This window comes from Emys orbicularis, chromosome 1 (assembly GCF_028017835.1).
Source record: "Emys orbicularis isolate rEmyOrb1 chromosome 1, rEmyOrb1.hap1, whole genome shotgun sequence".
Classification (NCBI taxonomy): Eukaryota; Metazoa; Chordata; order Testudines; family Emydidae; genus Emys; species Emys orbicularis.
In genome coordinates, this window is record NC_088683.1 from 180,522,665 (window position 1) to 180,594,753 (window position 72,089).

Sequence of the window (72,089 nt, forward strand, 5' to 3'; positions counted from 1 at the left end):
TGTAACCCTTTGGGAAGGTGTTCCAATGGTTAATTACCCGCTCTGTGACGAATTTGGCTCTTGTTATGCATTTTCTGCTAGGGTAAAGAGCCATCTACTCTTTCCAGTATAGGTTCTTGTAGACTACGATCAAGTCACATCTTAACCTTCTCTGGGATAAACTAAATAGATTGAGCTTTATGCTCTCACTGTAAGACATGTTTTCCAGACCTCGAATCAATCTCGTAGCCTTTCTGTGAACCCGCTCCAATTTGTCAATATTCTTTCTGAAGAACAGACTCCTGAACTTGGACACAGCATTCCAGTAAAGGTCTTATTAATGCCCTACACAGATGTAATATCACCTTCTTACCCACTTTTTTTATAGTCCCCCGCTTCTACATTCAAGAATCACATTAACCTTCTTAGCTACAGTATACACTGGTACTTATGTTCAGTTGTCAATGTCCAGCAGGATACTGCTAGAATTATTGTTAGGTCTTTGCGTAGTTAATAAATATATTAATGATCTAGAAGGGGGTAAAACCGCACACTATTAAATTCACAGATAGCACTCAAATGGGAAGTATTGGAAACATCAGAAAATAATAACAAAAGGAACCTAGAGAAACTAGAAATATGGGGAGGAAATAAAAAAACAAGTAAGATCCTGGGAAAAGAGAAACTCATACATTTAGGGGGAAATAATCCAAAACACACACCTAATGGGAAGGACAAAGCTAAGAAACAGTAATACTTAGAGAAACTTAGGGCGAGAGCAAACAGCAAGTTAAACTGTTTTCACTGTGAGATGGAGCTGAAAACTTAATGCATTTTTGGTCTTCTACATAATGTTATAAAGTGGGGAGATGATAATATCCTATATGCACATGCGTAAGTGCTTTGCTGCATTGGAGCCTGAAGTAGGAAAAAAGCAAGGTGGAAATCAGACACAATTTTATTGAAATAATACTTGAACTTTACATTTTGCAACCACTTTTCAAGAATTAATGAAGACTCACAGCACCTTTGGGAAGTGAATATGTATCATTCCCTTTTACAGATGAGAAAACTGAGAGATATAAGAGGTTAAGATCAAGATTTTCAAAACCAGGAGCCTAAAACTAGGCTCATAAATCCATATTTAGACTCCTAAATAAGTGATTTTAAAAAAAATGCTGAGCACCCTGTGGCCCTGGGATTTATCTTGGTACCGCATTCTGGGTGCCCAGCACTTCTGAAGATCCAGGCCACTTATATAGTTGTCTCAATATGGAGTTAAGAGGCTCCTGTTTTTGAAAATCTGGGCCAAAGCACCCGGTAAGCTCATGGCAGAGCTTTGAGTAGATCTTATTTATTTTAGATCATGCTGTCATTAAGATCTGGTATCTTGTGACCTGCCAGGCCTTGAAATGCTCTGGCTGATCAATACAAATTCTCTCAGGAACTGTAAACTTTCCTCACTGATCCTAGATCTATGATCAGAAAGAAAATATTATGATTGCCTATGTATGTATGTACCAACTTTATATATATGAATTACTAGCCATTAGAGAGTTAGGTCAAGATTTTCAAAAACAGCTGCTTAAAGTTCTCCTGGTAAATCCATATGTAGGCACCTAAGTTGACAGCCTAGTTTTCAAAAGACCTGAGCACTGAGCCCTGCCAGGTCACTAGCTTTGGTGCCTGAATATGGATTTAGAAGCCTAACTTTAGCCATCCATTTTTGAAAATTTTGGCTTTAGCCTGGCACCCATCAAACTGATTGGGTTAAGGGTATTTTTCATGTTTAACTTCAGCTTTGTTTCCAGAAGTGAACAGCTGGCACAACATCTACTTCAAAACAAAAATAGCAGGCATGCTTCTGACCCAGAGCTGCCTCCCTGCTAATCTGATTCCTTTTAAGGGTAGGAGCTGGTGGCGACTAAAGCAATTTTCAGTATAGTCCTTGCACGTAGCAGAGAATGAGTGTGTTGGCTCTGGTGAGTGGCACTGTGAGGAATGGGAGACTTGTTTTAATTTCCAGTGAAGATATGCCTAAAAAGTCAATGTATGTGTTTTTGTTTCTTGTATGTTGTTGCTCCACTGTGAGTCACTGGCATGACTTCTTGATCCAAGAGGGGTTACAAACTTGGTTAAAGAAATCTAACTCTGTGGTAGGTTCTTTGCAGCCCTTTTGTGATTTCTGTCCCATTTATCACATGCCTCAAAACCCTCAATCCAATTGGCCCTGCGTGGGGGTGGTGGATATGAATAGCTGTGGGTTTATTTAGTGAAATCCAGATCAGACTAACCTTCTGCCTTCCACTGAGACCCACTCCCTTTGCATGTAGAGATGTTCTCTCAAAAAGCAGTTGATCTATTTGGAGCTGGAGTTTGATTTGGGCATGGAATTGTGTTCTCACCTGTAGATCTTGGAGGAGTTTTGGTGCAAATGAGAACTGAAAAATGCAGGTTGTCATCAGAATATGTTGATGTTCATTCCCAACCCTCATTGGCAGTTGCTCAGCTCCCACACCTTCCCAAAGACATACATTTCCCAATTTTATTGTTCCAAGACAAGCTCCCGGTGCTCTAAGAACTTCCTTTCTCTGTGTCCTGTAAGTGGGAAAGGGTAGCTGAGAGAACATGAGTTGTTTCCCTACACAGCTACACACACTTGTTTTGGCTGGCTGTGGGTCTGCTCGATCACCTGAACTCCTCTCAAATACATTCAGTCCCTTGTGCTGATTCTCTTCCCATGCCATGTCCCGTCACACAAGTATTATGTGATAGGGTAGAAGCTGTGGCAAAAAAAGCTTCAGCTGTTTCTGAGAAAGAGATTAGGGAAAAATACATTAATACATGTTAAAAATTCATACATATATTTTGTTGAGAAGCTTTAGAGGCCCCATACTTTGGAGCAAGGACTAGAAATTTGGCAAGTGGGTTACTTCAGTGTCCCAGATGTGCCTTTCACTATTCTCATGAAAAGCTGCCCAAATTTGGCAACGTTATAAGTCTCTGAAAAATCTAAGTTTGCACATGCTCAGTAGAGAGTTGTGAGGGTTTGCCAGCTAAATTCCTTGAAGAGTCCCTCTCACTGAGCATGCTCCAAACCAGGATCTGAGCAGAATTTTCCTTGCAATTCCTGCTCTTAGAAATGGCAAGCTGTTGTGGCACTGGAACTAAGAGCAGGCAGACTCTCGCTCTTGTGCTGTCAGTGCTCCCACTGGAGGGCCCCAGCCAGAGTGGTGGATGAAGTCACCTGACTCAAATGCAGAGGGGTGAGGTGTCAGGCCTCAAAGGGTGAGTGGGACAAGGAGCTGAGGAGGAGGGAAGGGAGGGGAGATTGGGACCAGGACCCAACGGGGGGGGGGGGGCGGGACTGACGGGGCCATGATACTGAAACAAGGAGCCAACAAGAAATGGGGAGGTGTGGAGAGAAGAGGGGAATGGGAAACTGAGATTGGATGAGGAGCTGGAGTGGCAGGGAGGAGGTAGGATTAGATGGGCAAGGGGAGTAGAACAAGGGGCCTAGGAGGAGAACTGAAACTGGGATGAGTGAGAGGCAAGAGTGTAATTGGATGAGGATCCCAGGTGGTGGGTACAATGTGACTAGCTGGACAGGGAGCGTGGGATTGGAATGAGGAGTCTCAGTGGATGGCGCCTGGGACTGTCTAGATGAGGAGACTGGAAAAGAAATGAGAAGGTGGGGGCAGGGTAAAGACAAACTGGAGTGGGCATAAGAGTTCAGGCTTGGAGGGAACAGGGGTAGAAGGGTCTGTGCCAACTAGAGCACCTGCAGTTGAACCCAATATTCCTGAGTCTCACCATTCCTCTGGAGTCAGCAAATGGCAGAGTAATCCAATGTCAAAATATGTAGCTTACCCTCCTTTAGGGCTGGTCCACATATAGGAAGATGACCTACTACTGCTATCAGTTACTCTGTTAGTTCGAGCAGCAGAGTTCTGTGCAGTGAATTTAAAGGTTCCTGCCCTGCTGATGATCCATGTGGGTGTCAATCTGCTGCCACATGCTGAAGAGAAAGAATGTCCAAGCCATCTTCTCTGAAATCTTTCCTGTCCTTCGATCAAAGAAAAACAGAAGGAAGAAGGTTCTGAAAGTGAACTGTTGGCTAATTAGTGATGTAGGATGGAGGACTCTGGTTTTGTGGAATACTTGTCCGCCTTCTATGGGGAGAAGGGGCTATATAGTTTGGATGGCCTCCATCTCAGTAGAAGAGGGACCAATCTCCTTGGAGACAGGCTGGCTAGAATAGTCAAAAGGGAGTAAAACAAATAACGAAAGGGGAGGGTAAAAAGAGGGCAGATATGAGCTCTCAGTTAGCACAAAATCAAGGTGTTGAAAATAAAATTAACCAAGGAACCAAATTACATGACACGAAGAGAAGAAATTCCTGAATTGCCTATACACCAGTGCCAGGAGCCTGGGTAACAAACAAGAGGAATTGCAGTTGCTCATTTATGAGCATAAATTCAATCTAGTTGGTATTACTGAAACCTGATGGGAGAATTCTCACAACTGGAATGTTAAAATTAATGGCTATAACCTATTAGGAAGGATTGGGTGGGCAAAAAGGGTGGTGGAATGGTACTCTATATCAAAAATGGCATTACCTGTTTCTGAGTCACTGATAACTCAGAAGAAAATCATCTTGAATACTTATGGATCCATATCCTAACACAAAAGCACAAGATGGGGGTATTAGCTGGTGTCTGCTACCGACCACCAAATCACACTAGAGAACAGGATGACCACTTCCTTACATACTTATCTATGATATGTAGGGGAAAAAGCTGCATGATCATGGGGACTTCTATTTGAATGAGATATACTGAAGGTCTCATGCAGTAAAACATCCTTGGAATTTCTAAACATAATAGATGACAATTTCCTAACTCAAAAGGTGTTGCAACCACCATGGGGGAATTCTATGTTAGACTTTAGCCTAATAGATAAAGAAAAGCTGATCACAGAACTAAAAATTAATGGCAGCTTAGGTACAAGCGATCATGACTTGGTCAAATTTATAAAGTGCAAGCAGAATAAAATCCAGACCAATAATATATATGTGTGCTTTAAAAGTATCAGTTTCACAAAGCTGAAAATAATTATGAGTCAAATCAGCTGGGAGGAAGAATTTAATCAGAAAAATGTGAATAATAATTCGGAATCATTTAAGAACACTTTACTAGATACCCAAAAAACCACAATCAAGGAAGAAGGCTGTGGTGGTTAAAAAGCCAACCTGGTTTAGAGGGGAAGTGAAGGCAGCTGTAAAAAATAAAAATTATATATAACAAAGGGGTAGTTGATAGTCATGAATATAAATCAGAAGTTAAGAATTGTAGAAAAGGGATAGGGGGAAGCCAAGGGATACAAGATAAAATCTATGCCCAGCAGAGTTAAGGACAATAAGGAGTTTTTAAAATATATTAGGAACGAAAAGAATCCTGACAATGGCATTGGTTCATGTGACATTCCCTTCTGGTGTTATCTGGACACCAGATCTGCTAGGTCACTCCAATCCTTGACTCTGGGAGCCAGTCTTACCCTGCTGTGCTGTGAGAACCCCCACTCCTGGCCTGTTCACGCACAGCCTCTGGCATGTAAGCTGTTCCCAGCTGCTTGCAAGCGGATGACACTAGCCAATATCTCCGGTCTCAGACACAACCCTAGGAACCTCCGTCTTGCACTGTTCAGTTATACTCGCTGGATGCTGCAAGCTTATATAAGTTTGTCAATTTAACAAAGAAATTGATATGTACCAGGCTTGTTATCCCAAGGCGAGTCTCTGACATGCTTCAGACCAAACACACTGCTTTGGGTAGAATAAACAAACAAATGATTAACTATAAAGATAGATTTTAAGTGATTATAAGTCAAAACATAAGTCAGATTTGGTCAAATGAAATAAAAGCAAAACTCATTCTAAGCTGATCTTAACACTTTCAATGCCCTTACAAACTTAGATGCTTCTCGCCACAGGCTGTCTGGTTGCTCTTCATCCAGGCTCTTTTCTTTGATCAGTGCTTCAGTCGCTTGGTGTGGTGTGTTGGAAGAGAGAGGAAGAGCATGGCAAATGTCTCTCCCTTTTATCTGTTCTTTCTTCCCTCTTGGCTTTTGCCCCCCCCCCCCCTTCGGAGTCAGATGAGCATTACCTCATTGCAGTTCCAAACTGACCAAAGGAAGTGGGGTGACTCCCTCAAGAGTCCAACAGATTCTTTTGTTGCTGCCTAGGCCAGCGTCCTTTGTTCCCGTGAGGCTGGGCTGGGCTTGTCCCATACCTGCCCTGATGAGGTGTGAACTGCCTCTCTGCTCTTGGAGAGTTTTTGCCTGGGCTTATTTTAAACCATGAGGATACATTTCAGCCTCATAACTACATACATGAAATTATAACCTATAACAATTACTATAACAATTACTGTAATAATTACTATAACATCACTGTAACAACTGTGCTCAGTGCATCATGAGCCTTCCGAAGACACCCAACATGACGAGCTTTGCATTGGATGCCACACAATCATTTTATAAAGATGAACATGGGGGTTTAGGGGGTTCCCCTGAGGTACAGAGCGTCACAGTTCATTACTAGATGGAAATGGTAGAGTTATCAATAATAAGGCAGAAGAGTTCAATAAATATGTCCCCAAATACAGAACAGAATGTGACAGAGTGCAGGGAATTTAACAGGTGAGCCTGCACTCTGATTACGCTGACACTAGAAAGCTCCCTCAGAGAGGTCTGGTTGGGGAATGAAACTAATCCGGATAGCAGGCTGGGTAAACGAAAGGATTAATTAGCCATCAGATGAGGACTGATAAAAAGGCACAGGAAGGCAATGCAGGGGGGAGGAGCAGGCTAACTAAGTCCAGAGCCAGAGAGATCTTCAGGAAGGGAGACCCATCTCCTCCTCCTCTTGGGTCCTGGGGAAAGATCTGAGGATACAAGGGACATTGTACATAGTATTTCTGCACAAACCCAAAGGTGTTGGTGGAGGGAACCTAAAAGCAGCACAGTGTGGAGATCCAGTTAATGGAGTCTGAGCAGGTTTCTGAGGTGTAAGAAGTCAGGAGTGGACTGTGGAAAAACAGATGTTCTAGTGTCATCATAGGATGATGACATTTTTTATAGTCCACAAGTATCTCGGGAGTATGTGACTGAGGAGTTTGCTGGACTACTGATTTTCAATAAGTCTTAGAGTGCTGGACAAGTTCCAGAAGACTGGAAGAAAACTAATGTGCCAATTTTAAAAAAGGGTAAATGGGATGACCCAGTTAATTATAGGCCAGTCAGCCTGACATCGATCCCAGGCAAGATAATGGAGCAGCTGATATGGGACTCAATTAATAAAGAATTAAAGGAGGGTAATATAATTTATGCCAATCAACCTGGGTTTATGGAACATAGGTACTGTCAGACTAGCTTGATGTCTTTTTTGATGAGACAAGTTTGGTTGATAAAGATAATGGGGTTTTTGTGATGTTCTTAGACTTCTGTAAGGCATTTGACTTGGTACTGCATGGCATTTTGATTTAAAAAAGATAAAATCAGTATGGCAAGCTTTAAATAAATTAAAACTGGCTAACTGTTTACTCAAAATGTAATTGTAAATGGGGAATCACCATTAAGTGGGTATGTTTCTACCAGGTCCCCTCAGGGACTGATTCTTAGCCCTATACTATTTAACATTTGTTATCAATGAATCTGGAAGAAAACATAAAATCATCACTGATAAAGTTTGCGGATGACACAAAAATTGGGGGAATAGTAAATAATGAAGAGGACAGGTCACTGATTGAGAGCAATGTAGAGCACTTGATATAAACTAGGCACAAGCAAACAATATGCATTTTAATATGGCTAAAAGTACACATCTAGGAGCAAATAATGTAGGTCATACTTATACGATAGGAGCCTCTATCCTGGGAAGCAGTGACTCTGGAAAAGATTTTTGGAGTAGTGGGGGACAGTCAGCTGAACATGAGCTCCCAGTGTGATGCTGGGGCCAAAAGAGCTAATGCAAGCCCAGGATCCATAAACAGGGGAATCTCAAGTAGGCATTGAGACGTTATTTTACCTCTGTGCGTGGCCCTGCTGCTGGAATACTGTGTCCAGTTCTGGCGCTCACAGTTCAAGAAGTATGTTGATAAGTTGGAGAGGGTTCAGAGAAGAACCACGAGAATGATTAAAGGGTTAGAAAACGTGCCTTATAGTAATTAAAATAATTAATAATAATTAATGGAGATATCCCATCTCCTAGAACTGGAAGGGACCTTGAAAGGTCATCAAGTCCAGCCCCCTGCCTTCACTAGCAGGACCAAGTACTGATTTTGCCCCAGATCCCCCAGTGGCCCCCTCAAGGATTGAACTCACAACCCTGGGTTTAGCAGGCCAATGCTCAAACCACTGAGCTATCCCTCCCCCCCTTGAGTCTATAGTGATAGACAAAAGGAGCTCAATCTATTTAGCTTAACAAAGAGAAGGTTAAGGGGTGACTTGATTACTGTTTATAAGTACTTACATGTGGAAAAATATTTAATAATGGGCTTTTTAAGCTAGCAGAGAAAGGTATAACATAATCCAATGGCTGGAAATTGAACCTAGACAAATTCAGACTGGAAATGCAGCATAAGTTTTTAATGGTGAGAATAATTAACCATTCGAACAATTTACCAGGTGTCATGGTCAGGGCCATCCTTAGGATGTATGGGGCCCTATGCAGTATTATTAAACTGGTGCCCCTATGCTCCATCAAAGGTGGTCCCCAGCCGACGCCGCTGACTCCAGTGTGTCGAGGGGGCACAGCCACCACCTCTGGCCGCGGACCTCCAGAATCCCCCCACATTGCTGACACACGCCGAGCTTCGTACACAGCAGACACTGTGGCAGTGGCTCAAGGCAGGCTTCACACTGTCACATGGGGGCTGCATCTTGCCAGAGCCCACGGCCCTCCTGCAGCGCCTAGCCACTCCTGGCTCACCACGAGCATTTTGACAGGAAATACCAAGCAGTAATAACAACAACAATAATACAAGTGTGTGTGTGTGAGAGAGAGCGAGAGCCTGTGTGTGTGTGTGTGTGTGTGTGTATGTGACTGTGTTGGGGGACTGTGTGACAGAGCGTGTGTTGGGGAGTGTGAGACTGTGTGTACGCGACAATCTGTATTGGGGAACTGTGACTTATGAGAGGCAGAGTGTATGTGGATGTGAGAGTCTGTGTGTGAGAGAGACAGTATGTGTGTGTGTTAGGGAAGTGTGAGATACAGTGAGTGCACTATCACTTTAAGTCCCCCTTCCCTCCCCCGCTTGGCCCGCCTCTTCTCCCCCCCCCCCCCCCCCCCCCCCCCCGCTGACTCATGTGGAAGTTTCACGACTCATGTCCTGGCCCGGCCCCCACGGGAGACAGAGTGTCACAGGCAGGCAGGATCCTTCGCAGCCATGTATATCCCTAAGGATGGCCCCGGTCGTGGTAGATTCTCCATCACTGACCATTTTAAAATCAAGACTGGATGTTTTTTGAGAAGATCTGCTCCAGGAATTATTTTGGGGAAGTTCTATGGCCTGTGTTATACAGGTCAGACTAGATGATCACAATGGTCCCTTCTGGCCTTGGAATCTATGAATGTTTTCAGTTTGCTTTTTTAAAACCTAGGAAATTACACACACAAACTATGTTAAAAGAACATTAAGGTAGCAAAGTCAAGCACTTAAAAGTTAGGGAATACCAGATTTAACGTTGTGCAACCGTCATTTAGCCGCATTGTATGTATGAGTCTTTAATTCCATGATCACATAGTGTTTTTTCTACAGCACCCCTGTCTCATTCAGTGCACAGGATGGACGGCGCTCACTGAATAATCAGCTAATTGATATTTTATTTTATCATCATTAATGTGGCCCCAGACCTTATTTACTGCACAGTATTCGGACCCTGCTCTGAACGCAGAATTATTAATTTCCTCATGGGTTTTTCTGTGGTGCTCATGACTACAATATCCGAATGCTTCATAAACATGGATTTATTTTCACAACATGCTGTGAGATGAGGGAGTGCGCTTATCTCCATTTTACAGATGGGGAACTGAGGCACAAAGACATTCAGGTCCAAAGTGTTTGCTAATTTTAGGTGCCCAATTTGAACTCCTAGGGTCTGATTTTTCAGAGCATTTAATGGCACTTCATATGTCCAAAGCACAGCAGCCATTGACTTTAGTTGCAGCTGTGAATGCTCAGCACTTCCGCGAACCAGACCCTCGGGTCTCAGGTTGAGCACCCAAAAAATGAGGAATACACAATTAGTGACCATCTGGGAGAAGTTTGGTTTAAGTGACTTGCCCAGCACACAGGAACTCTGTGGCAAAGGCAGGGATGTATTCCAGTTCACCAGAGCAGCATTCAACTGCCTTAGCCATGAGACTGTCCTTTCTTTTCCTGCAGTCCCCTGCCTCAATCTTTTAAACATATTTTTAATGTAATCTAAGATTAGAGCAGTAAGGGGTCTGGGTGGAAGGCAAAGGGAGTTCCCCATGTTGCAACTTTACCGCACTGTTCCCCCTTTTTCACCTTTGGATAGTTTTCTTTTGATTTTATAACATAGTTCTCGTTGCATGTAATAAGCTGAGGAACTGTTGGGTTTTTTCCCCCTTCTACTTTCCTCTCTTTCTGGGCTCAGAGCAACTCCATTTTCTAGTTAAGCTATTCCTCGTCCACCCATTCCTGCTCTATCGATGAGACATGAGAAGTCCAGGTATTGGAGACTGATGGTTCTGGAAACAGCAAGTACTGATGGGCCAAATTCCATCCTCATTTTTGTGCAAAAGATTCCCATTAACATCAGTGGGAATTGCACTTGTTTTGAGAATTTGTTTTGGGTTGAGAGGGGAGCTATAGCAGAAGGAGAACAAAGCAAGTCTGGAGGAGATGGAGCATCCTCTTTATTCTGTGGGAAGCTAAGAATGAAAATCCACTGTATTTTTGGAAGTAGTTAGTGATAATGCTCTTTCTTTTGTAGAGCACCTTTCCTTCTGGAGGATCATAAAGTGCTTAACAAACTGATTTACAAACTCTGGCCCCAATCATAGACTTTAAGGCCAGAAGGAACCATTGTGATCATCTAGTCTAACCTCCTGCACATCGCAGGCCACAGACCTTCACCCACTCCTGTAACAGACCTCTGGCTGAGTTACTGAAGTGCTTAAATGATGATTTAAAGGACTTCAAGTTACAGAGAATCCATCATTTACTCTAGTTTAATCCAGCAAGTGACCTGTGCTCCATGGTTCAGAGGAAGGTGAAAATCCCCCCGGGGTCTCTGCAATCTGACCCCAAATATGGTGATCAGTTGAACCATGAGTACGTGGGCAAGACCCACCAGCTGGACACCTGGGAAAGAATTCTCTGTAGTAACTCAGAGTCCTCCCCATGTAGTATCCGATCTCTAGCCATTGGGGATTTTTTTGCCATTAGCAGTCGCGGATGGACCACATGCCATTGTAGACAGTCTCATTATATCATCCTCTCCATAAACTTATCAAGCTCAGTCTTGAACCAAGTTAGGTTTGTTGCTCCCCTCTGCTCCCCTTGGAAGATTGTTCCAGAACTTCACTTCTCTGATGGTTAGAAACCTTTGTATATTTCAAGCCTAAACTTGTTGATGGCTAGTTTCTATCCTTTTGTTCATGTGTCCACATTGACCCTTAACTTAAATAACTCCTCCCCCTCCCTGGCATTTAATCCTCTGATGTATTTAGAGAGAGCAATCATATCTCCCCTGAGCCTGCATTTGGTTAGGCTAAACAAACCAAGCTCCTTGAGTCTCCTTTTGTAAAATAGGTTTTTCATTCCTCTGATCATCCTAGTAGCCCTTCTCTGCACCTGTTTCAGTTTGAATTTATCTTTCTTAAACATGGGAGACCAGAATTGCACAAAGTATTCCAGATAAGGTCTCACTAGTGCCTTGTATAATGGCAATAACACTTCCCTATCTCTACAGGAAATACCTCGCCTGATGTATCCTAGGATTGCATTAGCCTTTTTCATGGCCGCATCACATTGGCGGCTCACAGTCATGCTGTGATCAAAAAATACATCCAAGTCTTTTTCCTCCTCTGTCACTTCTAATCCTGCAAACACTTAAGCTTGTGGGTAGTTTATCCACCTGGAGTCACTAGTACTACTTACATGAGTAAAGTTACCCGTGTGCTTAAGTGTTTACATGATTGAGGCCTATATAACATACAGTATAGAAAGGGAACAGGAGTACTTGTGGCACCTTAGAGACTAACAAATTTATTAGAGCATAAGCTTTCGTGGGCTACAACCCACTTCTTCGGATGCATATAGAGTGAAACATATATTGAGGAGATATATATACACACACATACAGAGAGCATGAACAGGTGGGAGTTGTCTTACCAACTCTGAGAGGCCAATTAAGTAAGAGAAAAAAAACTTTTGAAGTGATAATCAAGATGGCTCAGTACAGACAGTTTGATAAGAAGCAAGTGTGAAAATACTTACAAGGGGAGATAGATTCAATGTTTGTAATGGCTCAGCCATTCCCAGTCTTTATTTAATCCTGTGTTGATTGTGTCTAGTTTGCATATCAATTCCAGCTCAGCAGTCTCTCGTTGGAGTCTGTTTTTGAAGTTTTTCTGTTTTAAGATAGCCACCCGCAGGTCTGTCATAGAATGGCCAGACAGGTTAAAGTGTTCTCCCACTGGTTTTTGAGTATTATGATTCCTGATGTCAGATTTGTGTCCATTAATTCTTTTGCGTAGAGACTGTCCGGTTTGGCCAATGTACATGGCAGAGGGGCATTGCTGGCACATAATGGCATATATCACGTTGGTAGATGTGCAGGTGAACGAGCCCCTGATGGTATGGCTGATGTGATTAGGCCCTATGATGATGTCACTTGAATAGATATGTGGACAGAGTTGGCATCGGGCTTTGTTACAAGGATAGGTTCCTGGGTCAGTGTTTTTGTTCAGTGATGTGTGGTTGCTGGTGAGTATTTGCTTTAGGTTGGGGGGTTGTCTGTAAGCGAGGACAGGTCTGTCTCCCAAGATCTGTGAGAGTAAAGGATCATCTTTCAGGATAGGTTGTAGATCTCTGATGATGCGCTGGAGAGGTTTTAGTTGGGGGCTGAAGGTGACAGCTAGTGGTGTTCTGTTATTTTCTTTGTTGGCCCTGTCTTGTAGGAGGTGACTTCTGGGTACTCGTCTGGCTCTGTCAATCTGTTTTTTCACTTCAGCAGGTGGGTATTGTAGTTTTAAGAATGCTTGATAGAGATCTTGTAGGTGCTTGTCTCTATCTGAGGGATTGAGCAAATGCGGTTATATCTTAGAGCTTGGCTGTAGACAATGGATCGTGTGGTGTGTCCTGGATGGAAGCTAGAGGCATGTAGTGTAGCTGTCACCTTCAGCCCCCAACTAAAACCTCTCCAGCGCATCATCAGAGATCTACAACCTATCCTGAAAGATGATCCTTTACTCTCACAGATCTTGGGAGACAGACCTGTCCTCGCTTACAGACAACCCCCCAACCTAAAGCAAATACTCACCAGCAACCACACATCACTGAACAAAAACACTGACCCAGGAACCTATCCTTGTAACAAAGCCCGATGCCAACTCTGTCCACATATCTATTCAAGTGACATCATCATAGGGCCTAATCACATCAGCCATACCATCAGGGGCTCGTTCACCTGCACATCTACCAATGTGATATATGCCATTATGTGCCAGCAATGCCCCTCTGCCATGTACATTGGCCAAACCGGACAGTCTCTACGCAAAAGAATTAATGGACACAAATCTGACATCAGGAATCATAATACTCAAAAACCAGTGGGAGAACACTTTAACCTGTCTGGCCATTCTATGACAGACCTGCGGGTGGCTATCTTAAAACAGAAAAACTTCAAAAACAGACTCCAACGAGAGACTGCTGAGCTGGAATTGATATGCAAACTAGACACAATCAATACAGGATTAAATAAAGACTGGGAATGGCTGAGCCATTACAAACATTGAATCTATCTCCCCTTGTAAGTATTTTCACACTTGCTTCTTATCAAACTGTCTGTACTGAGCCATCTTGATTATCACTTCAAAAGTTTTTTTCTCTTACTTAATTGGCCTCTCAGAGTTGGTAAGACAACTCCCACCTGTTCATGCTCTCTGTATGTGTGTGTATATATATCTCCTCAATATATGTTTCACTCTATATGCATCCGAAGAAGTGGGTTGTAGCCCACGAAAGCTTATGCTCTAATAAATTTGTTAGTCTCTAAGGTGCCACAAGTACTCCTGTTCTTTTTGCGGATACAGACTAACACGGCTGCTACTCTGAAACCTGTCAGTATAGAAAGGGGTCACTTCATCTACCACTGAAATGCAGTCAGCTCTGAGGTGGAACAGGGCAGATGGCATGTAGCAGCACTACACAACTGCAGACAGGAAGCAAAAAAAGAAAAATATATTGCAGCCTTTCAGATTTCTACGTTCCCTCAGTGAGGTTTTTTTTTTAACTACAAGCACAATATCATTGTTTTTATTATTTTTATGGGAAGTGCTTCTACATCAGAGGTCGGCAACCTTCAGCACGCGGCCCATCAGGGTAATCCGCTGGCAGGCCGCGAGACATTTTGTTTATATTTATTCCCAGCCAATGGGAGCTGTGGGAAGCAACGCAGGCCACAGGGAGCTCTCATCAAACTAGCCGAGAGATCAGGGGTGCTGTGTTCCCCTTAATTTGATCCTTCCATGTGAGTCTTAGGTAGATTTAGGGGATTCCTGGCCACTGTCTGAACTAGTAATTAGAGCTGAGTAAATAATTTGCAACTAATAATTTGTTAAGTGTAGCCACTTTTCTGCAAGTAGAATATCTGCAAGCACATCACGAGTCCCTCAAAAGTATTTGCTATTCCAGTTTAATCAACAGCTGTCTTTTAAAATACGTTATTGTTGGATTTATTGCAGATATTCAAAATTTGAGCTATGGTGTTTAGTTGTGATTGGTCAGATAAGTCACATAGTGGTGTTTCTGTTTCCTGAATGGATGAACACCTCTAGTGTGAATATTTGCATATATGAATTTAAAATTTGGCTTCAGTGAATGCTCACATGTGTTTGAAATTCCCTTTTCATGCAAGTTTTTGACAGTCAAATCCTATTTCTCAAACATTCCTGGGTAGAAAAGAAAGGGGTGTGCATGAGGTCAAATCAAATTAATCTAAAAATGTGAACAAATATTCGTTGGAGAAAAAAGATATATTTTTACATCAATTTCCCAGATCTACTAATGAGAGGTGTAAATTCATTTTACCTGTTTCCTTTCACCCCATTCACCATGGAGATGTAGAAACTATGGTGTTTAGAGGAAAGTTTAAACACATCCAGTCATTGAAATTCCCATGGACTCACAAAGAACTTCAATCTTCGTGGCAGTACAAGTTGTCAGATAGTTAAGGCTAAGGCTACATCTACACTACAGGGGGGGTCGATTTAAGATACGCAAATTCAGCTACGCGAATAGCGTAGCTGAATTCGGCGTATCGCAGCCGACTTACCCCGCTGTGAGGACGGCGGCAAAATCGACCTCCGCGGCTTCCCGTCGACGGCTCTTACTACCACCTTCGCTGGTGGAGTAAGAGCGTCGATTCGGGGATCGATTGTCGCGTCCTGACGGGACGCGATAAATCGATCCCCGAGAGGTCGATTTCTACCCGCCGATTCTGGCGGGTAGTGTAGACCAGGCCTAAGATATTACCTTAGAAAACTCCAACCACTATGACCAGCTGCATCCAATGCCTGCTTGAAGCCCAGCAAGAACATAGGAGTCACCTTTCTGAATCAGGGCAGTGGCCCACTGTGATGTTTCACTCCATATTATTTATGAAAATATGCTTATGATATGAATATGACATAACTGAGATGTACTTTATGCAAGATAGGTTTTGTAAGATATCATTGGAAAGGTTATCATTTACTGAATGTGATTATCCAATTTGTATGCCTGTATCATTTCTGTATCTGAAGTTAGGAATATTGACTATGTATCTGTATTTCAACTATGCTACTCTGGGTGATGCCCACTGCTAACACTTCGGGTACAACAGCGGAAAAGCCAGACAGGGCTGATGGCCCATCAGCGAGCACAATGGACTGTGGAAAGGCTTGGCCTTCCTGCCAACCCATACTGCCACTGACTCATGGACACTGTAATACTACAGAGTCAGGTGGTCTTGTCACCTGATACTGAACATTACCTGGGACTTCTTGTAACTTTCCACTGGAAGGGGGTCAAGTTTGGGAAGCAAAGGATTTCCGCCTTATGTAAATCCTGTTTAAGGGTGGGGAGGAAGACAAGTGGACTCCTCCTCTCCATGGCCTGTCTGCCCAAGAAGAAAGACTGCTAAAGCCACCTGAAGGGAAGGCAGGGAGAGTGTCCAAACTGAGACAGGGGTCTAGTCTGAAAACGAATATAACTGGAACTCTGAACCACAGAAACTTTGCAACCTGCCTAAAATAACATTTAGTGTGCGAATTTACATTTTGTAACCTGTTTCTTAAGCATTTTGAGCTTAGCTTGTGTGTTTTGCTTTATTTGGTCAGTAATCTGCTGTGTTCTGTCTGTTATCTCTTATATTCACTTAAAATCCACCTTTTGTAGTTAATAAACTTATTTCTTGTTTATAATATAACCCAGTTTATGTAATTTCTAACTGGGGCCGGGGGCAAGATGTTGTGCATATCTCCTTCCACATTTAGGGAGGGGGCAATTTTCATAAAACCTTTGGGTTTGTACCCCTCAAAGGGAGTAGGCACGAGAATGTTGGGGAGAGCCCCTAAGGCTGAATCTTTCCAAAGCGGATCTCTGTCTCTCTGTGCAGCTGGGTGTGCCTGTGTGCTTGGCTGGAAGAAGCTTGTGAGCCTAACCCAGCAAGGCCAGGAAAAGGGGACCCAGGCTGGCAAAATAGACTGACTCAGTGGCATCCCAGCATATCAGGTGATGCCCCAAAGGGCCCAAACCCATCACACCCACCTAATCTGATACCCTGTCTCCAACACTGTCCAGCACCAGGAACTTCAGAGAAAGGTGCAATTATGGAATGACCTAAAGTGGAAGCGTCTTCTTAATCGTAGGCTAGTCGGGCTGCTCTTCAGAGATACTGAGCACTCACAGCTCCCACTGACTTTAGCTGACATTGTGAGTGCTCAGCAACTTTGAAAATCCAGGCCTTAGTGGTTGGCTAATGCCTTGAAGCATGAGGTTTATTTTCCTTGTATGTGTCCTATGCAACTGTAATGTTCTCATCTAGATAGATGTCTGCTCTTTTTTTGATCCTACTAAACTCTTGGCAATGAGTTTCATGGGAAACTGTTTTGTTTCCAGTTTATCACTTCGAAATGTGTCGTCTTTCAATTTCGTTGCCTAAGAACATAAGAACGGCCGTACTGGGTCAGACCAAAGGTCCATCCAGCCCAGTATCCTGTCTACCGACAGTGGCCAATGCTAGGTGCCCCAGAGGGAGTGAACCTAACAGGTAATGATCAAGTGATCTCTCTCCTGCCATCCATCTCCACCCTCAGACAGAGGCTAGGGACACCATTCCTTACCCTAGACTCTTGTTCTCATATTATGAGAGGGGAAAGCGGAATTCTCAACTTGCCTTCTCTAGGCCATTCATTATTTTGTGTACCTCTCTTGGGTCCTCTCTCATTTGTCTCCCATTCTCTGCTGTTTGGATGGAGGCAGGGGAGCATCCTGGTATCACTGTCTTGTTTTGTTAGTTTTGGCATTAGAAACATTTTAAATAGTTTTTAAATATAGATTTTCTTTTTATAGGATTAAGTACTTTTGCTTTAAGAGCCTGGCGGCACGTAGCTCAGAGTCAGCAATTCAGACCTCAAGCAGCTGAGCAGCAAAAGACTGTAGAATGAGGTTGACTGCTGGATTGTTGAGACAGCCCCTTTATTTGACATGCTGTGTCAGAGAGGAGGAGATGCTGATCTGGTTGAAGTGCAACAGGAGGAGAAGACATCACGGAGCTGGTACATTCTAATTAAATTAACCAGGAACTCCAGCTGATGCTCCAGGAATCTGAGTTATTGAGAACAGGAAACTAGAATATGGAGAAGGCCCCAGTAAATTAGCACTGATGCAGAATGAAAATCTATATCCTATTGTTCTTTTATTTGGAATGCTTTGTAAAGTAAATGACAACTGTACCTTGATTTATGCTATGAGGAAGACAAAGATTGAATGCCAACTCCAATCCTGAATTTTGTAAGTATTATCAATTTAGCTCACACCCTTAATGCTATCTGCCCATCCTTCCAATCCAACACAATGTGCAAGAAATCTGCCTGAAAAGACAGCTCTTGCTTCCCTGCTCACTGGCAGTTAGAACTAAATACTCCCTTTGTGATATGATTGGACAGGCAGTCTTGACAATGGATTCCAAGCATCATAAGCATATGAACTGTCAGCAAATGCAAACATCCATCCATCACACATCCTCCATCTGTGATATCCAGGAGACAGCCAGGGAGGTGTGCGGAAGAGAATGGGAGCAGGAGAATATGTGCTCAGTACTTGGCTTTAATGCACGTTTTCTAGGGAATGGTTGGGGTGTGATCTTGTCAAAGAGATGGGCATGAACCATGTCCTCAGGTGTGAACATCCCTGAATTTAGGAGGGTTGAAATCTTAGTACGTATCCATATCTTAATTTCCCAGCTCTACCCCATATTTATAATGAGTAGGATCAAATACCCGTGCGTGTTTGGGGATTCATTTGATTAGAGTGGGGCTTTTACACTTTGGACTCATTCCCTCTCATAAATTTAAGATTAGTCAGGCCTGGTTGGATGGAAGATCTCCAGAGAAAACTGAGGGCATGGTGTGATAACTCAGTGGTCCAATTTTCAAAGAGGTGACTGTTCAAGTGCAGGTGTGCACTTAGGCACACAAAGCTCCCGATGCATGTGCCTAATGGCAGTGTGCATGCGTCGGACGGGCACACTCAGAAATGCCTGTGCACTGCTTTGAAAATGTGGAGCACTAGAACTCATCCTTCCTGCATGGTGCTGGGGGACACTGTGCTGAAGGTGCAGTCTTTCAGATGAGATGCCAAATCAAGGTTCTGACCACTTGTGGTCTTAAAGACACCATAAAACTTTCCCCAAGAGTGGAGGTCCTAGCCCTCGTGTCCTCACCTAATTCCAGCTTAGGTAATTATATTCTCCCTAAATTTTCCCTTCATTTTCAACAGGATACAATGATCCCTCTTATTTCTGCTTTCCAGCCTTCTAGGTCCCATGGGTTGGGAGGTGAAGTTGGGATGGCGGCAGGAGGGGAGACCCCTTGAGTTTGACAGATGGAGCAGGGGAGAAAAGAAGCTTGTGGGCTGAGAGGTGGCAGCAAGGGAAGGAAAGAGCCTCTGAGTTCGGTTTGGGAAGGCGAGAAGTCAGCTGTTTGGACAGGGGAGAGAAGGGGAGTTTGTAGGTCGGACAGCCTAACTTGTGAGAGATGAGTGCCCCAAACTGCTCTTTGAAGACAGTGATGAGTGTGAGTGGTCAATTCCTCTCAGGATCAGGTGTCTAGAGGAGCCTCCTAAGGCCCTCTTCCTGATTGACTGATTTTGATGGAAGCACAATTGAACTCTTCAGGCTGCATTTTGCTACCCTTGATCCCCCTGAGAACGCCTTGCACAGCTACAACCAGTGCTGTTTGTCGCTAGCTGGCTTCCTGTGTTCCTTCCCTTCTCTGATAAACCAAAGGGCGTGGGGTGTTCCCTTGACTCCACCAGCTGGTAAAACAATAGTTTTTCAACATTTATAGTTGACCATATATTTCCTCCCACCCCCACCCCTCAAACACACAGAATTCCAAGCAATGGCTCACGTTTGTTTTGGGGATCTCTGTGATAGTTGACTGGCAGAAGTTGGGATGGAAACCCATAGATGTTAGCAGCTCATTCTTTCATTCTTGGACACATAAGAGAAGAGACATGAACAAGAGGAGATGGAATCAGAACTTTATTAGGACAAACTAGGCACAGTTGTTTAAAATCTCTCATTCAGGAGAGCACACATCTTTTCCTGATTCAAAAATACATGTACATAAATCGCTTACAAACTAAAATGTTTTCCTCCTCGTTCATGTGCAGGCAATTGTACCAAACCACGCACTGCATCGGACTCAAGGAGTGACAATCACTTTCAACAGCAGGTATCAGAGGGAATAGATCAGTCCTGTTTTAAATCACTCCAAACCCATACACACACAATTCAACGATTTATAAGCAGCTGTACATGTTCAAAAGGGCAAGGTAAATGAAAGGGAGTAGGTTGGACTAGGCTAGTTTATCCTCCAAAGACGGACAGATAAACTTAATCCCCTTGTTTCAGTTCTGCAATGACCAAATGAATGGAGGTCAAGGTTGGGTTTGGGGACTAGGAACCATCCTAAGTGCTGCTTGAACAGCCTTGTTTTGGGTTCCTCGTTTATCTCATTACCAGTGTTGCCATCTGATGAGGGCTCAGGGTGACCTGCATGGTGAAAAGAATCGGTGTGTTTGTCGATTTCTTAATGAATAGTTGCCTGTCATAAGAACTGGCAGACTCAGCAGAGCGGCCAAGGACTGATTGAGTCATGGAGGCCGGACAGTACTCTCACTCTAGAATGAAGTTGAGGTTCATTGGTCGGGCAGGGTGGAGGAAGCTGGCACAACCATTGCCTGTGCTGTAACTCTTCTGAGGATGAACAGAGGACGTCACTCTCCAGGGCTGTCAGTCTAGCACCCTTTCGAAAGAACTAAATGTACTTAAAACATTTGTAAAAGAGAAAAAAAACCCATGTCTTTCCACACCAGAGTCCCTCCTTTTTCCAGTGACATATTTGCATCCATGGGGAAATCTATTTATTTTGGTTAAGTGGACATTTCTCTTGAAACTAGTCTAATAAGTATCTTGGGAAAATTCCTTAGGCCCCTTCAACAGGTAGTCTGGGTAATATCCCAGGGATGCCAGGGTCTGTCTGCTGGCCTGACCCTGGGATGAAGGTATTTCCATAGCTGGACACTAAGGCACTTTATTTTTTTGAGGAAAACAGACAATTCTTAACTACTAATCAAATCTTGAAGGGGCTACATACATAGTGTCAAAAATTCAAGTAGAATTCATTGCACATTTACGTGGTATAGGTAAGGCAAGGTGGTATAATGTGTCTGGGCCCAGGCAGAGAAAAGGGAAGAGAGAGAGCAAAATATAAAGCATTTTATTCAAAGGCCTAGTGTTTTATTTCTGTTTTTCTCAGGAGAGAAAAGTTGTAACTTGATGTGCTTGCAAAGTGGATGTAGCTCCATGTTAAAGTAATTCCAAAGCAACAGTTAGGTGGCCAGTGTATGGCTTGGTGAGTTCAATATTGCAACTCATGGCCAGCCTCATTTTTAAGGGGGAGATGCAATCTCTGGAGATTACAGGTCCTGCTAGCCAACGTTCCATCTCTATCTGAGTGACTAGGAATGGCAGGTCCTGTGGTCCCTGTAGGTGGTGCCTCTCCATTAAATATGAGGTTGGCTACCATCTGCTGTATTTTCTGCAATTTAAGTGCTGTGTTCAGGCTCCTGGCAAGTTGCCAGTCTGCCTTCTATTGGGAAAGTTTGCCCCTCCCTGTTCTAAGGCTTAAGAAGTGCTGTCTGAAGTAGGGCAGTGCCATTCACTAAAAAGGAGCAGAGGGCCATAAAACAGAGAGCAGAATGGCAGGAGTTCAAAGGCCACACTGCAGAAGTTTTGCTTAGCATTGAGGCTTTCCCTCCCTCCTTGCCCCACCTGGCAACAGGTCACACAGACAGGTCATCTGACCTAGCCTTACTGCTGGTACGGCTGGTCTTGCTGAGCCTGCGTTTCTCATTGAAATAGCCATTGGAGACCTGGTGGGGGGCAGAGTCATTGGGTGCCTCAGGACTCTGTGCATAGTTGATCTGGATAAATTGGCCTTCTCCAGCTGCATTCTCTTGACTGTGGACCCTCTCAGTGGCAAAGTTGTCCGTGTTCTGCTGAGAGGCCATTTTATTGCTGAAAGGGCTGATGAATTTCCCATTGGGATTGACCAAACACTGATTAAAATCTGGAGGGGGAGTGCAACTTTGAGCCATCTCCACTTGGGGTGCAGGCTCCAGTTTGCCAGCAGCCATGGTGGGGCTGGGTTTGTAAGATTTAGCACACTTCTGCTTGGCTTTTTTCCACCCCAGGTGGTACAGCTCGGCCAGGCTCAACAAGAGCGACAACACCGCCACGGACAGCATGAAGATGATGAAGACGTTCTTCTCTGTGGGCCGCGAGACATAGCAATTCACGGGATGAGGGCAGGGGTCCCGGTGACAGGTGTACAGGGTCTTCAGGAAGATCCCGTAGAGGATGTATTGTCCAACAATGAAGGCCACTTCCATAGTGATGCGGATCAAAATGCTGTAGACATAGGTGTTCAGCAAGCTACCCTTGAGTATTATTTTCCCACTTGATTCCTCCACACTGGAGAGCTCTGCCTTCTCTGCCACAAGGTACTCCTGTTGGTGGTAAGAGTCGCCACTGCTTCTAATCCCCTTTGGCCTCATTTCTGCCTCCTTCATTTTTCTCTTCTCCTCTATGCGCACTGTGTGCATCGCATGCCCCATGTACACCAGGGACGGGGTGGAGACGAAGATGACCTGAAGGACCCAGTACCTGATGTGGGAGATGGGGAAAGCCTTATCATAGCAAACGTTCTCGCAGCCAGGCTGCCGGGTGTCACACATGAAGTCAGACTGCTCATCTCCCCATGAGGACTCCGCCGCTGTGCCCAGCACCAGCATCCGAAAGATGAAAAGCACGGTCAGCCAGACTTTCCCCACCACGGTGGAATGCTTGTGGACCTCTTCAAGGAACTCTCCCAGGAAGGTCCAGTTATCCATCTCTGCTCAGTGGAGCCACAGCCTCTGTGGAGAAAGGATGGCGAGAGAGAGGTTCTGAGACAGATGAAGGGAACTCGTTCTTAAATCAGAAAATGCTGCATTTGAAAGGCACTGAGTGTCCGTCAGGAATCTGCTGTGAATGTGTGACTGAAACACCCTTCTGAAAGAAACCCTCCCTACTCCCACTTCAGTGCATTATAGCTGTGTGAGTTCAGCATCTGGCTTTGAGCCTCACTGCTGAAGACAGGACACAAAATTAGATGGTTCATTGATCTGTTCTGGTTGTGGTAGCTTCTATAAAGTGTAAATTAGTATAAAGATTACAGAGTGTTAACTGGGCTGCTAAACTATTTGAGATGTACCAGACTTTATTCTTGGTTCAGGAAATATTTACTCTGTGGTCTGAGCTTAAATTTATCCTCTGTGGAATCTGCATCTAAGATGGTTCTCCTTCTGCTGTATGGATAGCAGAACTGTTCTCCTGGGACTCCCCAAATGTACTGATACTTTGAGAGGTGAGATTTGAATCCAAAGCTAGGACTGAGCAATATCCTTGCACTTCCTCTTGCATATGCTGGCCCTCTGCTCTAGCCTATTTAAAATGGATGCATCAGTGGCACAGACATGCTATATGTTTGAAATGCATGCAGCATCATCTTATTCTGCTGGGTTTCATTTCAGAATTGAGTTCCACCCTTAAAATAAATGTGTAGGGAACCCCCCTCCCCCCCAACCAAGCTCTATGATTTCATTTTGTTGTTGCTGTGTGTTGTTAATACCAACAGTTTCAGTCATAAAACATAAACATTTTCTGGGCCAGCAATGATCTCAGGTCCTCTTCCAACCTTGTAATCCAAATTCTGATCTTTGATGCTTGCTTCAGAACACCCCTTTGTCTGATACAGGAATGCTGTAAAATCTTATCATCAGGCCTTGCTATTTTTAAGTTTGTAAGTCAAAATTCACCATTCAGGTGAAAAGAAACCTCCCTCTGAGATGTACCACGGGACTAAAATTATCTATAAAGACCATTTGTTAGTTATAGAGATCAGATGAGAGGCATGGAAAGATGCTCTTGTACTGAAAGCTCAGGGTTAGGAATTGAGAGATCTGGTTTCTGTTCTATCCCAGACTCTGCTAGACTCCCTCTGGTCAAGTCACTTAATCTCTCTGTGCCTCAAATCTCCATCTGTAATATGGAAATAATGGGCTTAATTCAGCCTTACTGTAACTCTGGAGTAAGAGAGATACAAGAGAGATTAATTTGGTCCAATTATACTTACCTACCTTACAGGGGCATCATGTGGCAAACATCTGTAGAAGAAGTTGTGATCCAAGGGCAGATGTGCTATAGGAGTGTACAATGTTTTGATGTAGATAATATGCCCACTAAAACACCCCTTTCAAAGACAAAGTATCTTATGACCTCTTAACAAATGGAAAACGTAATAACTACAATGGCAAGATAACAAAAATCACCACATGAGGGAAATACTGACGCCACAAAGGTCCAGAAATGTAAGTCTTTCCTAATCATCCTTTGTCTTGTCTACAAGTGCTAATGACTCTCCCTGAGCAAAGATTGTATAGCTTCTGTGGAGAGTGGAGTTTCAGACTTTATTAAATTGTGAAAATTTACTGCAGCAATATGGTTGAGATTTTACATGCACAAAAGTTGAAGTATACAAGGATATGATTGTTATAGGAACAATAAGTTACCCCCTTGTTAAATAGTGTGGGGAGTAAAATGTAGCACTGCACATGGTGCTTTATACTACACTATATATGTACAGTGTCCTCCAGTTACAGCTCATCGTGAGCTTAATCCTCAAAACTGGCTTTGGCTGCTCTGTGCTGCTGCAGGCTGCACTTAAGGGACAGCCAAGAATTCCCCCTGACAGAGGAGAGTTGCTAGGTGGCTGTTCACTTCCCCCACTCCATGCAGGGAATGTTTCAGGATGGGGAGGGGGCATGCCACAAATGGAACTGGGCAGAGTGAGTGGATGGGGCTCTGGCTGATCCTGGATGGCACACCTGCTTTCATACTAGACCACTTCAGTTGCCAAAACGTAGAGCCACCCTGAGGCTGCTCTAAATTATACTAGATGCTGTTTCACCCTCCAGCCATCTCAGAATTTGGGGAGCAGTAAAGTGGCTTAGTCACCTATTCATGTCCCACAGGTGCACTGGGTGTAAATTTGGTGCCACCGAGGATCTGTCCCACTGTCTGAATTTTCTGACTTTAGTTCATATACAGTTTCAATGTTGTGGGAAAACACTATAAGCAGACAAAGGATTAAATGTAGGCTGATATGTTGGTGATATGAGTTATTTATAAATAGTTACTATGAAATGATGGATCATGTTTCTTGGATGTTGCTTGGTAACTCCATAATGGGAATGATGTGGTATCTACCCTGTTATCTCCTGATAACTCTGTAAATAGTCTGTGTTACCAGTGAGTCCAATGTGCCATGGCATAGTTGTATATATGAAATGTTTTTTCCACAGGGCACAGTGAACCGAGATTTAGCTGTACACTTTTATCTCATCTTATGTGTGTGCATGTCCACTACTTGCATGTGTTCCTCCAGGATTCTGCCTTTGCTAGGGAGCCTCCCATAATTTGAAGTAGATGGGTGACTGATACTGCCAATATGATTATATCCTATCAACACTGGTTAATGCTAGTTGACTTTTCCTCGTATACCCTGTTTGCTAAGGCAAAAATTTCCAGTGCCCTCTTTTGCAGTAAAGTTTTAAATCCAAATAGTTGCCACACTGGTCTTCTGTGGACTTGAATCATGGATTTAGCTCAACTTCTCATCAGTTCTAATGGTTTCTGTCACACACTGGAATTGACTACAGTGTTCCGATGTTTCCAAAGTACTAAAACTTGTTGCTCAAGTTACAGGACTCTGCAGTTCTAGACATGAATTAAATATAAAAATCTAAATTAATGCAAGATTAAGGTGAAAAAATAACATGTGTGAAAAGTTCAGAAATAATGGAAAGGGTTATTGGAGTAACATTAATTTACCCACATTACACATTCATAATATTTCCCACGACTAATTGGACTGTTTAAATACATACCTAACTTTATATACTATGGGTTGAATCTTCACTAGAAAGAAAGGTGTGTTTTTAACTCAAGTAGCTAACATGAGGTAAAATTCTGCTGAAGACTACTCCTGGGGGAATTCTGTGCCCTGTGGGGAGGAGGCGCAGAATTCATACCTTCTGCAAATTTCTTGGCTCCCCCCGCAGAAAAATGGGAGAGCAAAGAAATCTGTGGGGAACACAAGCCCCTTCCGTGGCAGCCTGGGCGCATCTGCTGGGAGCAGCCGGCAGCAGAGAGATCACCGCTGGGGGGAGGAGGGAGGCTGGGCGTGCGTCCGTGGAGAGACATTAAGGGGGTGGGTCTGGATGCCAGCCTGTGTGCCAATGAGTGAGAGGTGACCAGATGTCTCGATTTTATAGGGACAGACCTGATATTTGAGGCTTTTTCTTATATAGAAGCCTATTACCCCCCACCCCCGTCCCAATTTTTCACACTTGCTGTCTGGTCATCCTAAAAGAGAGAGACTCACTCTGTCCCTCTTGTCCCTGTTGCTGCATCCTGGGCTTGGAGGTGTAGTGTGAAGCAGGATCTGTCCCTGAGGCAGAGAACTGCAGGCTCCTGATGTTCCCATTGTTAGTTAATTAAGGCTCCTTTACCTTGCCAGAGTGGTGTAAAGGAGCCTTATTGTGTATGACAATAACGGAATCCTCAGCTAAGAAGGTCTATGGGCTTACTCCCTTTTTTTCCTGTGCCAGAGAGGCACAATGGGGTTAGATTACAGCTCAGGATCTATTTTACTTATCCATTACAAAAAAAAAAAAATATGCCGGACAATGATTAGTAAAACTGTATGACTTTCTTGGGTGAAAGTCTGAACAATTTTAAAGCAACAGTCTACTTTACAGAACACCAAACACCAAAATAAAAGTAATGTAATTTAAATGAAAATCCAGGATTATAACTGGAATGTAGGGTCTTGGTTACGAAGTATTTGTAACTTAACTTAATTTGTAACTTAACTTTCATGTGTTTAGGAAATGTTGAACAGTTATTGTGATTGTTTGTTTTTCTGTATGGTAGTTTAAATAAATTACCCAAATAAGCGAAACTGGTGTGATTATATTGCATTATTTTGACAAATAAAATATGCAGAATTTTGCATTTTTGGCGCAGAATTCCCCCAGGAGTAGAAGACACGCCAGTTTGGAGTTTTCATAGGGATGAGCTGATTGAGGCAAACTCTAGGCTCCTTCATAGTATTTAACTCCACCTGCTAACATGAAAATGCCATACTGCCTCGTCTTCACTAGGATTTTACCTCATGGTAGTTAACTAAGTTAAAAACATACCTTTTATCTGTAGTGAAAACAAGGCCTGTGTGCAATGTGGCAAGTATTATGAGAACCTTATCTTTTCCATTGCCACACATTTGTGTCTTTAAATTTAATAACCTTAAAATTAATATGAGTAGTTAATTTTTTGTGCATTTTTAATAGTCTTAACAGTGAAGTGAAAGTTGTAGCTGCTGTTCTGCTGTCTGTGATGTCACAGAAGTAGGACTTTATTAGGCTCTGCTAAAATCTTAGCAGATGCCTGTTGAGCATACTCAGAAGAGTTTATTTTCAATCACTGACAATTTTATTTGCTTGTTAATTCATCCACCCTGAAACTTAGATTCTTCCTCACTGCGGACCAGTCCCATTATAAGACTGGAGGGTTTTGTTTAGCTGGTTTTTAGTTATTAGTGAGCTAGTAAGCCATTCATATAGCTTCAGCCAGTGTTCTCAAACATTTTGAAGTCATGACTTTGTTACAACAGAGAAAAGTTTCAGGACTTCCCCCCCCCCCCCCACACACACATCATCCCATAAGGTGAAGAAAGCTTGTCACAGTCCCCTGAAACCTGTTTCTGACCTCCCCAGGTTGAGAATATCTGATCTAAGCTTTCTCCCCAGGCTTGGTTGTTCCTAGGGGTTTTCCCTGCAGTAAAACTCCATCCTTGCTCCTTCTGCTTCTGAGAAAGAAAGAAAGGAAGAAAGATTGTGTGTGTGTGTGTGTGTGTGTGTGTGTGTCTAAGCCCTTTTATACTCCTAAACTGGAGCTAATTGGAGACCCCCATGATCTGATCCCAGTGTGACTCAGCAAATATACTTCTGCATATCTTTAGGGTCCCATCACCTGATATCCAGATGACTCAACAAAAGAGCTCTGCATATGCGTACAGAGTTTTAGAATCTGCTGCCCTGTTACAGTCCCTTAGGCTGCTAACTTTATACTGGATCAACAAATGAGCTGTGTGCACTCATGAGATCTTGGCAACAGTGGAAGTTCAGCAGAGAAAGTGTATGTGACAAAGACCAGCTGTGTACAAAATGATGGCCATCCCAGTTTTAATCATCACCTGGAACAATATTAATGTTAGGGGAAACCAAATATCAAAGAGACGGACTACACATGGAATCCAACCAACTTTATGCCTTGCGACAGAAGAATTCTCAGATAAAAATGCTTCAGCAAAAGCAGCACGTGTTAGAACATCAAGCTGGCCTGAGTACAAAGCACTCATATCGGCTGTCATTTGTGTTACCTTCTTCTGGAGGAGGTAAGTGTTCAAGTTCCTAGTTTCCCTTTATTGATAGCACATGGTTTGAATGACAGACAGGCAGTATTTATGCACCATTACTTCTTGCTCTGGATGACACACTGACCTTGACAGACAGGTGATGGCTTCAGGAAAAGGTTAAGAAATTCACGCTGATGAGGTAGGTGGGTGTGGCTGTTACAGCCACATGAGTTTCTGCACTTCGCAATTTCCTTCTTCCCCTAAACCTTCCCTCCTCTTCTGCTCTGGAGATGCCAAAAATTCACCAGCTCCCCTCTTTGGAGGATTGGCTGGAATATCAGCGGCAGTGACATAAATAGCTGAGCTCAACACTTTGCACTAACTTTTCCGACAAAAAGGTGACAGGAGGACGCTGGCCCTGCAGGATGTTTCTAAAATTAGTGGAGAGACTGATTATAGCAATGCATCAGCTCCATCTGGGCTCACTTCTCCCCTTTACATGGCATGGGACCCTGATTTGGACACATTGACCATGCACATTCAAAGAAACTCTCAGGCAAATATTCATTTGTCTGCCAAGGTCTGTTAACTGGCGAGAGAGAGAAAGAAAAGAAAATAGTGGCTTGATCTCTCATGTATCTGACATCTGGTTGAAGTGGGGCTGAGGTGTGGTGGGGAAGTGGGAGATGTCAGGGAACTGGAAGATCATACACTAGGTAAGAATTGGCAGAGTAGAGCGCCTCCCCCTCCCAACATGCATCCTACACTGGGGAGAAAGATGTATTTGGTGGAGGAGCCAACACTGCTGGCTTTACCCCAGTGAAGAGAACCAGTCCCTCAAAGGGGGGATTTTCAGTTGTCCAGTTACAGCGAGACTCTCTGGCTCCTTTGCACTGCCTGAGCAGGACAAAAGGAGCTGCATGGGAAGTGAGAATCTGGCCCTCATGTCCTGCAGAGGTGCTAATCACTTGCCGGCCATTCACACACAGACAGTGCTTTTAGCTGTCCAGATCCCATCACAGACAGACAGAGCTCAGATAATAACACTTTTCCATAATACCTCTCATCTGTGTATCTCAAAGCACCATGTAATTAAGCCTCATAACACCCTGTGAAGAAGGAAGGTGCCATTATCTTCATTATGGAGATGGGGGAATTGCGGTGGAGAGAGACTAAGGCCCAGAAGTGCCTCACTCCCATTGAAATCATTGGAGTTAGACACCTAAATACTTTTGAGGATCTGGGCCAAAGTGGCTTGTTCAAGGCCGCACATTGAATCGGAGGCAGACCTGGTGATGGAGTCCTGACTCCCAAACCTATGTACTCTAGACTGCTACAGACTGCACAGAGAGCTCTGCTTTAACAGATTCCATCACAAACTGGAGCTCAGGCTCAAACTGGGACCTGGTGGTCTCTTGACACTAGGAAGAGCTTCTTCGAGGGAAACTAACAGGGACTACCCCTTGCCATCCTGCCATCCTGAACACATACACTGGCTGAGCCAGTAAGGAGCTCATCTCAAGAGGATGTCACTTGTTGCATATTTTACAGGCCACAGATCCAATTAGAGTGCCAGAAAGGTAGAAGAGATCCTTTCTTTCAGGAATATATACAGCCGGCATCCACTAGATGTTGCTTTTCTTCAGTGCCAGGGTCTGGAATGGAGGGCTCCTCCCATCTGTGAAGTTAATCCACCTCCCCAAGAGGCGGTAGCTAGGTCAACAGGAGAATTCTTCTGTCAACCTAGAGCTGTCTACACTGGAGGTTAGGTTGGTTTAACTGCGTCGTTCAGGGATGTGGATTTTTCACACTCCTGAGTGACATAGTTATACCGACCTAATTTCCTAGTGTAGACCAGTCCTTTTTGGGGAGGACAGATATATGTTAAAATAGGAATGGTAATGCAGGAGAGTGAGAAATGCACCTGTCAAAGTAGGTGTGCCCCTTAAAATTCAGGAGGTGTCTGACAGGTGGAGCATAAAGTGGTACTAAAACCTAACACAGCACTGTGTGATCCCTCTTTACTGTCATTGGCTGTTTCATATGCAGATACAGAGAAGAAGCAGTGACTAGTCAGGCGATGTCTTCCCGATCGTGTGTGTGTGTGTGAGAGAGAGAGAGAGATCAGCCTGGTCTTCCTTACTAAGGCATGCAATGAAACAGACTGGTTTCCAGGCTTTGTGCCAATGGTCAGGTCTGTGCATAGATCTGGACCAGCCTGGTTCCCAATCACTCTTGATTAATAGAGTGGACTTGCATGTTCACTCAGGTTCTTCTCCAGCCCCTTTGGCCAGGCTTGTGTGTAGGTCAAATGTCCCTCCACTCCCTAGTCCCCATTCTCAGTTCACTGAGATGTTTGTGAGGATCACACTGATACCCGTACCCTCAGCTCTTCCTTGATGAAGTGTCCTTTCCTTCCACACTCCAAATGTGCAAAATCTCAGAATTCACAAAAAAGGGGAGTGAGAAGATAAGGCATTTGAATTAGTTCTCACCCCCTGAACACACACGGTCCTCACTGAACACCTTCAGGTGGATACATCTGGGATATGTCAGACATGCAAGGCAGCCTGATGCAGAACATTTTAATCTGAAGAGTTGGTGGAAGTTTTAAACTTTTCCAGTTGCTGAGTTAAATGGCTCTGAGTATTATTGTTTGGTCTGTGGAACCTGATGCTTTCTGTTCTTGATCAGTGTAGAATCATGCATTACCATAGCCAAACTCAGCCCTGGTGTAGTCAAGCTGAATTCAGTGGAGTAACATCAAGAATGAATTTGGCCCATAATGTTTTAAAACCTTGATTTAAAAGAAAATTCAATGACTGTATTAATAAGGCCTGCTATTGGCAGGTGCTTAGCACCTTCAAAGTCCCTTGGGATGCTTTCAACATGTGCAGGAGTGGACCTTTAATGGGCAAAAGGAATGCAGTAGATACAATAAAACTGAACTTTAGTAAGCTAAGTAAAGCATGTGATACAGCATTGTGCAAGCTTTTACTTGAAAACTCAGTTCATTTTGATATAAGCAGAGTGGCTATATGGACTAATAACTAGCTGAAGGACAATAAACAAAGGGGAACGATAACTGATTGCAGGAGAGGTGGAGGTGTCCAGTGCAACTCCTGTTGCTTCTTCCTCTACAAAATATCTGAAATTCTCACCTCCACCTCAGTCCTTAGTGCTAAAATCCCGGCCCATGTTAGCTCTCAACGTAAGTGATGTATAGCAAATTTGGACAGCTATTTCCACTCAGAACAAAGTCTGGATACAATTTGTGGGTGGTTTATTTTGTGTGTACACACACACACACTGTTAAAGGCACCTTAATAAGGTTGCCAAGTCCACCACTCAACAATTAGGAAATGCCAGTATTAAGGTTACTTGTGCATTCTTCATTCAGCCCTCTTGTGTATATGCATTATAATACAGCCTGTAATTACATGATCACATATTATGATTCCACAGGACCCCTGCTTCCTTCAGTGCTCGGATGGATGGTGCTCACTGAATGAGCAGCTATTCGATATTTTATTTTATCCTCCTTGTTCAGTGTAAGATCATATGCCTTATTTTACTGCACATTATTCAAACCCTGCTCTGAAGCCAGAATTATTATTTCCTTGTGGGCTTTTCTATGGTGCTCATCACTATAGTTTTGAGTGCTTCACAAACACTAATTTATCTTCACAACATCTCTGTGAGGTGAAGGGGTAGTATTATCCCCATTTTACAGACAGGGAACGGAGTTACAGAGAGATTAAGGCCAAAAGACCCCTTAATTTTGGACACCCAATTTGAGACACCTAGGACCTGCTTTTTCAGAGTACCTAGCACTACACGACACTTCATAGGTTCAAAGCATAGGCGTCAACTTCTGCTCTCGCTGGTGGGTGCTCGACCCCCCCTTTACCCCCGTCCCCACCCCCCCCTTTTCCCCTTGTCCCCCCGCCGTCTTGCCTCTTCCCACCCCTGCTCCGCCTCCATCCTGTCCCCATTCCACCCCCTTCCGCAAGTCTTTGCCCCTGTCCCGCATCTTCCTCGCCTCCTTCCTTGAGCACGCTGTGTCCCTGCTCCTCCCTCTCCCTCCCAGAGCGCCGCCGGACAGCTGTTTGGCGGCGGGCAGAAGTGCTGGGAGGGAGGGGAAGGAGCAGGAACACAGCACGCTCAAGGGAGGAGGCAGGGAAGAGGCGGGGGGAGCTTGGCTGCCGGTGAGTGTGGAGCACCTGCTAATTTTTCTGGGGCTCCAGCCCCAGAGCACCCATGCAGTCGGCGCCTATGGTTCAAAGCACAGTTCCCATTGACTTCAGTTGCTTCAGTTGCGTGTGCTCAGCACCTCTGTAAGTCAGGCATGAGGGCCTCAAGTTGGGCACCCAGAAAATGAGGAATACAGAAGTAGTGACCATCTGTGAAAAGTCTGGTGACTTGTCTAGCATTGCACGATAGAAACTATGTGGCAGAAACCAGTACGGCATCCAGTTCTCCAGGGCAGCATTCAACTGCCTTACCCATGAGACTGTCCTTTTTTTCTCCTGCCATTCCCTAACTTATTCACCACACACCTTCCAGTGTCTGCATCAAATAAAGCAGGTGTCCTCCAAACACCAGCTTCTTTCACTACACCAACCTGAATCATCCCCAGAGCTGCTCAAGTCCTGTGCACTGAGTGAGGCAGGGAGCCTCTTTTTTTTTCTGGATGAAAAATAAAATTTTATAGGAAAAATTTCAACCAGTTCAGCTCTCAAGGCATGTCAGTAATAGCACAGGCAATGCTGCCTTACAAAGAGGGACAGAAGCACTGGTGTAGCAAAGCTCTCTCTAGTTCCTCCATTAGAAGAGGTTAACCCCTTATTCCTTTACAGATACAACAGGCAGTTTTTTATATCTATATACCCATTACTCATTGTATGGCTATAAGTATTTCTTTGTTTCAGGAAAGTTCTGGAGTGTGGAGTGTTGTTCACAAGGATCTCTCTGTTTTCTGTCAATAGCCAGAAAATTGATTTCTTTTCCTCTTTGTACATTCTGATCCCAAAGATCGAAGTTTGCCAGGTGTCTCCTGAGGGCCATTTCTAATTTTAAGACTTTGTCCTCGTGCCTCACACAACAACACCCGAGGCGTGCTTAGATTTCCAGAAAGCCTTTGACAAGGTCCCTCACCAAAAGCTCTTACATAAATTAAATTGTCATGGGATAAGAGGGAAGATCCTTTCATGGATTGAGAACTGGTTTAAAGACCGGGAACAAAGGGTAGGAATAAATGGTAAATGTTCAGAATGGAGAGGGGTGACTAGGGGTGTTCCCCAAGGGTCAGTCTTAGGACCAATCCTATTCAACTTATTCATAAATGATCTGGTGAAAGGGGTAAACAGTGAGGTGGCAAAGTTTGCAGATGATACTAAACTGCTCAAGATAAGACCAAAGCAGACTGCGAAGAACTTCAAAAAGATCTCACAAAACTAAGTGATTGGGCAACAAAATGGCAAATGAAATTTAATGTGGATAAATGTAAAGTAATGCACATTGAAAAAAATAACCCCAACTATACATACAGTATGATGGGCGCTAATTTAGCTACAACTAATCAGGAAAGAGATCTTGGAGTCATTGTGGATAGTTCTCTGAAGACGTCCACGCAGTGTGCCACAGCAGTCAAAAAAGCAAACAGGATGTTAGGAATCATTAAAAAAGGGATAAAGAATAAGACGGAGAATATCTTATTGCCCTTATATAAATCCATGGTACGCCCACATATTGAATACTGCGTACAGATGTGGTCTCCTCATCTCAAAAAAGATATACTGGCATTAGAAAAAGTTCAGAAAAGGGCAACTAAAATGATTAGGGGTTTGGAATGGGTCCCATATGAGGAGAGATTAAAGAGGCTAGGACTTTTCAGCTTGGAAAAGAGGAGACTAAGGGGGGATATGATAGAGGTATATAAAATCATGAGTGATGTGGAGAAAGTGAATAAGGAAAAGTTATTTACTTGTTCCCATAATATAAGAATTAGGGGCCACCAAATGAAATTAACGGGCAGCAGGTTTAAAACAAATAAAAGGAAGTTCTTCTTCACACAGCGCACAGTCAACCTGTGCAACTCCTTGCTTGAGGAAGTTGTGAAGGCTAGGACTATAACAGGGTTTAAAAGAGAACTAGATAAATTCATGGAGGTTAAGTCCATTAATGGCTATTAGCCAGGATGGGTAAGGAATGGTGTCCCTAGCCTCTGTTTGTCTGAGGGTGGAGATGGATGGCAGGAGAGAGATCACTTGATCATTACCTGTTAGGTTCACTCCCTCTGGGGCACCTGGCATTGGCCACTGTCGGTAGACAGGATACTGGGCTGGATGGACCTTTGGTCTGACCCAGTATGGCCATTCTTATGTGCCACATATGCTCTGGAATGCTCCGTGCCAACCATGCCGGACTGCTGAATTACTGATTTCTGCTAGTCTATTTTCAATACACTGAGATAAGTCAGAAAATGAGGCCAAATCAGAGCAGAATGTGTGAAATCTGTGTGAAGGTCAAAAAGGAAAAAGGGTTGGGGTAGGAAGTCCTGCATTTTCTGGTAAGCTGCAAATTCCTTCTAGCAAAGCTCTGGAATTCCAGATCCCAAAGTATTGGGAGAAAATATAACGTAGGGAGGAAAAAAATAGCTGATGCTTATAGTTGCAGAAATGTTTAGCATAGTTCCCAAGTGAACAGAGCTTCAGCGAGTCGGACCAGTATTTTGAACTCTGAACCCTCAGGAATTCTCTCAAACCAGCAGAATCAAAAGATGGGAAAAGAAGTGTTTGCTCTCTCCTCTGGGGTGAGTTTCAGAAAAAGAGGAAATACATAGTTGCTTGGCTTATACTGAAAATGTAGCAACTGTGTCCAGGGATTGTAGAATAACTGTTTCTCTCTCTCTCTCACACACACACACACTCTCTCTCTCTCTCTCTCTCCCTGCCTCCCTCCCTCCCTCTCTTTATTCACAGTTTTAGGACAGCATAGGCAGCAGCAATACAAACCTCCTACACATGCTACCCAACCAATGTACTTCACCCTAACCTGTAGAAACCCCATTGCTTAGTGGTGGTAAGACAGGAGCTCAGTAGTGGTGGCCCATTCAGTCTAAGGGCTTCTCGTCTGAGTTTTGCCAATAGGCTGTTGATTTAGTCCTTTACAATGTGGTTATATATACTCTATCAACTGGACTGCGACAACTACTCAATTTAGCTAGGCAATTGAACTGCCCTCAGAATGTCACAAAATCCTCCAGAGATTTCGCTATTGCTCTATTGATTTAACGTGGAAGGTGCTCAGATACTATAGCTAGCTAGCTAGGTAGAGTGAGATTATATAGGGTCACTACAAACCTTTGACTGGTTTGGACCGAGCAATTAGGAGATGAAAGGCTCTGTCTCCCATGACAAGCCCTGTCACTAGCTCTCCCACAGTGGGAAGGATAAAGGCAACAATTTCCAGCTGGTTATGTATTGAACTCTGTTACTATAGTACCACAAATAGTCAATATTAAAAGGTAAACACAATGCAAAAATTAAAAAACAAGCGGTAGTTGGGGAAAAATAGGTTCAAGAAAAGCTATTAAGGAGAATGGAAAGTGCTGAGTGTTTGTCTCTGCAGGGCTTTAAAGTTATCAGTTTTTAACTGGGTTTGCTGGGATTAGGATGTGAACCAAGAGGAAGTTCAAAGAACAAAGGGCTCACAACCCTGAGTCTCAGTTACTGCACATCGCACACAATACATGTGATAAGGAGACTTTACAGAGGTGGCACTGTACATTTCCATTGCTCTCCCTAGGAATGTCATGCAGCATTCTCAGGCTCTATGTAACGGCAGAGCTGGGATGTGACACCCTCAAGGAAATGAAACTGGAACATTTTAAAAACCATTCAGCATGCATTAGACGAAAGCTGCTCCCAATCTACTGTGTGAAGAATTTATACACTGGACCCTTGCAACAGCAAGAAGTTCCCCACACCCTCCTGCCTTAGGACAGTTTCACTAAAAGCTGAGGTTAACTTTAACCAGTGCTGCAGTCTGCACATTTCACTGTAACGAGGCTATTTGGGGCTTTCATTTCACCTCATTGAGAGTTATCCCAGCTCACTACCGATAGGTTCCTCTGTAACTTCTGTAGTTGCTTGTAATGAAAGGAGTTAAATTTTTAGAATGGCCATAATTGTCCTTAGTACTAGTCTGGATGTTATAGAAATAAATGGAAAAAAGAATTTGTGTCCAAGTTCTTATTCTTTTTATGGCTACCCTTATCTTCACCCCCCCCACACACACACCATTTCCCCTTGAGCCTAGCAATGTGACTTCCCCCTGATACCTCTGCAGCTCTATTCTTTTTTCTAAATGACATTTTTACCTACCTGATGTTCGATATCTCCTCTCTGGTCTCCTCCTTCTTCCTGGGGCTCCTTCTTCTTCTTTTATATTCTTCTTTTCAGTTGTTTGTTCTATACTCCTTTAATCTTTCTCTCTCTTCTCCCCTTCTTCTCCACCACTTTCTCTGTCTGCCTGTCTGTCATTTAATTCCCCCCACCACCACTTTCTGCCTTTCCCCCTCTTTCTCTCCACCTACTCCCTTTCTCTGTCTCTCTCTCCCCACTGTCCCTCTCTGTCTCCTCCCCACTGCCCCCCCTTTTTCTCTGTTCTTTGCACTTCCTCTCTCTCAAATCCAATTATCCATCTTTTTTGCTTCTTTAAAAATATCAATTTCATGTGTTTTCCGCCATTCTTGGGCTTTCTCTGTCACCCTGGTCTGTTCCTCACTGCAGAGGCGTTGCACTGACTGCTGGCTTCACACTGTCCCATCCAATTGCCAATACACATAGTTCATGCACCTCCTCTCTTAGATAACAAGCCCTGGTTTCAAACCTTCCTTTAAATTAAAAGAGATGGGGCTGCCCCCTCACTTATCCCAACCACAGCTAAGGAAGTTCCTATGGGACCAAAACTAAAGAGGGTGCTGGGTGGTGTTTTCGGACTCTTTTATTAAAACCCAACAAATCAAGCTAAGTTCCTGTGGTGCAGGGGGGTGTCTCTTATTTAGCCAAGAATGCCTTGCACAAAGAAAAACAAAATAAACATTCTAAATATAAATACGTGCACAGCTCCAAAAGTTAAAATAAACCCCAAATACAGCATGCTTCATTTCGAGCACAGGAACATAGGAAATGCCATACCAGCTCAGACCAGAGGCGGGGCACTCCAGAATCCCATCTTGGACTATGGCAGAGGATGGGGCAAGAAACCCCTTTATGGACAAATATGAAATGACCTGCCCACAGGGGACGTGTCTTCCTAACGCCTTCACATACAGGTTGCCTTATGTCCTAAAGCATGAGGGTTTATATCCCTTCTAAAAATGTTTTCATCCTAGCTAATGTTGGCTGTGCTCATTACCCATACACATGTCTACTCCCATCATTCATTTCTATTTAATGCTTGCCTTCAGTGGTGAAAACAAATGCTGAGATTCCAGCCAATCTGAGCTATGGCTGCTGGCAGAAAACAAAGCTGATGAACGTGTGATGTGGGCTTTGGCAAAAGAAAACTATATTCTGCACAATGGTTTCACCAAACACTTTCTCTGGTAGCCTTCCTTCCCTGCAGTGACCCCACATGTAGTCAGAAGTAGTTCTTTCCCATCCACATTATACATTCGCAGTGATCCTTACCTGCTTACATCAGCTAAAACAGATCAAGTCATTTGAGAAGCAAAGGTTGTTCTTGTGAACTGAGTGGAGGGCCAAGAACCAGGAACTCCTAAACTCTAATCACAGCTCTGCCACTGATTTGCTGTGTGGTCTTGAGCAGCAAACTTAACTCTTGGTACTATATGTCCTCTTTATAGAAAAATCTTATGTAATAGAAAAGGATAACTTTTCTACAGGTTTTGTTGTTGAACCTTCATATGTTATTAAATAGACAATTATATACCTGCTATGGAATTCAATTGTATAGACAAAAATAAACAAACAAAAATATGTGGAAAGGAGAACAATATTAAATTCTTTAGGTTATTTAGAGTAATTTCTATAGAGCCTTATTCAATTTCCACAGAGCCCTATTAGCTCCATGAATTTTGATAGGATTTGTCCATAAAGGCACATCTATAAAAATATGATAATAATACGGACCTAACTGACCAGGGTGGTTTTAGGATTGACTTGTTAATACTTGTTTGCTAGAGAGGTGCATACTGTTGTTATTGTTGGGTATGCTATGGCTGTAATGAAACTGCCCCTGCCCCTGCCCCTGCCCCTGCCCCTGGTGGTACTTTGCTGTACACACGGAATGATCTGATCTGCTTTTCCTGGCTTAGTTCTTTATTTTTTTCACCCCAAGACTGAACCAGGAGGATGCACTCTTCATTGGGTTGATCTGTAAACCCAGATAATATCTGGTTCAGCTAAATGAATATAGGGGGTTTCTGTGAGGCTATATATATGTGTGTGTGTGTGTGTGGGTGGGTTGTTCTGCTGCATGGATTGGAAGCATGATTCCTGAGAGCCAGATGAGCCATTTTTTTGTAGTCACATTTATGCTTTTAGTATAAAATCTTAAATGTTTTGAATATAGTAAGATGTTTTCCACCCAAATCTCTCCCTGCCCCAAAGTATTAATCCAAGACAGGCACAGCAAAAAAAGGTGAGGCACAAGAATGTCAGATTCATTTGAGTTCAGAAACAAAGTTTTAAAGAGTAAAAATCAGGGCAGATTTCCATCTCTAAGTCAGAAGCGAACATCTTTCCTGAAGTAAATGGTTAGTTGCAAGCCTTGTGTTAGCAATAACAAAGCATTGCATTGCTTCGTCTTCTGCTGCTGGTACTACTGACTACCTTTCACCTCCTTAGCATCTCAGAGAATCTCAAAGCATTTTGCAAACATGAATTTAATTAAGTCTCATAGCAGTCCTGCGAAGGTGAGAATTGTCTCCATTTTACAAATGGGGAAACTAAGTCATGGAGGGGCTAAGTAATTTTCCCAGGGCTTCAGCAAGTCATTTGCAGAGCCAAATGCTAAACCCAGGAGTCCTGACTGGCTGCCTATCCCTGACTCTAGCCACCAGACACCGTTCTCTGTCTTATAAATATACACACTCTGGTTAAATCAATAACCATCTCACACAAGCATGTTATTTTCATATAATAATAAGGAAACCATAAACTGTTACCTCTTTCTGCTGATTCTGGACAGGTGGATGGAACAACACACAATGCAGGGGGGTGAAGGTAACTATTAGCTTTGGCACAGACTCTAGGGCAGGCTGGAACCCATCTCTCTGCTAGTGTCCAGTGCTCAGTTGGGCTCCTTGTCTGAGGGAGGACCCTTTAAATGGAACACAGCCTCTTGTAGTCTGACACTAGCTGAGTGGCTGGAGATTCCCTAAAGCTTGAAGGATATAAGCTGGGGGTTCCCAGCTCCTGCACTCTGCCTGACATGCACTGTCAGCTGTCTGCCTATTGCTCTTTTAAAGAGTTGTCCTGGATCGGGATATAAATGTGATCTTACGCAGGCTGTATTGTAAGCAGCGACTTGGCCCAAGTTCAACTCTTCCTCTGGCTCCCAGCTACTCTATTTTTAATGAAGGATTTGGGGTTATCAGAAAGGAAGTCAAATTGTTTTAGGAAAACAATAGCAAAGCAACTAAAAGTTTATTAGCTTCCTCCCCGGGGTCTGGAACCAACTTGTCAAACTACTAAAAAGATGGCAGGACTATTTATTTAAAGGGCTAATGACAAGCCTCACAATTTCATTCCTGTTTGTCTTTGTGAAAACAAAGGAAAGAAAAAAAATAATATCAAAGGGAGCAGACGTTTCTAATCTGTGAAAGGTGCAAGTAGGAGTTTAGGGTGGGCAACTCAGGACAGCTGCTATGGCTATGGTGGGATTTTCATGATAAAATGAAGGTCCACCCACACTTTTCCAAGGCACCAGAAAAAAATCTCCTTGCTGATGGAAATCTTCCATGCTAAGTCTTAGGTCAGCCTTTGCCTTTAAGTAAAAGTTTGAGGGGAACATTTCTTCAGACATTTTGAGCTATTCAAAGGAGAAAAAAAAATACAGCAGGCCAAAGGCAGGGCCAAGAATAGACCTCTGGTCTCCACAGTCACCGTCCAGTGCATTACCATTGGCCTATTAAAAATATTTACATTGCTCCAAACTAGCTGCAATCAGCTTCTCCATGTGGTTATACCGGCATATTGGCGACATGACTCCATTAAAGTCACTGGAGTCATGCTGGTATAAGAGAGTAGAGAGCCCCACTGCTACATCTGCAAGCATAAAACATTCAGGTTGGCTAGTCCTCTCCGAGCACTTTCACTGTTTGCACCGACAAGAGAAAGAATAAAAAAGGGAACCAGGTTCTAAGCATTTGCAAACTCCCTTTAACACAAAGCAGTAACATTTGCTTACGGTGCTAACTACTTAATTGTGGCCTTATCCTGCTCCCTTTGAACACGATGGTGAAACTCATCACTTGCTTCAATGTTGCAGGAATGGGTGCCTGAGAGACTGATCCTGAAAGGCGCTGAGCCGGCACAGCTTCAAAATTCTCACACTCCCAACCTCTGAGCAGCTCAAAAAGCAGGGATTTAACATTCCTCTGCTCTCTAAAGTCTCGGACAATATTCAGTCCTGGATCAGTGACAGGTTTAAGGTGTGATCTGGTGTCTTTTGTCGTAATCCGCGAGGACTAGAGTTACCTGCTATGTCTCATAAGAGAGCTGTGTGATTGCATGTTCTCTGGAAGATCCCAAGATACTGGCTTTCAAAACTGCAAGAGCCTGATATACAGAAAAGGTATCTTCCTAGAGGTTTAAAAATATGTTTACAATGTCTGTCACTCTGAGCTCTGTACAGCTTTTAAAGCCATGGTCCAGCACAGCATTCCCATTCAGCAAAGGCCTTAAGCACATGCTTAACTTTGAAGACATATTTAAATCCCATTTTGTTCACTGAGACTTCAGCATGTGCGTATAGGCAAGCACCTGCCTAAATGCATTGCTGAAGCAGGCCCTCACACAGCCTGCTTCATTGGCAGGGGGTTATGGCAGTTATTAGCTATACCAAAATATTTCTAAAGTATCATTTTTCTAAAATGTGTCACAGGCAAAACACATGATGGTGTTTGTTAGAGTAAATGTTTTAGGTGCACTTGTTTGGAGCGACCTGTGTAACTTATTCATGGCTTAGTAACTTACAAGTAATGTAGTCATCCCAAGCTTACAGCTCTAAAATCTGTATACTGGTGCCACACCACCATGTATTCTCTCCATATTAATCACGTTGGCTCTGATCCTGCAAAAACTTGGGCATGTGAGTAACTTTATGTATGGGAACAGTCCTACTGTCTTGGATGGTGCTACTCATGTGGGTAAAGTTACCAGTGTGCATAAATGTTAATTCCATGGTATGTCAATTGTGTATATACTGTGCTAGTGCCCTCAACAAAGAGATAGCAGGCCACCATGTAGGATGATACTCCATGTCTGGCATCATGAAGGCAGATGTGATAACTTGGAAATTGTTGAGTTGACAGATACTGCCAGGTAAAAATACTCTGGGACCTCTATCTGCAGAGTGCTGCCATCCGGAGGAGACTAGTGCTGGCATCTGCTTCATGAGGCCACCTGCTCCTCTGCTAGCTGTGGCACTGGAGGGCTTCCTGGCTCCAGAGCATAAGCCTCGGAGGGAAGATGGTGCCAGAAGTGTACGAAAACAATGCCAGTGGAGAAACCTTTGGATGGGAACAGGTAAGAGGGTGTGATGGGGAGAGTAAAGAGGGGAAGACACACAAGAATGAGAGGTGAATTGCCTCACTTAAAAAAAAAAGATTTTTGCTGTGGGAAAAGAGGACATGGGGCTTGCTCCACAACCATGACGATTAACCCTATTAGGGAGGTAGAGGACCCAGGATCCAATCCTACCCTAAACACAGTGGTTTCGCCATAAGGACTGAAAGCTGGGGAGCCTTCCCTGACAGAAATCTCTTGGGGAAAAGTGATGAAAGAAGAACAGGAATACTGCTGAACTGGCTGTTATGGCAGTAATAGCATTTAAAACAATTGTCCTGAAGCACAAGGAGTTCCTTTGACAGGGCATATTGCCCAAAGCCTGATTGCTATCTTTAGAAGCATTCTTAAAATGTTTCAAGACATGACCCAGTAGGTAAAATTAAGAGCTGTTTAACTGCACAAATTAGTAAGAAAATATTCTTATTGTCCACTCTTTTTATTAGTGATTTTAGTGCTGGGGACAGCCTCAGAGACTGAAGTCTTCTCTGAACAAAGTAATTATAGTATGGGCAAGTGGAGGTGCAAGCTTCATGCTGCCTAGCCAACATGTCTCAACCCTGAGTGACTGCCCCTAGGAATAAGAAGGTGTTTACTGTCCATGAGACTATTCATCTTTGGCCTGTCTCACTGACAGACAGTGCTGGTTGTGGTGGTCTTTTTGGCAATGTGGACTAGGAAATGGACTAAGACCTCGTACCCTTTTCATAGAGGTTATTCAGGTTATTAGATAACACAGACCTGCCTTCCCTGATAAGCTTTGATCACTACTAACTGGGGCTGGATTCAAAGCACTAATCTAGAGGTGAAAACCTCTCTGTTCCATTACCCATCCCTGGAGACCTCTGGTGACAAGGATTCTGACCAATTGGTCAATCTAGTCTTATACAGGTGAAGAATGTGCTGTGGGTATATTATTGAGAACTGCAGAGCATGCAATAGAGCAGGGAATGGAAGGAGACAGGAAGACACCCCTGCTCAAAGACACACACACAAAAAGTACAAGGTTGAAGCTATTTTGTTAGGATAACTTCAGCAGCTTGCACCATACTCTTAACAGCTCATGCACTAGACTAAGTTCCAGCAATGCTGCCATTCTCAGATCACACCAGTATGGTGGACTTAAAAGGGACTCATCATTACAAAATCTGCTGAATTACCCTCTCATCCCAAGAGATGCTCCTACCATGTCAGACTTAAGGTTCTCTGGCCACAGGCACTGACTTTTGTTTTTCCCGGTGGGTGTTCCACCCCCACTCTGCCCTGAGGCCCCGCTCCCTCTAGGCCTCTTCCCCAAGCCCCACCCTTGCTCCGCCTCTTTTTGCCCCCACTCTGCCCCCTCTCCCAAGTCCTCCCCACCTGCCAGGCACTCACTTCTTTCTGCCCCCCTTCCCTGAGTGCCAGCTGCTCACGCATCCGCAGCCAGCCCTGGGGCCTGCCAAACAGCTGATCCACAGCCAGCACTGGGGCCGCAGGAACCATGGTGGCTTGTGGGTGCTGAGCACCTCCTATGTTTTTTCTATGGGTGCTTGAGCCCCGGAGCACCTACGGAGTTGGCGCCTATGCTCCTGGCAATGGGGTAGGGTGAGGGAAGCCTGCACTTCTGCTGCTCATGCACACCGTGGACTTCACCTTCCAGGGCTATCAGTCTGGCACCTTGCACCAGCACCAAAATTCACTGGAAAAAGGTGACAAGAAAAAGACAACACTGCACTGAACTTTTTTAAAACTCAGTAAAGTTTTATGTCCAGTTCCGCTTTCTGGATGAGTGAAGGTTTTTTTGTTCTGTTTTGTGTGAACCTGCTCTTCCATCCTTACCTGTGCTTCTGGGCACCTTGGCCTTTATAGTAAAAGACAACATTAGATTCATTTTTAATGGGTCTCCAACCAAGCATTGCAAATAAGAACCTGCAGTGTGTTAAGGAAACAGGGAGAATGAAGCCCCTGGAGTTATGTAGAACTTTTAATGGTTATGATTAAAGCACAGTGCAAAGCATGATTCATGAGGGACTGTTGGGTAGAATTTGAATGATATGTGGTGGGCAATTGACTAGCATGGGAAATCCCTATGTTATATAATGGGCAATATATGACTAGTTTGTTTGGAGAATAAAATAAAAAACTAAATAATAATAATGGGGGATTTCAACTATCCCCTTTTGACTGGGTACATATCACCTCAGGAAAGGATGCTGAGATAAATTTTCTTGACACCTTAAATTACTGCTTCTTGGAGCAGCTGGTCCTGGAACCCACAAGAGGAGAGGCAATTCTTGATTTAGTCCTAAGTGGAGCACAGGATCAGGTCCAAGAGGTGAATATAGCTGAACCGCTTGGTAATAGTGACCATAATATAATTAAATTTAACATCCTTGTGGCGGGGAAAACTCCACAGCGGCCCAACACTGTAGCATTTAATTTCAGAAAGGGGAACTACACAAAAATGAGGAGATTAGTGAAACAGAAATTAAAAGGTACAGTACAAAAAGTAAAATCCCTGCAAGCTGCGTGGAAACTTTTTAAAGACACCATAATAGAGGCTCAACTTAAATGTATACCCCAATTTAAAAAAATAGTAAGAGAACCAAAAAAGAGCCACCGTGGTTAAACAACAAAGTAAAAGAAGCCGTGAGAGGCAAAAAGGTATTCTTTAAAAAGTGGAAGATAAATCCTAATGAGGAAAATAGAAAAGAGCATAAACTCTGGCAAATGAAGTATAAAAATATAAATAGAAAGACCAAAAAAGAATTTGAAGAACAGCTGGCCAAAGACTCCAAAAGTAATAGCAAAAATGTTTTAAAATACATCAGAAGCAGAAAGCCTGCAAAACAACCAGTGGATGTTGTTTTGCACGCTTTCGAGATGCTAAAGGAGCACTCAAAGATGATAAGGCTATTGCAGAGAAACTAAATGAATTCTTTGCATCGGTCTTCACTGTTGAGGATTTGAGGGAGATTCCCAAACCTGAGCCATTCTTTTTGGGTGACAGATCTGAGGAACTGTCCCAAATTGAGGTGTCATTAGAGGAGGTTTTGGAACAAATTGATAAACTAAACAGTAATAAGTCTCCAGGACCTGATGGTATTCACCCAAGAGTTCTGAAGGAACTCAAATGTGAAATTGCAGGACTACTAACTGTCACCTGTAACCTATCATTTAAATCAGCTTCTGTACCAAATGACTGGAGGATAGCTAATGTGATGCCAAATTTAAAAAGGGCTCCAGAGATGACCCTTGCTACTACAGGCCAGTAAGCCTCACTTCAGTACTGGGCAAATTGGTTGAAACTATCATAAAGAACAAAATTATCAGACACATAGATGAACATAATTTGTTGGGAAATAGTCAACATGGTTTTTGTAAAGGGAAATCATGCCTCACCAATCTACTAGAATTCTTTGAGGGGGTCAACAAGCATGTGGACAAAGGAGATCCAGTGGATATAGTGCATTTAGATTTTCAGAAAGCCTTTGACAAGGTCCCTCACCAAAGGCTCTTAAGCAAAATAAGCAGTCATGGGCTAAGAGGGAAGATTCTCTCATGGATTGGTAACTGGTTAAAAGATAGGAAACAAAGGGTAGGAATAAATGGTCAGTTTTCAGAATGGAGAGAAGTAAATAGTGGTGTCCCCCAGGGATCTGTACTGGGCCCAGTCCTATTTAACATATTCATAAACGATCTGGAAAAAGGGGTAAACAGTGAGGTGCAAAATTTGCAGATGATACAAAACTACTCAAGATAGTTAAGTTCCAGGCAGACTGCGAAGAGCTACAAAAGGATCTCACAAAACTGGGTGACTAGGCAACAAAATGGCAGATGAAATTTAATGTTGATAAATGCAAAGTAATGCACATTGGAAAACATAATCCTAACTATACATATACAATGATGGGGTCTAAATTAGCTGTTACCACTCAAGAAAGAGATCTTGGAGTCATTGTGGATAGTTCTCTGAAATCATCCTCTCAATGTGCAGCGGCAGTCGAAAAAGCGAACAGAATGTTGGGAATCATCAAGAAAGGGATAGATAATAAGACAGAAAATATCATATTGCCTCTATATAAATCCATGGTACGCCCACACCTTGAATACTGCCTGCAGATGTGGTCACCCCATTGCAAAAAAGATATATTGGAATTGAAAAGGTTCAGAAAAGGGCAACAAAAATTATTAGGGGTATAGAACGGCTTCCGTATGAGAAGAGATTAATAAGACTGGGACTTTTCAACTTGGAAAAGAGGCGACTAAGGGGAGATATGATAGAGGTCTATAAAATCATGAGTGGTATAGAGAAAGTAAATAAGGAAGTGTTATTTACTCCTTCTCATAATACAAGAACAAGGGGCCACCAAATGAAATTAATAGGTAGCAGGTTTAAAACAAACACAAGAAAGTATTTTTTCACGCAACACACTGTCAACCTCTGGAAGTCCTTGCCAGAGAGTTGTGAAGGCCAAAACTATAAGAGGGTTCAAAAGGGAGCTAGACAGATTCATGGAAGATAGATCCCATCAATGGCTATTAACCAGGATGGGCAGGAATGGTGTCCCTAGCATCTGTTTGCCAGAAGCTGGGGTTGAGTGACAGGGCATGGATCACTTGATGATAACCTGTCTGTTCGTTCCCTTTGGGGCATCTGCCATTGGCCACTGTCAGAGGACAGGATACTGGGCTTGATGGACCTTTGGTCTGACCCAGTATGGCCATTCCTATGTTCCTTGCCCCTTGCCTCTCAAGGCTTTGCATTGGAGTGACCTTCCTGGCCCAAAGAGAGCTGGATAGACTTTTTGTGCAGTTTCTCATTGTGTCTCTGCATGGCCTCAGGTGGTTGCTGCAGAATAATGATGGGAATCACTTCCTTCCCCTTGCGGGTGAATGTGCATCCTGCATCTGAAATCAGAAGGAGGGAATATGAGGTGGGATCCTGGGATCTAGAACAGTGGTTCTCAAACTAGGGCCGCTGCTTGTTCAGGGAAAGTCCCTGGCGGGCCAGTTTGTTTACCTGCCGCATCCGCAGGTTTAGCCAATCACAGCTCCCAGTGGCCGCGGTTCACGGCTCCAGGCCAATGGGGGCGGCGGTAAGCGGCGGTCAGTACATCCCTCAGCCTGCGCCACTTCCTGCAGCTCCCATTGGCCTGGAGTGGCGAACTGTGGCCACTGGGAGCTGCAATCGGCCGAATCTGCGGATGTGGCAGGTAAACAAACCGGCCCAGCCCGCCAGGGGCTTTCCCTGAACAAGCGGCAGCCCTAGTTTGAGAACCACTGATCTAAAACATCCAAGATAAAATGCACACAAACTTCATAACCCTCACCTATGTGTTCCCCTTGAGGGAACACCTGCATCTAAGGGTACGTCTTCACTACCCGCCGGATCGGCGGGTAGTAATCGATCTAGTGGGGATCGATATATCGCATCTCATTAAGATGCGATATATCGATCCCCGAACGCGCTCCCCGTCGACTCCGGAACTCCACCAGAGCGAGCGGTGGTAGCGCAGTCGACGGGGGAGCCGCGGCCGTCGATCCCATGCCGTGTGGACCCCAGGTAATTCAATCTAAGATACTTCGACTTCAGCTACGCTATTCACGTAGCTGAAGTTGCGTATCTTAGATCGATCCCCCCCCCAGTGTAGACCAGCCCTAACTGATTGTGTGACTGTCACATGGTACCAAAGTGGGCTGGTACTGGTCCAAATATTTTCTGGGCCAAACCTCATATATGAATTCATAAAGGAACTTCATGATAGCATTGGATTAGTTATTGATATTAGTTAAAGGGGAGCTTGCTTTGGGAGGAGTGGTTAAAAGTCATTAAAAGAAATTGATATGGCTAAGAAATTATTTTATTTCAGCTAAACCTATCCAGGCAGTCCCCAAATATGGAATCAGTACCCTTGAGAAAAACCTGTGGGAAAACATCAAAACATCAAACATATAAATTATGTTGTTAAAAAAACAAAAACAAGAGGAAGTGTCAACCGAGTGTGAGAAATCTGAGGTGATAAGAATGACCTTAACAAATCCTGAGGAAAGCTTGAGCGTGATTTGTGGTTCTGCAAGTGTGAGAAACCAAGAGGCACATGCTAATGGGATAGATGGTTCTCACATGTGATACCCGTGTGGACTAAGATAGGGCTTCACATAATTAGCCCTTGTTGCGCCCTCTCCCCCTTCCCCTGATGAAGGAAAACAACTTCAGCTGGTTCTTCTAAGATCAAAGGGAACCCAAGACTGGTTTCCAAACAATGCACTCAGTATTTGGGAGTGTTGTCACCAAATCAGGGACACCACGGGATATGACCACAGAAAGGGCAATGGAAAATATAAATGGAAATGGTTCAAAGCCATGCAAAATTTTTCCTGAGGGTGGGGTGGATGGGAAAATGGGAATTCTGACCATTTGCACAGGTCAGTCCCTGTTAAGAACTAATTTCCAGTCTCAGGGAAGGTAACAACTTAACAGCACACAAAAGTAGAAGGAAGCTCTGAAATGTGCAGTATGGAATAATGTAGCATCACCTAACATCTGATAAAGGTTTCTTAAATAGCCTCAGCTGCATGATTCTGTGTTTCTGCCGTCAGTAATTTTATGGCAATAATAGTGAGTTCTGAGTTTATGTAGGAGAACAGATGGCTGCAGACTGGGGCTTTCTGGAAAGAAATCTAAAGGGCCTTGAAATGTGCTGATAGGAAAATGCTGAGCAACCCGTTCCAATTACTGGACTTAGATATCAGCATTTGTCTGCAGATCCTAGATTGTTTGGAACACATGAGAGATACTGCCCTGAGAGTTGTTGTTATGGCTATTAATGCCATTGGATACTCAAAGGATGAGAGATGGGAACCTCAGCAGGTTCAAAGATTCAGCTTAGCTCTAGCATGCAGAAGTTACAATGTTTCTCTAAACCATGGAAACAATAGGTGTCTCCTACCATCTAGACCCACAAGTGCCACCTTCTCCCTCTCCCGCAAAAAGTCGGGAGGGCCCTTCTTCCCATGCACATCAGCAAGGTCTGCGCAAATCTTTTTCCTTCCAATCCAGGGCTTGGACCCTTCTTAAAGCCTGAACAAACCTTCCTATTTCTCCCTCTTCAGCTAGGTGTGACTCTTCTTCCTGCCCATGGAATCTGTCCCAAGGTGCTTAGTATAAAAAAAGATTCTTTGAGAAAACATGCCCAATAGTAAGAAAATATGGGAGTTATTTTACGCCACTATGAATCAGATTTATACTCCTGCAGCAAACTAAAATCAGTCAGTAAGGCAGACACCAGGGTGATGGGCACCAGTATACAAACCTGGAGAGATAGATAGCTAGAGTAATTTTAAGGGAATTGCAAGCAGGTCAGTGATGGCATGTGCTGAATGGTACCGGGACTGCTGAATGAATGGCAAGCTGCACTTTGCTTAAGTAGATGGATACTGAGTTTTTATTTGCAGTTCAACACACCTTAGAGCAGGGGGAGTCAATAGGCGGACTGCCTGCCAAATCCGGACTGCCAGATATTTTTGACCGGACTGTGAAACTCGGGGGGGGTGGGGGGCAGGCATGAGAAGTCAGTGTGTGTGTGTGTGTGGGGGGGTAGTGTGGGTAGAGAAGTGACTAGCCACATGCTGGTAGGCCTGGGGGAGCTGTGGCTGTGGGGTAAGCTGGAGGAGCTTGGCACCAGCACTGTGCCCCTCACCTGCTGCTGCCACCACCACAGGCCACTACCGCGGTGACTGTGACTGAGGGGCAGCATCAGCAAAGGCACCTGAATGCCTCCTCCACAGGGGCCACAGCGTGCTCAAGAGGCCAGAAGGCGCATCAGCTGCTCAGTCCTACCTGCAGTTTAGCCCAGTGCTTTGTGTGCCCCTGGTCAAAGATGGTCACAGCAGGGGCACCATTTAGGGAGGGCAGAGGGGCACCTGCCCCCTGGGTTTTCTGTCAGCCCTGTGCGCCTGCCGGGGCTCAAAATGGGAGCACCGCCAGCCCGAGTCCTGCCACTCCTGGGGCTGACAGCGGGAGCCCCAGCTGCTTGGAGCTGACACAAAACTCGGGGTGGGACCCTCCACCCTTTCTAAATGGTGCACCTGCTCCCGTGAGAGCCCCGCCGAGCTGACAGCTGAAGTCCTGCCATGCATGTGGGGCTGACAGCGGGAGCCCCGGCTGGTGTGCAGGGTTGACAGGCCGAGCCCCAGCACATGCAGGGCTGCCAGTGGGTGCCCTGCCGCCCCAGGGCTGACAGCCAAGGAACCATGGTTAAAGTTGCTTCTCCCATCAAAATTTGAAATGGCGTCCCTGGGTCACGGGCTCCACAAATAAAATATCCACAATTCCACCTAAGCTGCTGAGGGGTGCATATTTTCTGTCTGTCTTGGAGAAACTGCCTCTGATTGGCTGCATTCTCCCTTGCTGCCAATCAGGGCTGCTGCAGGAAGCAGGCAGTGCTCTCTACCCCTGCTGCCCCTCAGGAGTCAGGAAGGAGAAGAAAGAGTTCAGTGGCTTGGGGCAGCTCTGCTCTTCCCTCTACTCCTGTGACATGGGGAGGGCTCTTGTGTCTCTCCCCCTTCTCCTCGCTTCCTGCACCCCCTCTCCCTGCCTTGTGAGCGGGGGGTGCAGAGCCCCAGAGCGAAGGTAGTCCCGCCTCCAGCACTTCTGACGTTTAATGGCGCTCTGTTTAAACATGGCAGCAAAAAAAAAAAAAAAAAAAAAAAAAGGAAAGGTGACACCAAAAAAGATTCATTTAAAGAAGAGCGGACTGACGCTTACTGTTTTATTTTGCCACAACATCCAAAGGGTCGACCAGTATGTTTAATTTGTACAGAGACTGTGGCCATTGTTAAGTGGTAACATCAAACGGCACTACGAAATGAAGCACATGGAATTTGATCACAAATATCCACTGGGCTCCCATTTAAGATCAGACAAGATCGCTTCATTAAAGAATGCATATTTTCAGACCACAAATATTATTTCAAAGGCTACTTGTGGTCTGGAAAAGGCAATTGAAGCTTCATTGAGATGTGTGTGGGTAATGGCAAAACACAGGAAACCTTTTACAGATGCGGACATTATTAAGCAGTGTATGGTTATTACAGCTGAAACCCTTTTTGCAGAAAAGAAAGACATTGTTGATGCCTTCATACAACTGCCAGTCTCAAACACAACAGCTATTAGGCGCGCTGAGATGATGGTGCAAGATGTTTTTAAGCAGTTGTGTGAGAAATGTATGCATGGGTGGTGGGTATCGCAGGCCAGGGTGGGTATCGCAGGCATTTAACATTTTGACTACGTTTGGCTCAACATATGTGTGTGAGTTGGCATTCTCAACAATGAACAACATTAAATCACATAATTGCTTCATTCTAACTGATAATCAACAGTGCAATTGCCTGTCTTGCCTTGACTGAACTCACTCCAAACTTCAAGGCTCTTGTCCAGCAGAGAACCTGTCACTTTTCCCACTGATGGTGAGTAGTATAATTATACATTATTCACGCATATAATAAATTTGTATTGTATTGTAAAATTACATTTTCAGTAGTGATACTACAGTTTTAACAGATTTCACAGTAATTATTCATGATTCTTTTGCTTAATGCATGTGCAGGTGGGTGTGCATTTGTTATTGGAAAAACTTGAATCATAAAAGATGAAGAGTTTGTGTGCGCTGTTATTTTCTTTCAAACTCTGATACTAATATTAAATAAACCAAGAAAGGCTTGAAAGTTGCTAATATTTGCATCTATTTGACATTTTATCCATGTACTTTCCCAAAGGAATTTATTGCAACTTTATTGGAGGTTATTTTTAGGTTATACGGTGATTTTATTTTATTTTTCATTTAATGTACTAAAAATATAAGCAGTAGGCCCTGGTTATATTATTAATGTACAGCATTGTATGTGTTCATTGAACAGGGGCACTTACAGTTTGAAAAATGTTTCTCTGGTGTGACGTTGTGCAGTCTACATGGTTTTATAAAAACATGATAATAAGTGAATATAATGTAACTGGGATAGTTTTGTAAAAAATTTGATAATAAGTGACTATAATGCAAATGGGATATGCTTTGTGCAAAAGGTCTCTTGTAAGGTATCATTACAAAGCTCATAATCTACTGAGTGTGATCATCCTATTTGTAGAAATGTACCACTCTTGTATCTAAAACTAGAAATATAAAATGTAACTCTGAGGGCCTATTGTAATTATGTAAAGTGTGGGCCATTAATGATGGTTTGGAATCTTGATGACTCCCATTGTCTGCAGATGGCTGTTTACCTGTGAGTCTCCCTGTATATGTGTGTGCTGGCAAGTGAGTAATGAAGTCTTGCAGTGACATGTGATCATGTCACCTGAACTGGAATCCATCTTTAACCTGGTGCTTTTCCAGTGAGGGGAGGGGGTGGAAACCCAGAGAGACAAAGGGTTCCCCCCTTATGCAAAAGATATATAAAGGGGTGGGAGAGAACAGAGAGGGAGAGGAGCCATCATGGAGAATCCCCTAGATAACACCTAAGCTGGAACAAAAGCTGTACCAGGGGAAAGAATTGTGCCCAGGCCTGGAAGGTGTCCAGTCTGAGAAAAACTTACTGAAGCATCTCTGAGGGTGAGATTATCTGTATTTAGTTTGATTAGGCATAGATTTGCGCATTTTATTTTATTTTGCTTGTGACTTACTTTGTTCTGTCTGTTACTACTTTGAACCACTTAAATCCTACTGTCTGTATTTAATAAAATCACTTTTTATTTAGTAATTTACTCAGAGTATGTATTAATACCTGGGGGAGCAAACAACTGTGCATATCTCTCTATCAGTGTTATAGAGGGCGAACAATTTATGAGTTTACTCTGCATAAGCTTTATGCAGGGTAAAACGGATTTATCTGGGTTTAGACCCCATTGGGAGTTGGGCATCTGAGTGCTAAAGACAAGCACACTCCTGTGAGCTGGTTTCGGGTAAACTTGCAGCTTTGGGACTAGTAATTCAGACCCTGAGTCTTTGTTAGAGCAGACTGGAGTGTCTGGCTCAGCAAGACAGGGTGCTGGAATCCTGAGCTGGCAGGGAAAACAGAAGCAGGGGTAGTCTTTGCACATTGGGTGGCAGCTCCCAAGGGGGTTTCTGTGATCCAACCCGTCACATCTGGAGTCTGGACCTTGACTATACCTTGACCAAGAAATTTAGACCTTGACAAAAAATAATTGACTACTCCTGCTTTAGAGTTTGGTTCATATGACCCAGGGACCTCTCGGTGTCAAATGGCAGATGGTGCAGGGGTGCAGGGGAGTACAGGGATCCCCTGGATCTGATCTCTACATGATAGTTCATCAAAGAGTGTCATGTAAGGTCTCTACTGAAAACCTGTGTCATAGAGATCATCATAATCATTGTGTGGCTGTTATGTAAGGCGATTCGTATATGTACTGACAATTATGCTCTTAAAATCTGTGAGTTTATCACCAGAAGGTAAACAAGTTTCTTTCAGGCAGGAGAGACTTATCTACTTGTCTGGCTATATGTAGATTGAGTGTTGTATACTTCACAATAAATACCTATTTACAGTCTGAGAAAAATCATAATCAAGTAAGCAAAATGCTAATCAAGAGATTATGAAGTCTACAGGGGTGATTCTCAACAGGAAAAAACAAGCACCAGGGGTTACGTTGTTTACAAGACTGTGGATTGTTTGAATTATATCTGGGGGTGCAGAGATACACCAAGATATCCTTCACCTAGGAAAAAGGCTGCCTGCTTGCTTGTCTTATGAATGTAGGATCATAGCTGGTTTGGCTGTTTAATGCTGGGAGAAACACTTGGGGTGAGCTAATCTTTATGAGACAGGAGAATGTCTTGTTAATTAAGTTTAGGCTCTATGATTTTATTTTATATGTTACCATTTGTTTCCATTTATTCTACTTTCTTCTTCGCAAATCTCCATTCTTTGTTAAATAAACATTTACTTGTTTTTACTATAAACATATCTAAATGCTGTAAGTGGAGCTGAGCGGTGATCCTGAGATGTAACTGGTAAGCTAAGGTGTACTATTCCTTTGGGAATTGTGTATCTGTGAATATTGCGAGTATTCAATGGACCAGGGATTGGACACTCCAAGGGGACGATAGGAGGACTCGGGGGTTGGAGTGTGCCTATTGCTTACCAGCAGAGGGGTAGCGAAGCCTGGGCCGACTGAGAGAGGAGTGCTTATGTTGCCCATGGCTGGTGAAGTTGGGAAGCTGACCCCAGGCAGGCACAGACAAGGCTTCGTCATGCTAAGGGCAGGTGGTAGCGAGGTGCTTCACAACCCTGGGTACTCCCGGGAAGCGTTACAGTTCAGCTGTGAGAAAGGGATGAATTTGGAGGTGGTTCGTACATTTGGATCATTCAGCCCGAGTCATAGCCAGACATATGTAAAGATTTCTCCCTCTACCTCTTCATTTCTTTCTCCTTCTGCTATTATTTACCATTTAACTCACTGAAATGGATGGATAATGGCCATCACAGCTACTGCAATTTTTCGAGCTGTCATGTAGTACGTGGTGAAATAAAGGAGCACAATTATGGAGGGACTCTCACACATACTCAGGTTTTACATTGCAGTCAGGGAGAACAAGGACATTGCAGAAAAGATACATAACTCTTTTGCCTTAAGCCACCATTGCACCCCTCCAGTCTTTGGGACTGCTTGGGGCCATTTCATCCCTGGCATAATTTAGTGCAGCTTCAGGACTGCTCTAAATTACAATTGACTGCAAGAGCCCAAGGTGCTGTTCTGCTGCTGGGCTTGCCAAAGTATAGCCGTGCTCCAGGTACGCCTTGACATCCCTGGCACTCCTCTCTGATGCTGGGGCAAGGAGTGGATGAAGTAGGGCCACCCAGGCCAGCTCTACACTATGAGCGCATTCCCAGGGGGATCCCCAGGTAGCTGTTGAAGATGGTTTTAAAGATGGTCTCAGAGAGGTGCAAACCCATCTGGAGGACAGGCAGGTGGGTAGGCGGGCAGATGGGGTGGGGGGAATGAGGACTCTGGATCAGGCCCCTACTCTTTTTAGTGCCAGAAGCCAAGCTGAGGCATTGTCACCCAAAGTGTCAGAAGGGGTGGTGCTGGAACAAACTGATAAATTAGAGAGCAGAATGTCACTGGGAACAGATGGTCCAGACTGAAGGGTTCAGAAGGAACTTCAGAATGAAGTGCCCCAACAGCTCACAAAAATAGCCAATCTCTGATTCAAACCAACTAATCTACTGGAGAACTGGAGGGAAGAAATGTTTCTTCTGTTTTTTAAAAAAGGCACTAGGAACTACAGACTAGCGAGCAGGGCCTGGACCAGAACCAGGATATTGGTGGAAGCAACAATTAAATACAGAGTTATAAAACACCTGGATGAACATGGCTTGTGGCCTGAGACTCCCATTCACTTCAATGGACACTGGATCAGGTCCATAACAGGGAAAGATCAGCACAGCTTCTGTAAAGATAAATTGTGACTCTTCAATCTACTCAAATTGTTCAAACATGTTAGTAAAATAGTAGAGAAAGGAGACCTGGGGGAAACAATGTATTTGGCTTTTCAAAAAGCCTTGGGCAAAGACCCTCCCCAGAGATTATTAAGAAAAACCAAGTAGTCACAGGCTGAGAGGGGAAGTTCTTTTATGGATCAGAAACTAAATGATAGAAAATAAAGAGCAGGAACAGTTTTGTAAATTTTCAACATGGAAAGAGATTAACAGTGGGGTGCCCCAAAGATCCCTTGCAAGAGCAACGATATTTAATATATTATTTTATTAGTGATCTGGACAAGGGGATGAACACTGAGGTGGCCAGATATGGAGATGACACAAAATTTTCTTTTTTAACTAGGGTTTTTACTGCCATCCATCACTGTAGTATCTGAGCACCTTCCATGTAAAATCAATAGCAATAGCTAAGTCCTAGTGAGGTCTCTTGCACTTCTTCCTTTCCGGGGTGGAGTTTGGGGGAGTTTGCTTTTTTTAGATTTTACTTATTTTTTTTTAAGGTTGATATGTTTCAGGGTAACTTTTTTTGCTTGGTTGGAATTTTTTGGGTAGAAGTTGGTATCAATACGGTGACACTTATGGTGGAAAGACTTTCTCGGACAGGAAGGTCTTCACCTGATCTCCTCTGGAAAATTGTTTCGTAGCCAGCTCTCCCTGACAGAAAATGCTTTGTCCCCAGCTGTCATGTACGTTGTCCTGGGCTTTGAGATCTGCATTGTCCCAGAGGAACGCAGCTGTAGTGGCAGTTCACAAACTGAAATTTGGTCTTTAATGTAACTGGGGCTTGATCAGACTGGGAGCCAGTGAAGGGATGTGGGATAGAACTGATATGCTCACGGCAGCCAAAACCATGGAGAAGGCAGGCAGCAACATTCTATATCAGCTGGAGTCTGTGTACTGTTTAGGTTAGTCTAGGCCAGGGAAGACTGTCAGGAACTCCAGAGGAACCTAATAAAACTAGGCGATTCAATAGCATAGTGGCAGATAAAATTCATTGTAGACAAATGCAAGGTAATGAACGTTAGGAGGAATAGTTTGAAGTAGTGGCTCTCAACCTTTCCAGACTACTGTGCCCCTTTCAGGAGTCTGATTTGTCTTGCTTACCCCCAAGTTTCACCTCACTTAAAAACTACTTGCTTACAAAATCAGACATAAAAATACAAAAGTGTCACAGCAACTGTTACTGAAAAGTTGCTCACTTTCTCATTTTTACCATAGAATTATAAAATAAATAAATTGGAATATAAATATTGTACTTACATTTCAGTGTACAGTATATAGGGCAGTATAAACAAGTCATTGTCCGTATGAAATTTTAGTTTGTACTGACTTTGCTAGTGCTTTTTATGTAGCCTGTTGTAAAAGTAGGCAAATACCTAGATGAGCTGATGTACCCCGGAAGACCTCTGTGTACCTCGAAGGGTACATGTACCCCTGGTTGAAAACCACTGGTTTGAAGTACTCATGCACTTCTGGGTTCTAAGTTAATTGGAGCTCATCATGAAAAACACCTCATGGACATTACTGGGAACAACTCCATGAAAATATATGCTACAAATATATGCTTCTGTCAAACAGAAGTCATGGGCTTGATGCAGAAATTTATGGGTGACGGTCTTGGCCTGGGTAATACAGGAGGTCAGACTATGTCTTAACATCTATGAAGTTATGAACATCTACTCATTGTGCACCACTAGTCTAAAAAGCAAACTATGGTGTGGGAACTTTCAAAGAGCAAGTTTTGGTGTAGTACATACAGTTAGAGTAGAAGCGAAACCAGTAACTATATCCCAGATAGAGAGGGTGTGGTGGGGGATCTTTCAGAGCCCAAGCTTGCTCCCATTGAGTTCCACAGGTTCTAGCCCTCTATGACTGAATGTTCAACTCACTTTTTGCTTAGTTGTTTCCTGAAAATTGGAGAAGAACCATGGATGAGCCCTCATGGGTTAAAACTGGGAATGGAAAGAAATGCTAGGAAGAAATTAAGCTGAAGAATGACAGCTCTCTAAAGGGAGATTAGCACCATTAGCAGATTGTAAAAAAGTGAATAAACATAAACACATACACAGAAAGATGTGCTGCAACATTGTGGAGAATGTTTCTTGACACCAGACTAATATGCTAAACAGAGAATACCCTATGATTACGCTACCAACACAACAATGCATTGTGGGGTTTCATTTTGGATTTCTTTCAAGTGATTTGAATGTTCAAGTTTGTCCACTCACTGCCTACTGGATTTTTTTCTTCTCTTTTGATTTTTTTTAAAGATAGAAACAAACAAAGTCCCCTAAAGATGGAAACAACAGACCCAAGGGATGATATTTGGGAATCTAATGTGAGTGGAGAACAAGCAGTAGTATATACACAGTGACTAGTTTCACCTCTCCAAAGGCAATCAGGCAGAATTTGGTTGGTCAGAACCCTGTCAGACGTGCATGTAGCACCTCCGTCCTTTACTAGATTAAATCAGTCTTGCTCAAATGTTTAAGATTCTGTCACCCTCTAGTGGATGGAGGTTTACAGAGAGGATAAAACTCTGATCCCTGGTCTACACTACAAACTGAACGATGCAGTCATACCAACCTAACTCCTAGTGTAGACAGCGCTATGTCGATGGGAGGGCTCCAACAGTTCCAGCCCACTTCAGCTAATTTCTCCTCCCCTGAAAGGACAGTGTGACAGAGTGTGAGTAGCCTAAGGCTGACTCACCACTCCGGGCACTTGGCAGGTGTCCCCACATGGGCCAAACTGAGGAGATAATTGGATAAGGACTGGAGGGTTAACCAATTAACAAATTAACAAGGTGATTTAGTGCCTCAGCTGAGGACAATTAAAAGAGAGACAGGAAGAGGGAGAAGGAAAGGCCAGAAGGAAGGTCCAGAGAAGCCCAGGATCTCAGGGAGGTGAGATCGCTTCCCCCCATTGCCTTATGCTTACGGAGAAGGTAAAAGCCTTATGGGAATGAGGGGAGACAAGGACTTGTATATCATGCTGTAAACAAAGCACTTGGTGTTGAACTTGCTGTGGGAGTGTATGAGTGCTGTTAGCAGAGAGGAATCCAGGGTGAGGGAGGCCTGCCCTGTGAAAGACAATTCTTACTTTCTTTGATACCATCTACAGGAGAGTAAAGTAAGGGAAGGGGCTCATTCCTTCTAAAAACTTTCTCTAGCTAAAGGGAGCAGGGGATGCTGTTAAAATTATTCAATACTTCGTATTTCAAATGCTTTAACTGTTCCCCCCCTTCTTTTCTGAAACTCCAATAAAAGGTTAAAAGGACTTCTGATGGTGTGTTGGCGATGGCACTAAGCAGGCTAAGGTGTCTGTATACCAATTCCTGAACTTTGTTTAGCACAGCTTAATGTTGGACTGTGACTCGGTTGTGTTAACACCCTTGGTTCATTTGTTCCATCTAAATTAATACATTGAGACCCACCGTTTAGGGAACACTAAATGAGCCTGGCCAGGACACCTGTAAGCTCGTATATGCTTGAATAGAGACCAGACTGGAGAGAAAACAACCCAGGCACTAGGCCAGACAAGCTCAGACTCTCAGTTGGGCTGCCCCAGGGACCCAAACAAGAACCACTGTTGCTCACTTTGAACTGTAATTTTTTAAGTTTCTGTACCAAATGAGGTGTGTGTAGGAGGTGTGTGTTTGGGCATCCAATATACACTCCATTCTCCAAATAAGAGACACTGTTATAATGCCTCTCTCTGCCTATCAGACACACCATCTGTAACAGAGACCTTTCTGCTCTGGTGGTGATAAGAGGACTTTTTAACACCAAAGCTGCTGGGTTCCCACGGCTGGTGATGGTGTCACAAGGGCAGTGAGTGTTTAAACAATAACAGAGGAATAATGAATAGACCCTCTACTCAATATCCTGCCTAGACGCTAAGTCAGATAGCAGCTTGGGCCTTTCTAACTTTGGCATTGTTGCTGGGTGTTGATGCTAATTTTTATCTTGAAGGCACACAGGAGCTGCTGTCTCTGCCTGGTCCCCTGCTTCTGCTGTTTCTGTCCCTGCTCTAGCATCTACCAGTGAGGGATAGTGATGGCTTGTTAGTCAAGGCTTTGAACTGAGTGCAATTTGTTCCAGTTATAGCAAACTGGAACTGGTCTGAGCAGGATTCTCCAGGTACCACGTACTTACCACACTCTTCTTCTCTTTCATATGCCCCCATGGAGAGAGAAACTGGGTCCTACACACCTGTATTTCCGTGCATGTTGCTATGAAAGCAACTAGTCCTAAAATGGCCAGAGGGGACTGCAGACATGGAATCCCCCGGGATTTCTCTAGGGCAGTGCTTCTCAAAGCCGGTCCGCCGCTTGTTCAGGGAAAGCCCCTGGCGGTCCGGGCCGGTTTGTTTACCTGCCGCGTCCGCAGGTTTGGCCGATCGTGGCTCCCACGGGCCGCGGTTCACCGCTCCAGGCCAATGGGGATGGCGGGAAGCGGCGGCCAGCATGTCCCTCGGCCTGCGCCGCTTCCTGCTGCCCCCATTGGCCTGGGACGGCGAACCACAGCCAGTGGGAGCTGCGATCGACCGAACCTGCGGACGCGGCAGGTAAACAAACTGGCCCGGACTGCCAGGGGCTTTCCCTGAACAAGTGGCAGCCCGACTTTGAGAAGCACTGCTCTATGGATGTTTTCATGTGACTTTGGAGCCCCAACAGGGCACTAGAGCTATTTGGTTCCCAACAGACACTTGGAGAATTGACAAACAAAACTTCCTTAAACTAACTGAACACAATGCTTTGGCCCTGCTGCTGGATCTGGCTGAGCGGCACTCAACATAGCAACCAAAGGGGGGTGGGCCAAGGAGGCTTGACACACCACCTTTTATTATCCCTGATTCTGGGGCCAGACAAGGACTAGTTCAGACTCCAGTGTATGTTAGAGTAGCCTCAGGTCTGTTGTTGCCTATGCCTGACTGCTCATGGTCCCAGGAGGCCATTCTGGCAGCTTGGGACAGCCAGAGTGCAGCTGTGCTCTGGCCAGACACCCTTTACCCCTCAGTGACAACTGTACAGGAGAAATGGCACAGAGCCACCCAGGGATTCTCCCTACTCTTGAAGAATCTCCGGGTAGCTGGTTAATCCATCTTTATGGCCCTTTCACGCTGCCTGAGTGCTGCAAAAGGGCTGTAGCAGAGGGGAGACTAGCCCTGAGTGTGCAGCCAGCAGCAGCAGCTCCTGGAGTTGGGAATGGGAATTGGGATGGATTAAGGCTGGGTATCGGGATATAAGAACTGACCTAACCTAGGCTAGCAGCAGGTCTGGCGTAGCGGAATCACATCTCTGCAAGAGGCTGAGGACCACTCTGAGGGGCCCTCTTCTGAAGAAAGACTTAGAAGAGCAACTGAGGAAACATGAGGAAACCACCCTGCTACATAAATCTTCTTTTCAAAATACCGCATCAAACTTTCCCAAGTTGTATGGCTATGCAGCTCTAACATAAAAAGAGGGAATAATTAGTATGGCAAAAGCTTATTTTGAGGAACATCAAGCATATTGAGTCCACACAAGCTGAGTTAACATTTCTGTGGTGGCGGAAATAGCTGAGCAATGAGCGGTGTCTCTGTACCCTTGTCTCAATAAAAGGCCCCTTTCATACAAGCATTGATGCAGGGGCAGTGAGGGGCTGGCTTGTACTTCCCCTACTCAAGGGCTGCTGGGGGCCAGCTCAACTGCTGGTGCAGGCTAGGGTAGTTCTGAGCGGTGCTGCAGGAACCTCTATGAGCTGTGGAAGGGGAGTAGAATCATTAGGAGGTAGGACCATCCCTGTCAAGCTGCCTTCACTCTGATCTTTCCACCTGCATCTGCCATGCTATGCACACCCTGGAATGCTCCCTGGATTGGGGGATTCTGAGGTTGTGTGTGTGGTTTTTTAATATCAAAAACCCAAACCAACTACCCCCCTGCCTTTTTTTAAATAGGGATCCAGGAAAAATGATTGAAGTTGCAATGTATAACTTGGTAGGGCCATCATTGTTGTTTAGGACTAGTGCATTTGCTAGAGTAGGGAGGACAAATTAAAAGCATAGGCTGATGAAAAATTATTTCAGATCATGCGCTAATGGCATTTGCTAAGAATTTTAGCAGACCCTAAAAAAAGTCTCTTTTATGATATAACTACACATGCACCCTGCCTAGCTCCATCAGGGGACTTGAGCAGGGAGAGGGGCTGCAGCTCTCAGGTGTTTGCTAAAAGAATTTCTTGTGATAAGAGATTGTAAAGGTCTGTGTCTCTCTTTCTCTCTCTCTCTCACACACACACACAACCCCAGGGTGCAGAATCTGCAGAGGATGAGGCTTTGAGAGAAGTTACCAGCAATGTGGGAAGTGTCTTTCAAATGTAAGAAACCAGATTTTATTGAAAAGGAAATGTAAACATATGATAAGATGCATACCCCTTTAAATCTTGAGCTTAACTTTGATAATAATGGGGTTTCTGCCTTGCTATAAGTGCTGGACGCTGCAAGATAGAGTCTGACTGAAACTCCACCCTTCAAAAGCCTTAGGCCAGAGCAGAGATGATATTAACTCCTTTGCATTGGATAGGGATGGGGGAGACTGTTCTCCCCCTCACGTGGCTTCTGGCTCCCATGCCCACACTTTCACACTACACTTCTCTCCCAGGAGTCTGGAGGGGTCAGGACAAGATCTGAGAACTCTGCCCCTGCGCTTGTATGAGTAGCATAATTGTGATGTGGGTTTGTATGTCTGCCCATGGATTGTGAGGAAGCCACTCTTGCCCCAAGGCAGCAATTCAATGACCTTGTTTACAAGGACTGAAAAAGAGAAAGTATTGATGTCTGGGAGGCTGTTTGGCAGCTGATGGACAGAACATGCAGCCTAGAGAAGGGACATCTCTCTTTCTTAGAGTAAGTTCAGTGCTAGAGATAGAAATCCTCTCTTCATTCGCAAAACTGGTAAAATATGGGCTGCAGCAGTGCAAATTTCCTGGTACTGTGAGGCCAGAGAGCCTCCATCCTGAGCAGGAGGGATTCTGTCTGCAGGCAAGCGTTTCACTCTGTGTTCCCATCCCATTCAGTCCCTGGTCTCTCTGCTGAGACTGCTAACAAGAGCTCCATTAGTGCCAGCTGTGATGGGACTGTTTGATGTGGACCCCGGCCCCTTAGGAATTTAACTGAGAACATCAGTTCATTTCACAGAAACCCATGGGCAGGGGCTTGGATTGGACTCTAACCAGCTAGTGGAGGACCCTATCTGGGCTGGGGTTTGCATCCTGCACATTGCCATGTTCAAGCACCAGCTGAGAAATCCTGAGGTCCATTGGCAGTAGCTCTACCAGATGAACCAAATGGGAGTTTTCCCCTGGCTGAGCTAGCAGGAAGATCTGTGCTAAGCTGGTCTTTTTGTATATAATTAGATAAAACTGATCCCTGAGCTCACAGAAGGTAACTGTCCTGCTCTGCTCCTCACTGGTGAGGGCCTCGGCTGCAGGACTGTGTGCAATTCTGGGAAAGATGCTTTAGGAAAGATGTAGACAAATTTAGAGAGAGTCCAGAGGAGAGCAACAAAAATGGTCTGCTTTTCTAAACCTTTCATCTGTGTGGAGAGGTTAAAATATTGAGTGTTGAAAAGAAAACCAAAGGGGCGACCTGATAACAGTCTTAAAATATGTTAAGGGCTGTTACAAAAAGGAGTGTAATCAGTTGTTCTCCGTGTCCACTGAAGGTAGGACAAGAAACAAGGGGCTTAGTATGCAGCATGGAAGATTTAGGTTAGATATTAGGAAAAACTTTCTAACTATAATGGTAGTTAAGTTCTGGAATAGATTTCCAAGGGGGGCTGTGAAATCCCTATCATTGGTGGCTTTTAAGAACAGATTGGACATACACCTGTCAGGGATGATCTAGGTTTCTTTGGTCCTGCCTCAGTGCAAGGGGCTGGACTTGATGACCTCTTGAGGTCCCTTTCAGCCCTACATTTCTATGATTCTGGGGTTCACATTTTCTAAAACAAATCCATGGCCACTTAGGACTCTGCTGTAGTCACCATGCTGCACATCATGGCCACTCAAAACTACAGGGTTACAGTAGGGCTCGAACTCAGATCTTCCTGCTCCAAACACACAGACCTTATCACCTGGGATAAAGGAGACTCTTCATTAGCTGTTAGGGCCTATAACATGCAGTTCACCAATTCAGAGTCCATCCAGTAGGCAGAAAAAATCTTTTGCTCACACAAAAAAAACTAGAGGGTTGATTATAGTATCTTGCATCAAGCTCCTCTGAAAACAGGGTGCATACTGATCTAGATAGGTTGGGAAGGATCTTAAATCTCAACAGAGCCCTAGAATCTTGGAATTAAGGAATCAGGAGAGAGGTGGATCACATTATATCAGTCTTTGTGGGTGGAATAGTAAATGTACTGTAGCAGAGCTCTCCTGGCTCCACGTAGCTCATCTGGTAGGGCTGTCCCTCAGCATCTAACCAACAGTCCTCCCGAACGAGGGTTTGGAAAATAAAAGCAACCCTGCTACCTCCACATCAGAGTGCCTGAAAAATGAAAAGTGCCTTTTCCACTCACTGGGGAACCTGACACAGTGAGGATTTTATAGGAAAGGATTCATTCCCCACAAGCCTAGAGCTCAGACTGCTGCTGTACTTCCATTGGAGATCCTCAGCTGGTGGGACAAAGAGAGGAGTGTGTACAAGAGAGTGCAGTAAGAATTGCCAAAGAAGCAGCTGGCAAAAACAGCACTGGACTGTAGAGCGTCAGTGCACACATGACAGGCGGGGAAGTTCAAGCCCAACTTTGGTCCTTGTCAATGGCACCTCCTTGACTTTTAACACGTCCTTATCGCATCTTCACTCACCTCGTAGCAGCTCTGATAAAATACCATCCCTGGCGTAATCTCCTGACTAACTCGGCTGAGAATGCTGCAGAGCATGAGAGGCTGAAAGAGCTGAAGCAGGCAGCTACCCCAGGCCTGGACTCATGGTAATAAAGAATAACACTAACCTGAGACAGTGATGAGGCAGAATAACGTTCCATTTGCTGCTCTGTTGATATAAAAGCATTAGAGGTCACTGTGAAGGTTTCACATTGGACTGCAAGTTTGATGAAGTTGGGGTATATATCAGAAATGGAAGTGTAAACTCTGTGGAATGGTGGAGTTCTTGACAGCGTTGTAGGCAATATGAAGGTGGAAAGTCTTCCCCTTCACTTCTTATTTCCATGCTTTTGAGGTTTTGGGTGGATGGGGGTGTGTCTTGTTACAACCTAAGCCATCATTCAGTGTAGCTTCTGTTTTTGAATATACAATTGTTACCCGTTCTCTCTGGCCGAGTTCACAGCAGTTTAGGTCTTCCATGTGGGATACCACTTACAGTGACTCCCCTGGATGGGTCACCTGCAAGAATTTGAATCCAGGAAGATCTCTGGATGTAACATCATGAACCTCTACTGAATTAAGGGAGTGAGTCTATTAGATTAGATGCAGTGGCAGGTTCATACACCACTACTCATAGCCTAGCCTTGGAGGGGGGAAAAGATACACTTGGCCACTTGTTACATAACAGAGCCGGTTAAACTAAGCATTTCTTTTCTGTGGGAAATTATGACATTTAGAAATGTTCTTTTGTCCCAAATCAGAATGAAAAATCAAATCTCCTCCAAACAAAATTTCTAAACAGTTTTGTGCTGGAAATATCGATAGGCTTTGTTTTGCTAAGGTTGAAGCACTTTGATTTGACTTTACTGTTTTGTCTTTTAGATATGAGAGAGTAGTCATGATAAAATTGAAACAAAATGCTTCAACCGTACTGAACCGAATTTTTTCACTATTTTTTCATTTCAAACATAGACTAAATCAACATGTTCCTGCAAAATGTTCAGATTTTGTTGAATTGGCATTTTCTGACAGGAAAACTGTTCTGTTGGAAATTTTCAACCAGCTCTAATAATAGTCTTGCTGTGTCTCTGCATCTCTTTTTCTCCTTGTGCCCTAACTCCATCCTTGCACTGTCACCCACTTATTATTTATTATTCTAAATCATTTATACAGTGCCTTAAATGTACACATCACTTTACAGAACATAGCTGGGATAAGCCCCAGATGGTGTGAGCTCCTTGAGTGTGCTATCTATTCTCACTGCTTTGGCTTTCCCTTTCCCTGTAATTCTCTCTTGGGTCCCTGGCACCCCAGCTCCATCTTCATCACTCCAAAACTGCTCCCCCCAGGGCTACCAAGTCTAAGAGCCTTTTCTCTAGTCTGAGCCTCTTTGAACTTCTGATTTCAACAATGCTGATCCTTTCCTTTCCCTTCACTCTGCTCCTTGGCCCTTAAACTTAGGGTCAGGTCCTGCCTATCTAATACGCATCTCCATTGGTGACTTCTCCTCCAGCTCTCTCCATTCTCTGTCCTTGTACCTCTCCCCTTTTCTCCTTATACCATATCCCTGAATAACATGTCTGTTCTTATGACTTCAGCTACTGACTCTGTGCCAATGTCTTGCAGGTCTGCCTTTCCACCTTGACCTCTGCCCCTCTCTCCAGTCTTGCTTTTCCGGTTGTCTTTCCAGCATCTCCTCCTGGATGTTCTGCCAACATCTCAAGTTCAACATGGTAAAAATGAAACTTTCTCACAAATCCTCCCCTCCCCTTCACCATAAAATTTCCACTATTCTCTCTGATATTGATACCCAGGTTTGCAAACATGGTGTTATAATCCAGCCCTGCCCCAATCCAGATGCTGCCAAATCCCATAAATCCTTCCTCTACATCATCTCAAAAATCTGACCTTTCCTTTCCATCCCTCATGCTAAAAACCTAATCAGTTCTTTGGCTATCTATCTATTCAACTGCTGTAACCTCCTCCGTGATCTCCTAGCTTCTCACTTCACCCTCCTGCATGCATTCCAAAATCCTGCTACTCTAACCATGTCACTCCCCATCTTCAAAACCATTGACAGGCTTCCTGTTGCCTTCTGCGTTAGATACAACCTCTCAGCATCACCTTCTGCATTCCGTACAACAACTGATGCGCTGGCTACATCTCATCCCTTAGCTCCTCCTATTTCCCTGCCTTCTACTGACATTCCTCCTGAGCAACCCACAGAGTTCCCCTTTTTTTGTCCCACTCCATTCTCACCTTAACCCCTTGCTCTGTGCCCCACCCTTGGAAATCCCTGTCTAGCCTTGCTCACGAAATAACCACCTCTCCACATTCAAATCCCTCCTTACAACACACTTCTGTCACAGAGCCTTGTAATGACAAGCCACCTCAATCAGAAACTGTAGGATTATGTGATAGGCAGTGGAAATGGATAAGATGTTCCATTCTGAAATGAGACCATCATCTGGTCACCCAGTGTGTCATGTCTGCACGCTCCTGTCTCTTTGCATTAGCTTACAAGCTCCTTGTTGGTACGGTGCTACACCAAACTCTCCATCAACAACAACAGCGATGGCAAATATCTTCCCCTTTGACAATGAGAAGCTCACATGATAGCAGCAGAGGGAGAGGAGGAGAAGAGAGTAGAGTGTAATGGGAAGGGAGCAGTGGAGAAAATGCATGTGGAGGGGTGGGGGCTACTTCTGATGTCAAAATTCCACCAACGAAGGGATTTTTTTTTAGTAGTAAAAATCAGAGTGTTAATAGGGGTTGCTGGCATTAGGCATTAATAGAGAGGTTTGGGAAGGGGAAAGGGAGCTATGAGAGAGAAAGGAATGCTATTAGCCCATATCTAATATTGCTGGCTTTTAAGGGTTTACAAGTGACAAAATGGTGGTCTGAACCTTTGAATGCTGCTAACTCATGATAACTGGAATGCTTTGGGGGCTGGGGAAGCAGTACGATGCCTGGAGACAACATTGGGGTAATTGGAGGAGGGAAGATAGTGTAACTGAGCAAAGAGTTCCTGGGCCTATTAAATGTGTGGTGGTGTAGCTGGGAGGGTAGATGGAACTAGGAACGAATGACTGGGTCTGTAGTGAATGCTGAGATAACAGAGAGGGTACATGGAGCCGGGAATGAGTGACGGGGTTTATGGAGAGGGTGCTGATGCGCATTTGGTAACGGGAAGCCTAGTTGATCAAAGGGTTTAACAAGCCTTTTGAGTCTTTCTGTCCTTCCAAAAATGCATCATAGCTGTTGGAAGGTCAGCTCTCAAGTACCCTGAGATGTTAATCACCCTCTTGGATATAGGTGCCAGATCAGATTGCATGGGCTGGCTAAACTGTAGGATATATGATAGTGCATTTGCTGAACAGCAGAGTCTGGATGTAAGGTTGATATCTGTAGGGCCAGGATGTCTGAGGGAGAGAAGAGATCCTCACAGGGAGGCAAAATTCCCGGTCTCTTCAGCTGTTTGCCCTGAAAATGGAAGGAGAGAGCATTTCAAATTCCAAAGGTCTTTGCGGATATAAGGCTATCACTTTACAGGCGTCTCCTTGCTGTATTGAGCAATGAGCGTCTGGCAATAATGAGGAGACGTCTGCTTGTCCTTACAGGTTTAGTCTTACTGAAATATGCATTCCTGCAGCACCAGTGAGAGGGGACCGGGAACCCTGGTGCGGCTGGAGAGGATGATCCCAGAGGATGTGCATTGACAGATGAATGTATGGAATGACACACAAAGAAGGAAGGAGAGACAGACAGAAATGGAGGGGGACAGAAAAGGGAAGAAGGAGAGAGACAAAGGGAAGGGAGAGGCAGATGGAATGGGAAGAAAGCAATTGAATACGTACCTGCAGTTGTACCATGGTAAAACACACACATGGAAAAGTCCAGCAAGCCATCAAACTCATCCCAGAAATCCTGAATGTAGTTCTGGGTAAGTTAGGTCTGATGTGACAGATTGGGAACTGTGCTTGAAGCAGTTATGTAAAAAGGAGCCTCCCCATGCGCTGCTATGACAGAACACACCAACCTCACTGGGAGCCAGCTTCATTCCTCGGGTAACGCCACTGAACCCCTGGGATGACTGAGGTACTATCCGTAACGTGATCTAGGTTCTCCGTGTTGTGCTGGTCTGAGCAGATCCACGTTTCCACAAAATAATTGGAAGGGACTGTTCCAGATGGATTGGTTTGCTATTTCACTTCATAGCCCATTGCGACTTGTCATTTCCTATCACAGGATGTTTAATAACTAGGCATGTTGGCACTCAGGAATGCTGGTAAGACACCTCTCTTTATTTCCTGGCCCCAGTCATGTGACCTGGGCAAGGGTTACTATCCATGTCACCAGGGCCGGCTCTAGGCACCAGCGCTCCAAGCATGTGCTTGGGGCGGCACTTTCCAAGGGGCGGCACTCCGGCTCCTTTTTTTTTTTTTTGCTTGGGGTGCAAAAAGTGGGGAGCTGGCCCTGAGCGGAGGTGAGCTGCAGCAGTGGGGGGCGCGGGGAGGGCCGCAGGAAGTAACCCGGGGGGGGGGGGCAGAGGAACCGTTCCCCCCCCCCAGCTCACCTCCGCCTCCTCCCCGGAGCAAGCCGGATTTGGGGAAGGGGTTGGAATGGGGCGGGGAAGGGGTGGGGTTGCACGGGAAAATTTTTTTGCTTGGGGCGGCAAAAAACTTGGAGCCGGCCCTGCATGTCACACGTCAGGGGTTGGTATCTACAGACACCAGTGACTAATGTTACACCATGTAACCCCACCTAATACAGCAATAGAAGTCACCACCTGCTAGAAACCCCAAACCAATGTGGTCTTGGATATTTTTGCTCCCTCTGTGGTATGTGATCTGATCTAGGAATGGGCAAACTGGTTTGGATCGTATGGGAAACCACCTGTGCTACCAAATGGTCACCCAAACCTTCTAGGAGGCTGGTAATTCTCTAGTTACTTCCAGCTCTAATAGAAGAAGTACAGGAAATCTTGTGTGTGCGTGTGAAGGAACAACCTGTTTCTTAGAGCTCTGCAGACTCAAAACATTTGATCAGCTGGGATAAGGCAGTGGTGCCCAGCCTTTTCCATACCATGACTCCATGGTACAACAGGAAAAAGTTTAAGAAGCCCTCTCCCATCCAGCCATATAGAAAGGGAGGGTAGTCAGAACTAGGGCAGAGTGAATAATTGATTTTTCCGTTCAGTGGCCAAATTGAAAAATCTGGGCAAAAATTCCATTTCTAACTGGAACTATTTTTTGTTTCTCACTGACACACAAAACTGAAAAAATTTAGTTCAGGTTGAATGGGATGTTTTGAATGTTGTTTCAAACTGACATTTAATTTGAAAAATGTCATTTCAAAATAAAACACCAAATGGTTCATTTTTAAAATGTCAAAGCCCATCATTTTGACATTTCCAGTTATTTTTTTAGGGTTTTTTTGGTTTTGGTCAAAGCTATTTGCAGAAAAATGCATTTTTTGGGATACTTTACTATTGGCCAAAAAAATGTCACTCCGCTCTAGTCAGAAAACATGTTTTTGGCATGCCCCACCTCCAGTAGTGGGATAGTGGTGCTTATCCTAACTAAAATGGAATCCCAAACCTTTTGACCACCATGAGTCTGACCAATTGCTCTGTAGCTAAAGGTACTCACATTGCCTCACCGTACCTACTATCCATTGTGGATATGGTTGCAGTTAAGCACACACTAGTGTTGGCTGTACTTCTTCCACTTTGGGAGGTGGGGAATCCATATTTATCCTAACTCGGAATTATGAATGGCTTTTGTTTGCTTCATTGTTTAATCAACTAAAAACCAAGAATTCACACCCATATTTATGTATTTATCTGGGTGATCACACACCTGAAAAATTCATGCGTCGATCTCTTTGCAAATAATTATATTTGATTTTCTCCCCACCTTTTGCATGCTGCTCCTCTTTCTAGGGCCTGACCCTGCAAAGACTTAAGCATGGGTTTAATTTTATGCCCTTGGAGTGGATTCCTGCCTTAAAGTTAAGCATGAGCATTAGTTTTTACGGAATTAGGGTCCTAGATTGCGCACTCTTTGGGCACAGTTATTTTGGAGGAATTTGCTGTGTATGTGTCAATGAGACACCTATAATATCCCTCAAGCAAATGTCCCTGGTAGCAGCCAAGGAGCACTAATTCTTGTCTCTGTCCAAGCCAGGCAAGATTATTATTTATATTACAGTAGCACTGTAACAGGGTGGCCTGTTCCTTTAATGGCCAGAGGTCTTGGGCCAGTCAGCCCTGTTTAATTAGCCCTGCCCCTCTACAACTATGCAAGGTTGGACTTCAGAGGAGGAAGGAAGCCCAGCAGGTGGGTGAAGTAGAGCAGACAGATTGTCCTGTGGTGGACAAGGAGCCTAGCTGGAGACAGGAGCTGGTCAGGGACTACAGCCTGCCAGAAAACCTTGAGTAGAGGGACAGTGTGTCAGTCCCTGGGTGGTGAGGTTGAAGCCCAGGAACTGGGGTCAGTGTTGGGACAGTTTATTGCAGCCAGGTCTAGCCTACAATGGAGGAGGTTAACAGCTGAGCCTTGCTGAGCTGTCAATTTAGTGTCTTACTATTTTCTGTTGGACTTTAAGTGAAAGAGTCTGAGGCCGCCAAAGAGGTGGATTCTCTTATGTGGTTTGGCTGGAGGGTTAGGTCAGTCCTACAGACAGAGTGGGCCAGAAAAAAACACCGGGGAAACTGAGGCACAGCTGCTACACTACCACTTCCAGCCAAGAAGGGTTTTGCTGGGGCATCACCTCTGTGACAAGTACCTAGAAGCCCCAGTGTGCTAGGCACTGTACAAACACAAGTACGAGACAGTTCCTGCCCCAAAGAGCTTATGATCACATTAAATAAGACAGACAAAGGGTGGGATGGGAAACAGAGGTGACATGGCTTTCCCAAGATCACTCAGCAGGTCACTGATGGAGCTAGGAATAGAACCCAAGTCTCCTCAGGCCCTGTCCAGTCCCCTATCACAAATCTCTCAAACTTAGGCTCTGCTAAAAATTTTACCATATGCCCATTGAGCATGCTCAGAAGTAATCATTTTTCAATTGCTCATAAACATCTCTATTTTTATTGTTTTAATTCTCCTCAAGCCAAGGATTATGGCCGTGCCTCACTTTCAAGTTTCAGACGTCAACCGTGTTTTTTTTTCTTTTTTTTCTGCAGTTCTGATCCAAAAAGTCTGGGACTTTTTCCAACATATTCCCATCACTCTAGAATAGCTGATAGGATTTTGTTCAAATCCACGCCATCCCCAAAACTTCAACTTTGGCAGAAACCAGGAGGGGGGGGTGGCGCGG

The 72,089-nt window shown here is 44.2% G+C and overlaps 1 protein-coding gene across 1 annotated transcript; it reads right to left on the bottom strand.

Annotated features, from left to right (window-relative positions):
* Window positions 1–21,842: 21,842 nt before the first annotated feature.
* GJA5 (gap junction protein alpha 5) lies at window positions 21,843–22,952 on the bottom strand. The gene has a single exon (XM_065414633.1). The coding sequence runs from the start codon at window positions 22,950–22,952 to the stop codon at window positions 21,843–21,845; it is 1,110 nt and encodes a 369-aa protein (XP_065270705.1).
* Window positions 22,953–72,089: the final 49,137 nt, after the last annotated feature.

Excerpts from the sequence above, each read along its gene's own strand:
- GJA5 (XM_065414633.1), bottom strand. The coding sequence starts at position 22,952 with ATGGATAACTGGACCTTCCTGGGAGAGTTCCTTGAAGAGGTCCACAAG.